This window comes from Camellia sinensis, chromosome 4, assembly GCF_055761805.1.
Source record: "Camellia sinensis isolate YWXY chromosome 4, ASM5576180v1, whole genome shotgun sequence".
In the NCBI taxonomy this organism is placed as follows: Eukaryota; Viridiplantae; Streptophyta; class Magnoliopsida; order Ericales; family Theaceae; genus Camellia; species Camellia sinensis.
In genome coordinates, this window is record NC_138964.1 from 100,297,113 (window position 1) to 100,369,201 (window position 72,089).

At 37.8% G+C, this 72,089-nt stretch overlaps 1 protein-coding gene across 3 annotated transcripts; it reads left to right on the forward strand.

Annotated features, from left to right (window-relative positions):
* The first annotated feature begins 22,314 nt into the window (after positions 1-22,314).
* LOC114322450 (serine/threonine protein phosphatase 2A 55 kDa regulatory subunit B beta isoform) lies at positions 22,315-51,952 on the forward strand. 3 transcript variants are annotated; one of them, XM_082925410.1, is made up of 15 exons: positions 22,315-22,498; positions 22,625-22,754; positions 29,527-29,630; positions 29,743-29,841; positions 29,926-30,045; positions 32,943-33,152; positions 33,878-33,969; positions 37,777-37,895; positions 38,131-38,254; positions 38,971-39,094; positions 49,709-49,777; positions 49,866-49,957; positions 50,047-50,124; positions 50,975-51,042; positions 51,190-51,952. In XM_082925410.1, the coding sequence occupies exons 2-15, from the start codon at positions 22,646-22,648 to the stop codon at positions 51,324-51,326; spliced, it is 1,545 nt and encodes a 514-aa protein (XP_082781536.1). In that variant the 5' UTR covers positions 22,315-22,498; positions 22,625-22,645; the 3' UTR covers positions 51,327-51,952. The 3 variants fall into 3 exon arrangements, with proteins under 3 accessions (XP_082781536.1, XP_028125552.1, XP_028125556.1); XM_028269751.2 differs by lacking the exon at positions 22,315-22,498 and having other exon boundaries at positions 22,505-22,754; XM_028269755.2 differs by lacking the exon at positions 22,315-22,498 and having other exon boundaries at positions 22,505-22,754; positions 32,943-33,149.
* The last annotated feature ends 20,137 nt before the right edge of the window (positions 51,953-72,089 follow it).

A 72,089-nucleotide genomic window follows, 5' to 3' on the forward strand; every position in this document is an offset into this window, starting at 1 on the left:
AACAACCAGAAATTCTACGTTTACTGATCTGGTTCTGGCCCGTACAGGTAGTGTGATCTTGCCCAAAGGGTACTCCGGGTTAGAATTGAAGCCGAATAACGGATAATCAGCCGGAGATAGGTCTGAATTGGTAAAACCAAGTTTGACAAAAGTTTTGTAATACATTATCTCCGAAGTGCTGCTGTAGACGTCCCCGAACATCCCGGGAGGGAATCCCGTTTTGTTCATTGGGCTCACTACAGTTCAGGACTCAATGTCACGGTCCTATATCTAATCTCGCAGAGTGCAATGCAAGACCGATGAATTATCAAAGAGTCCAAATCCAGCAAATTGTTTTGAAAAATAGATTTTTAGAAAGAAATGTCAAACATGGACTGCTTTGCCAGATACAGAGTCGCCACCTAAATATTTTATTTTGAGAGAATTTAGGAAACCCTGACTCATGCCTAAGGCCACATGTCCGTCATCACTAAGTTGCCTTGGCTCGGGAACTTGGATACGATTGGGAAATGTCACTTCGTGAGCACCCCCGCTCGCCTGATCAAGGATCGGTCTCTACTAACCATGATATCGAGTTTTGGAAAAATTATGCGTTCTTATTCTAGTTATTAGCCTAGAATTACTATGTGATACGCACAGCATACAAGTATAGACTGGATTGCCCAAGTTGGAACAAAGCATCGCATATCTGTTTGTTTTGAAAAATGGATTGAAGTTTGCTACTCGCAAGTAGGCTAAAATGCGGGTTTCGACGAATTATTCCAATTCAAGCAACCCAACCTTCACCCACAGGCATTCAGGCAGTTACATCACATAAGCAATTAGCCTCATGGCAAGCATGCTGTCATGTTAGCACTCACATACATGCAAGATGCTAAAGCATAAATACTCACAGTGTACTCTGAGCCAAAACAATGAACATGTTAGTAATCAAATGTATGATCCAAGTCCATGTTAAAATGGCTAATGCATCGCAGGCAAAATACAACTAGAATAGGCTCGGCTAATCTAAGGATGGCATGTGAAATGCAACAACTCGATACTTGTATTCAAGTTGGATTTGAAATACTATGCAGTTAGTATGATGCACCAAGCCCGGTGCATGCAATATGGATGAATGATGCAAACATGCGAGCATAAGTATGCTAATTCAAACATGCCCTAAACTAACCATCAAAAGCTAGTAAATAAAAGGGAGAAAGACGTGGGGTTGGAAAACATTCACACACGCACGCACACTTATTACAACATCGCCCTTTCGACGGAGGGACCGAAAGAATAATACAAATTAATTAACTAATAAGTTAACTAAATATTACACAATACTCAACTAATTAAATGAATTAATTAAGCTAGTAAAGCGGTAAAACAGCCTCGGGAAGAGGGATGAATGCGCGCACGCTCGGCTCCGCTCAGAAATCCATCGCCATACTCACGCTGCCTCTGTTTACACTGATCTATACTTTTGAAAACTTCACAAGCCCCAAGGAAGCTTCAGAATCACTCCCTGAGCACTGTGGGATGTCACCAACCAAGAGGTGAGACCACCGGCCATGGAAGTATGGTCATCGGCCAAATATTTGATCACCGGCACTATTTTGGTAGTCGACCGGCACTGAACGTTGCCGATCGGCCATTTCCTCCTACAGAACACTGGTTTGCTGCAACAGAGGACAAGCAGAACATGACGATGCATTTTCAAAGCAATTTATGCACCACCACCCTCCTCAGCATGTTTGAGACTTAGAGGAACATGGTTGTCGACCCTCGGGTCATCAATCACGCATTTCAATGCATGATGGCCCGAAAGAGTCAAGCATGTAATTCAATATCAAATGAAATACACAAAACACAGAAGGGACCTTAACCTCTATCATGTGTGATCAAGAGGCAAGGCAATGCATACACAAAGTTATGCAACCTAAGCATGCAAACAAGCATGCAAACAACTCAAGCATGTGAACAAGCATGCAAACATGCAAGCATGTAATCAACATATTAAATGCATGACAAGATGCAAGCTAACAAGGATGCAAAATGCAACTTAAGCATGCAACGACATGCGATGAGCAAAGTATGCAACAACATACAAGGCGAGCATGCGACAACATGCAAAGGATGGACTTACACCAAGAAGGACAGCTCTTTAATAGGTCCAAAACAGTGGCCAAAATGCTGAGAAATGGTGGACAAATATACGTACAAACATGCATGCTAAATGATCCAATACTTAAGCACAAAAGGACAAATTTTAAGAACACTTAAAAGGAGATAAACATAGGCAAATGACAAACATGATAAACTCTAAAATCATGTTAAGGATGATGCCAAATCAACCAAACCATGCAAGCAAGGCATGCCATAAAGTCCAAAACTTGAAACTAGCCAAATGGCTTAAACCGAGGCTATGTGTAACAAGCCCCAAAGGGCCAAGGGGACCTAAAACAGTCCCAAGGCAGGTCTGAATAAGACCAAAACTGAGCTCGAAACTAGCCAATACAAGCTAGATTAAAGAAGCAAAATCATGAGGCATGCAAGGCCACCGAAGAGGTGTTACACTACACCTAATACAACCAAACATGGCATGACTCAAGCAACAAAAATCAGAGATATGACATGTTAAAATGAGCCCAAAAACCCACTTAGATGGCATCTAAATGGTCTAAGGCCTCGTTTGGGAACAGACTAATTTAGTAACTTTTTGGCTATTTGGCTAAACTATGAGCTAAAAAAAACTAGTATGTTTGGGATGACTTTTTGACTTTTTACGAAAAGATGTGCAAAAAGTAGAGAAAAAATAGAATCTTTAACTTTTTGGTATGGGTTGTTAGCTTTTTGGCTAATTTAGTAACATTTTGGCTTTTTGGCTAAAAGGGAGGGTTCCCAAACGAGGCCTAAGCATGATGGCATACACAATGACATATTCATGAGGCATAAACTACTAACTCTTTAAGATATTAAAGGAGTCAAAAAGTGCAAGCATACAAGCATGTCATATTGTCACGACCCAAACCCGCCCCCGTGGGTTAAGGACGTAACCGGCCAGTAATCATGATATTACCTACGGCCTCAAACCAAACCAAACGTATTTTAACAGAGTTAATGGGGGCCCAACGGAAGCAATTTAAAACTTTGTTCATAGAACTGTGCTTATATGCACGTCATAACATTCCAGACATATGTACGTTAATAACTCACGTCAGAAACATAGTGACATAAGTTCTGTACAAACAGGATCATTCAAAACTAAGTCAACCCATCACAGCTATGTATAGATACACACAAAGTCCTCGCCAACATGACCAAATATAAATACATAACGCAAGGGCGAAAACGGGTCTCGTACGTGAGACACGAGGGCTGACTCTCCAAAACCTTTGTTGCTCCTCACACACTTCACTAGGGCTGGGTTTGGACTTCTCTTGGCTCACCTACAAACACATGAATGAGCGTGAGCGAAAGCCCAGTGAATAATATCAAATCAAATACGAAAGTTACATAATAATGTAGAACAACATGTTCCAAACGGCCTTGGGCCCAATTCATATTTCTATTTAACAGATATATAACTATACGAAATTCAAATCAAGTGACTGTAGTTCCAAACATTCTGGCCTTTGGCCCATTCAGATTTCCATTCATGTCAAAACGGCCTTCGGCCCATTCATTTCTGTCAAAACGGCCTTCGGCCCATTCATTTCTGTCAAAACGGCCTTCGGCCCATACATTCGTGTCAAAATGGCTTTCGGCCCACTCATTCATGTCAAAACGACCTTCGATCCATTCATATATGTCAAAACGACCTTCGGTCCACTCATTTCTATCAAAACGACCTTTGGTCCATTTATTTCTGTCAAAACGGCCTTCGACCCACTCATTCATGTCAAAACGACCTTAGGTCCATTCATATATGTCAAAACGACCTTTGGTCCACTCATTTCTATCAAAACGACCTTCAGTCCATTCATTTCTGTCAAAACGAGGTTCATTCATATATATCAAAACGACCTTCGGTCCGTTCATTTTTATCAAAACGACCTTCGGTCCATTTATGTTTATCGAAATGACCTTTGGTCCATTTATGTTTATCAAAACGACCTTTGGTCTATTTATGTTTATCGAAACGACCTTTGGTCCATTTATGTTTATTCTTGTTAGACTTTTGTCCACAATCCCAATTAGTAACTCATAAAGCTTATAAGGGAATAATAATTGGACATTCACAATCATTCAAATATCGATATTACTTACAGTGATCAGCTTGTGGATTTGCCTTGGAGCTTGACCTTACATATTTCATGAACACAAAAGGGTCACTAACAGTTCAATCCGTTCTTTAATTTACATATTCCTCTTTAGGCTTTATTCTTATCTCATTAACTCATTTACAATGCTTAACATATGCCTAAGAGTGCTTACAAGTGAAAGAGAACGGAAAAAAATATAACACAGAATGCATTTTCAGAATTTCAGAAAACAGGGTCCCCACTCGAGCATCAACTTACCTGCTCGAGCGGACCCTTAAGGCCTGTAAAAGTACTGGTTGCATGAAAAATACGCTCGAGCGTGGAATAGAGAGCTCGAGCGAAAGGCCTGTCTACAAAACTCCCCACTCGAGCGTGAGATATCCCGCTCGAGCGGAAATCCAACTCTGCAAAAAGTGCTGGAAGCACGATTTTCCCGCTCTAGCGGCACTTACCCCGCTCGAGCGGACATCAAAAATCTGGGTTTTCCAGATTGAGTTCTTGAGCTCCAATTCGATTTTCCAGCCAATTTTTCATGCACTCTAAGGCTCAAAGTTCACATATAATCATACTAACATGGCACCAATGCAAGATTATAACACTCTGAAGCTCAATTTCTTGATTCATCTACATGCATGCCCCAAAATATGTCAAACTCAACACTAACATAACAAATTCATGCACTCAAGCTCATATCTTCTCAAATTGTACATGCATGAGATGAATTAGCCACATTCTCAACTTAGATAGCACAAATGATGATTATAACATGAGCTTCAATTAAAATTGTACATGGATTATACATTTTCATGCTCAAACATGCAAATTCAAGGTACTTTCTTACATGCATGCACATAATGCCCTTCAATTCAACAAAACCAATTCAATTTTCTTATAATCAGCTAACTCATGTTCTTGGCCATTAATAAATCTTGAATTTATAATTTACAAACTAAAATCCATGATTCAAGGGATAATTACTCACCTAGGAGCCTTAAACACCCAAGTTCTAGCCAAATCTTGAGCTTAATCTTCAAATTCCCAAGTCTTGAGCCCAAATCACACAAGTCTCTTCCTTTCTCTCTCTATAACCAGCCTTTCCTCTGGTTTTGAGTCCAAGGTCAGCCAAAATACAAGAAATGAGGGAATTGGGGTGTAATGCTCCTATCCAACAAATCCCACTAAGTCCCAATTCAAGAATATTAAACAATTTGAGCACAATGCTATTAAATGAATCAATTTAATCTGACCAGAATCAATTTCTAATTAAATTTCACCATAGGCTCTAAAAATTATGCCAATCACAATGGCATAATCAATTTCGGGTTCTGTGGCTGATAAGGCCTCCAATTTAATTTCCGAAGTGGTAAAATTAAACAGATATTCCTACAGTGAACAGATAGAAATTCAGAACCACATATTTTCATATAATGGCATACAAAACCATAACAAACACATAATCACATCGTATTAAGGACCAATTAACATATTACGGAACAAGGGGTATTACAGTCTTCCCCCTTTTAGGAAGTTTGGTCCTCCAAACTTAATTTACCTTTAGTCAGGCACAATTCGAAACACTTTTTATTCAATGGTTCCAATCCTTTTGATAGTTAGCTGCTTAGTCTCAAAATCGAGCAACACTCTGCTCTCAATCAGTCAAAGACTCAACTTTTCCTCCATACATGACTTGTATGGTGTCACACCAAAACTAGAGTGTAGGCTGTGGTTGTAAGCAAAGTCTGCCAACAATGGATAAATCCCCCAAACTCCCCGAAAAATCTACTGCACATATTTGGAGCATTTCTCCCAAAAGTTCTTTCTAATTATACATCGATTTTCGGATGGAAAACAATGCTGAATCACGATTCAGTCCCCATTGGCTCTTGAAGGCTTGTTAGAATCCGAACACATTTTAGGGTTCCTGCCTAAACAATAGATATTGGGACCCCATGCAAACAAGCAACCTTATCGATGTAACAGCGGCTAATTTACAAGCTTTATACAAAAATTTCACAGGGAGGAAACGAGCAATTTAGTAATCCTTCATAGAATAACCCAAATGGGACTTACACCTTGAGTACTTACGGTAGCCCCACAATGAAATTCATAGTCACATATTCCCATTTCCATTCCAAAATAGAGAGATTGAAGTAGTTCCGCCACTATCTGATATTCGGCTTCGACCTGTTGGCCCCGAAAAATACTTACACACACATTCACCAATTACCCTCTTCAAAGCAGGTCACTAACATATTTATTTCAAATGTCAGCTAACTTGTCACAGAAGTTCGGTCTATTCCCTTGTCACAAAAGTTCAATTCATTCTTCAATAATTCCACAATACACAATCCGATTTGGTATTTTCAGTAGCTCATTATAGCTATTCAAGGTTAATCAAAAGTCTTCAGGAATTTAAAGTGAATTCAGGCACTGATTCCCGAGTCAACAAAGATAACAACGAAGCGATCAACCACACGACATATGTAACTCATATCCCCATAGTACCAATTGTAAAATACAATGACACTGAGGCAGTCGACTTCTAATAGAATGCACGTGTTCTTCATTCATTCAACAGTTTACAGTTTGCAATTCACAATTCAGTTCAGTATTCAATTCTCTGTTCCATCGAGTCTTTCTACTTTATCTGATAGTCGTCAAAAGCATAAGGCAATTCATATACGTAAATCTCCATGATGTCAAGGCATTATCAAAGGAGTCAATCGCATGTCAAACACAATTCACACATTCTCAGGGTTCCAATCATAGAATATAATGACACTGGGTAGTTATATACAAAACGTACTGAATTCACGCACTTTTTGGACAATCAGGGTTTTTTTCAAAGTTTCTTGGATGTTAAAACATTTACATAATACCAAAGGATGACATTCCAAACAAAACAAAGGAATAATCGTCTCGGAATCGAAGCACACCCGTTCGCGACCGTCGGTGGCCGATTCCAGATCGATTAGTCAAACCCACCCGTACGAAACCGTCGGTGGCAAAAGGTATCTCAATCAAAGGTGCTACATAGGCTTAACGTCCCCTAACATGAAAGGACACTCTAAGAATGTCATCAAAGCAACATAACACCATCCGCTATAACCTAATTTCCCCAAAATCTGATAACACTGAAGCAACCACTCTCCCTTACAAAACATGTTCTGATCAGTCAAAGACAAATGTTCAATACTGCTCAAAATCAAATCAATCTACCGTCATCAGTTCCCATAGTGTCAAACAAACAAAATGGAACAACACTCCTTACGACACCCAATCACGGGGTTTGTACAATTCGGTTCATTTTTAACACATATGTCCTCAATAGTTAGGGATTGGTTCTCAATGGTGCGTTTGGTTAGGTCAATCTGTTGACAGCCCACAAAAGGTCTTTCAAATAAGTCAAGTATTCCAAACAGATTCAAGTTTTGGGTCTATCAGTTTTTCTGCCAGGAATATTCTGGCTATTTATTTACAGGTAGTCCTCAATCCCTTTTTACAAAATTAAATTAGATAGAGGGTCTTATCAAACCAATCCCGACATAGGTCTTGCCAAGTTAAATCAAACAAAGGTTCTATCAGATTATATCAAATGAGGGTTTCATCAAGACAATATCAGGCAAAGGTTCTATCAGATCGAATCAGATAAAAGTTTTCTCAAATGGGGAACATTCGGTTCTGTGAGGCTCACTTCGTTTGTTTAGGCACACGGCTGATAGTTTCACAACTGTTCTAAGTTTATCAGTTCTCAAAGTCATATCAGAATTATTCATCACAACTGTTCATATCAAAGCATTTCAAGTCATGTACAATATGGCATTGATTACATAAATTCGGGGGTAGTTGCATAAACATGTAGTTATTCAGATCAGGAAGTATGTACCATAATCAATACAGCAATTCCCAAACAAGTCTTATATACAAGCACATGGTGCACAGTAACACATTAAACAGAGTTCCTCGGTTGTACATAAGATAGGGTCTGTTACACAAAAGTTCCAAATTAGTCACAAAATGTAGGTTTATGAGTCGAGCCCAATATAGTCACATAATCCAGTCAATTTTCTACCCATCAAAATGCATGGTCTCACAATTATAGAGTTTATCATTTGGGGTGTTCAACTTAATTATACAATCACAAAGTCACAATTCCAGTGGTTTAGTCATTGAAGACAGTAACATAGCAAATCAACCTGAGCATAGGTTTAGATATACATGTGTATGTGAAGAGTCAATCAATATCCCAATACATATTTCACAATTTTCCCAAATGAAGCATACACATTCAATGAATATGGTCTTGATCTGATGGGTCTAACCAATCTAGATACACATGCAGCAGATATGAAGGAATATGCCGATCCAAATCAAATAATATCCCAAGCAAAAATGTACGTGTGTACTAATTCAGAATCAATCAACACATGAGCATTTGTTTGTAAACAATATAGATACCTGGGATAACAATCACAGTATTCTGAGTGCTTTCTGGGATGAGTGTAATTACTCTATCCTGAGTAGCAATTCCTACCACTGGTACGAATCTAGTTGAGGCAGAATATTTATTCACATTTTGTTTAGTTCAAGGACAGTTCTTTACCATACGGTCTATTTACCACACCTATAACAAGCCCCCGAAATCCGACAACGACTCCTCGGCGTTTCTTACACTGGTGGTGGCAAAAGTTCTTACCATAATAGCAACTGACGTTGTTGTCTTAAGATCTCTGCCATTTCTTGTACTACTCTTTCCAGACTATCAAGTTGGGCTGTGGAAGAGCCTTCTAATCCGTATGCCCTTACCTTATCCATACTCTACACAAACTCTCGTTAAACCTTGCCAATTGCTGGGATATCCAATACAAAAATAAATACAGATACACATGGATACATTCGCACATAGGCACATTGTTATATTCTCATTTCACATATCGTACGCAATTAATCACATATGTAACAGATAATTGCATACTTATCAAATATCGCATGCTGAACATTTATTAAGTAATTATATCCTCAAATCATGTTCATATTTCACATAGACACCCGTAGGCAGAATTGAATGCACATAAACAACTTTTCATGATTCATATATTCATGTATGTGCATTATAACAAAACAAACTTGTTGTACACATTAGTGTAACAATTCATATCTCATATTCAAATCATGTGTGGTACTCCCTTTAGCATAGCATATCATGTTGGTCAAGCATATCAAGTCCCATAATAGAACCTCTGGTACAGGGTAACATATCTCATACATAGGCCACGGTATTGTTTTCCCCGGGCGAGGGCCTCATGACCATAAGCCACAGTATTATGTCCCCTGGGCGAGGGCCTCTGCTAAGGATACCACAATTACGTTCCAGGAAAATTTGGACAATCATTCATACAAAACATAGCATTCTAGGGTACTTGTCATTCATATCATCAACAATTATTTAAAGTTAAACATAACTTTACGGAGTTCTTACTCACCATCTGATTAAACTTGCATTATACTTTATACAAAAGATTCACAAGTATGCATATACCAGAGAGCATACATATTCAAATGGTAATTCACAGATTTATAGCACATAACTGTTCATATCGAAACACTTAAGCATTTTCTTGATGCTTTCGAATTCATACTTATCACATGAATGCATCCTAGATCTTTTCTAGACGCTCATTGCTCTTTTGGACAAGTGCGTGAGTTATTAACTCGTGCTCTGATACCACTCTGTCACGACCCAAACCCGCCCCCGTGGGTTAAGGACGTAGCTGGCCAATAATCATGATATTACCTACGGCCTCAAACCAAACCAAACGTATTTTAACAGAGTTAATGGGGGCCCAACGGAAGCAATTTAAAACTTTGTCTATAGAGCTGTTCTTATATGCACGTCATAACATTCCAGACATATGTACGTTAATGACTCACGTCAGAAACATGGTGACATAAGTTCTGTACAAACAGGATCATTCAAAACTAAGTCAACCCATCACAGCTATGTATAGATATACACAAAGTCCTCGCCAACATGACCAAATATAAATACATAACACAAGGGCGAAAACGGGTCTCGTACGTGAGACACGAGGGCTGACTCTCCAAAACCTTTGTTGCTCCTCACAGACTTCACTAGGGCTGGGTTTGGACTTCTCTTGGCTCACCTACAAACACATGAATGAGCGTGAGCGAAAGCCCAGTGAATAATATCAAATCAAATACGGAAGTTACATAACAATGTAGAACAACATGTTCCAAACGGCCTTGGGCCCAATTCATATTTCTATTTAACAGATATATAACTATACGAAATTCAAATCAAGTGACTGTAGTTCCAAACATTCTGGCCTTTGGCCCATTCAGATTTCCATTCATGTCAAAACGGCCTTCAGCCCATTCATTTCTGTCAAAACGGCCTTCGACCCATACATTCGTGTCAAAATGGCCTTCGGCCCACTCATTCATGTCAAAACGACCTTAGGTCCATTCATATATGTCAAAACGACCTTCGGTCCACTCATTTCTATCAAAATGACCTTCGGTCCATTCATTTCTGTCAAAACGACCTTCGGTTCATTCATATATGTCAAAACGACCTTCGGTCCTTTCATTTTTATCAAAACGACCTTCGGTCCATTTATGTTTATCGAAACGACCTTTGGTCCATTTATGTTTATCAAAACGACCTTTGGTCTATTTATGTTTATCGAAACGACCTTTGGTCCATTTATGTTTATTCTTGTCAGACTTTTGTCCACAATCCCAATTAGCAACTCATAAAGCTTATAAGGGAATAATAATTGGACATTCACAATCATTCAAATATTGATATTACTCACAGTGATCAGCTTGTAGATTTGCCCTGGAGCTTGACCGTACATATTTCATGAACACAAAAGGGTCACTAACAGTTCAATCCGTTCTTTAATTTACATATTCCTCTTTAGGCTTTATTCTTATCTCATTAACTCATTTACAATGCTTAACATATGCCTAAGAGTGCTTACAAGTGAAAGAGAACGGAAAAAAATATAACACATAATGCATTTTCAGAATTTCAGAAGACAAGGTCCCCGTTCGAGCGGACCCTTAAGGCCTGCAAAAGTACTGGTTGCATGAAAAATACGCTTGAGCGTGGAATAGAGAGCTCAAGCGGAAGGCCTGTCTACAAAACTCCCCGCTCAAGCGTGAGATATCCCGCTCGAGCGGAAATCCAACTCTGTAAAAATTGCTGGGAGCACGATTTTCCCGCTCTAGCGGCACTTACCCCGCTCGAGCGGACATAAAAAATCTGGGTTTTCCAGATTGAGTTCTTGAGCTCCAATTCGATTTTCCAGCCAATTTTTCATGCACTCTAAGGCTCAAAGTTCACATATAATCATACTAACATGGCACCAATGCAAGATTATAACACTATGAAGCTCAATTTCTTGATTCATCTACATGCATGCCCCAAAATGTGTCAAACTCAACACTAACAAAACAAATTCATGCATTCAAGCTCATATCTTCTCAAATTGTACATGGATGAGATGAATTAGCCACATTCTCAACTTAGATAGCACAAATGATGATTATAACATGAGCTTCAATTAAAATTGTACATGGATTATACATTTTCATGCTCAAACATGCAAATTCAAGGTACTTTCTTACATGCATGCACATAATGGCCTTCAATTCAACAAAACCAATTCAATTTTCTTATAATCAGCTAACTCATGTTCTTGGCCATTAATAAATCTTGAATTTATAATTTACAAACTAAAATCTATGATTCAAGGGATAATTACTCACCTAGGAGCCTTAAACACCCAAGTTCTAGCCAAATCTTGAGCTTAATCTTCAAATTCCTAAGTCTTGAGCCCAAATAACACAAGTCTCTTCATTTCTCTCTCTATAACCGGCCCTTCCTCTGGTTTTGAGTCCAAGGTCAGTCAAAATACAAGAAATGAGGGAATTGGGGTGTAATGCTCCTATCCAACAAATCCCACTAAGTCCCAATTTAAGCATATTAAACAATTTGAGCACAATGCCATTAAATGAATCAATTTAATCTGACCAGAATCAATTTCTAATTAAATTTCACCATGGGCTCTAAAAATTATGCCAGTCACAATGGCATAATCAATTTCGGGTTCTGTGGCTGATAAGGCCTCTAATTTAATTTCCGAAGTGGTAAAATCAAACAGATATTCCTACGGTGAACAGATAGAAATTCAGAACCACATATTTTCATATAATGACATACAAAACCATAACAAACACATAATCACATCGTATTAAGGACCAATTAACATATTACGGAACAGGGGTATTACACATATGGACTGAAACGACATTATAAGTAATGCCAAACCACTGAAATGACCCAAATAAAGCATATCAAAGGATCCAATACTCAAAGCCTACAGCTAGGTTACAATGGTGGCTATACAAAGTAAGTCATGGACGACCAAAACAACCAAAATCAGAGCTCAAGCTTGTTAAAATAAGCCTAGAAGCTTCACAAAGTTGACCCAAAATCATGCTAAAAAAAACACATGTTACAACATAATGCATGTTAAGGCCAAAACATGGGATTACAAGACAAGTGTATGAGGCATACATGGCATGTCTAAACCAACTCAAAACAGTGCTATATCATGGCAAGACAACCACAAATACCAGCTAAGACATGGTCAACATGAACTTAACAAAGGTGCTCACATATGAGGCAAATATGGCAAGTATTGAAGACAACAAGGAGAGGGGATGGCCCTCTCCTTCTTAGGACCTCAAAACACCATCCCCACCACTGCTGAAATCCCTTTGGATTTCAGTGGTGAGAAGGCCAATACAAGGTGGTCCCGAAGCTCACAAAAAAAGGCACAAAAAAGAGGCCAAACAAGGCCTAAGAGGGGGTAAACAACCCCAAACACTAAAGTGATCTTAAACAACTGTTTTAAGAACTTAAAAACATAACTTTTATCAGTTATAGTCGAAGCTTAAAACAATATGTAAGATAGGTTAAAAGCTTGTGCAAAAATGGGGAATAAAGAGGGTGGTTTCTCACCCTTGAAGAACCTCTTTAAGAACCCCACTCCAGAACCTTCCTTAGATCAAAACCAGCCCGAGAACCCTAACAACAACTCCTTAGAGCCTCAGCAACCAAGGATGGTGTAACACTAGGTGTTTGTGTGCAATAGTGTGAACAAAAGTCACTTTAGGGCACAAAACACACACACAAAGGCAAAGATAAGGAGTTATAGAGATAGATAGATATAAACTTCCTAACCCTAATTCTCTGAACCTAGAGGAGGGAGGAGGGACTCCCTATTTATAGAGGTTCAAATCCTCAAGCTTCCAAGAGAAGCTAAACAAGAGGCAAATCACTCCATACACGTGTATGGAGGGGGTGTGTAGACGCGCCTACGGGAGGCCTCGCTACAGTTCAGACCCAATTTGTGTCACGGTTCTTAATCTGAACCAAAGAGTCTAAATCCGGCAAATCGTTTTGAGAAAACAGATTTTTAGAAAAGAAGTACCAAACATGGACTGCTTTGCTAGATATAGAGTCGCCACCTAAATATTTTTTATGGGGGAATTTAGGAAACCCTGACTCGGCGCCAAAGGCCACGTGTCCGTCATCACCAAAGTTGCCTCGGCTCGGGAGCTTGGGTACGATTGGGGAAGGTCAGCTATGAGCACCCCCTCTCGCCCGATCCGAAGATCGGCCTCTACTAACCGTGATATCCGTTTTTGAAAACGTTATGTGTTCTTATTCCGGTTATTAGCCTAGAATTACTATGTTATACGCGCAGCAAACAAGTATAGACCAAATTGCCTAAATTGGAACAAAACATAGCATGTTTGTTTTGAAAAAATGGTTTGCTACTAGCAAGGTTTTGAAAAGCGGTTGCGGTTGCCGTAACGGTGGCGGTAGTGCGGTTGCGGTTGCGGGGTCTAAAGGCCGTAGCGTAACGGTTGCGGTAACCGGAACCGTAAATTTTTTTATTTTTCGCACAATTTGAAAAAAACTTACCGATACGCACATTTTTTTTCCATGATCATATTTATTGGGTTTTAAAATAAATATTGATCAATTTTTATAAATTTTTAAGTTTGATCCAATATATTTCATATTTTTAAATCACTATAAATTGAGTTTTTTACATTTTATTTTAATAATTAATGACTTTATATTTTACAAAAAATAATCACTAACTATTATATATAAGATAAACAATGACAAAAGTAAGAGAATAAATAAAAGTCTAAATATATATATATATTAATCAAGCCAAATAGATAATGACCACACTTATTATTATTATTATTATTATTTTCAAACAATATATAAATAGACACACACAAACAAAATGGTTGAGTGATAATAGCTGAATAGAATAGCATAGGTCTTACAACTTCAACAAATCAATAACATGTTCTTCATCTTCCCTATTCTCTCTCTCTATCTCTTGTTCCTCCATCTTCCCTCTTCTCTCTTTATCTCTCTTCCCCCCATTTTCAACTTTTTTTTTGTGTTTTTTTGTGTTTTTTTGAAAGAAGCAATTTGGAACCGTTACGTAATGGTGCATAACAGGCTGTTACGGCACTGTTACGACCGCTATAGCAGCCGCTACGGCCGATACACCTGTGAATCTCAATCACACTGCAAAAGCGGCCGTAACGGGTGGCGGTAACTACCACAACCGTTACGTAACGGCGTTACGTAATGGTTGCGGCCGCTTTTTAAAACCTTGGCTACTAGCAAGTAGGCTAAAATGCAGGTTTTGCCACCCTCAAGTAGGCTTTTAGAAAAGATGGTTTTGCCACTATCAAGTGGGCTTGAAACTCACAGTTTTAATGCATTATTCCAATTTAAGCAATTCGACCTTCATCCACAGGCATTTAAGCAGTTATATCACATAAGCAGCTAGCCTCATGGTAAGCATGTTGTTATGGCAACACTCACACGCATGCGGTATGCTAAAGCATGAATGCTTACCGAGTACTCCGAGTCAAAACAAAAACTAGTTAGTAATCATATGCATGATCCTAATTCATGTTAAGATGGCTAATGCAACACATGCAGAATGCAATTAGGATAGGCTCGGCTAATCCTAAAATGGCATGTGAAGTGCTACAACTAATCACGCATTCAATTTGGAATTGAAATACTAATGCAGTTAGAATGATGCGCCGAGCCCGGTGCATGCAATACTGATGAATGATGCACGCATGTATAGCATAAGGTATGCTAAAGTAAACGTGTCCTAATACTAACCATCAAAGTAGGTAAGTAAAAGGGAGAAAGAAGCGGGGGTTGGAAGACATGCACACACGCACCCACACTTATTACACAATTGCCCTCGCTCAGAGGGTCCGAAAGAATAATACAGTCCGAATAACAAATCAACTATCCTAGCTAATTAATTATTACAGACCAACTAAATTAGTTAAGCAAATCAACTAATCTAAGAAAGCGATAAACGGCCTCGGGAAAAGAGCCCAATGCAATGCATGCTCGGTCTTGCTCGGAAGTCCACTGCCATGCGCAAGCTGCCTCTATTTTCCATACTATACTCCTCTGAAAACTGCCAAAGTCTCAGGATATTCTCACTGGATGCTGGGGAATGCCACCGGCCAAAGGGGATCATCACCGGCTGTGATTTGGTGGTCATCGGCTAAAGATGAATCCATCGGCCACCGACGGATGGCCGGTCGGCACTCTGTGTAGTCGATCGGCCGAAAATTCCTGCAGGACCTGTTTGACAGTAGCAGAGGGCAAGGCTTTGCATGGCAATTCAATTCAAGTGAATGTGTGCACTGACACATCCCTTGTCATGTTTGTGACTCAAAGGGATACGACCCTTGGTTCTCGGACCACCAATCGCGCATTTCAATGCGTGATGGCCCAAGAGACCAAGTTGTGCATTTTCATTTCAAATGTCATGCAATGCACATAAACAAACAAATTGAACTCAACCTCTATCACAAGCAATTCAAGAGGCTAAACATGCATGCTAGTACAATGCAGCCTAAGCATGTGAGCCTAAGTGTGTAACATGGAGATGCAATGCACAATGCTCACTAGGCATGCAATCCATGCAAGCTAATCAAGTATGGAATGTGCAACTCAACCATGCAAACATGCAAGTCATACAAATATGCTAACAACTTGACCAAGAGGATGCATACCCAATGCAAGTGATTTTAAGCATGCAACCATGGAATAATGTAATGACATTTGAATGACATGCAAGGAAGGGACTTACACTAATTGGACAGCCCTAAACTAGGTCCAAAACAGTGGCCAATGCTATAGAAATGAGGGACACACACACACACATGCACATGCTAATAGGCCAACACTCAAGCATTAAACATGCAACCTTTAAGCACACTTAAAAGTGACAAAACATGGATTAATGGCATGCATATAAAGCTCTAAAAAATGTTATAAAGGTGCCAAACCAAGTAAATAAGGCAAGCCAAACATGCAACAATGGTCCAAGACTTAAGGCAAGCCAAAGGGGAGGTAAACCAAGGCTAGGTCAACCAAGCCTCACAAGGCCAAAGGGACTTAAAATAGGTCTAACGCAGACCTAAACAAAGCTGAGGATGTACTTAGATGGTATCTAAGTGGTCTAAAAATGCAAGCATACTCCAAGGCCTAAACAAGGGGCATAAGGCAACAATCTTTAAACACATTGAAGGGGGATCAAATGCAAGCACACAGGCACATCATGAGGTCTGAAGTAACATGTCAAGTGGTTCCAAACCACTGAAATAAAGCAAGGATGGCATGCTAGAAGGGCCAAAGCTTAAGGCGTACAAGAGGGATTACATGATAGTTATACAAAGCAAGGCATGGATGACTCAAATGACTTAAAACAGTCCTTTAGCACATCAAAATATGTGTATAAACTTCACAAAGCTTGACCAAAACACATAAGCATTGTAGTCTAAATGCTATGCATGTATTGAGGCAAATCATGGCATTACAAGGTATGTATGCTAGACAAGCATGGTGTACCAAAACCAACATACAACAATGCTATATTATGACATAATAAGCCTGAAAATCAGTCAAAGCATGGTCAATACATACTCAAACTATATGCTCCCTCAAGAGGCTAAAAATGGCCATTTTCAAGGACAACAAGGAGAGGGGGTCCTCTCCTTCTTGGGACCTCAAGGCACCATCCTCACCACTGAAATCCCTCAAGATTTCAATGGTGAGGAGGCCCAAACAGTATGGTCCCGGAGCTCAACAAAAAAGGCACAAAATGGGGCTAAACAAGCCTTAAGAGGGGTCAAACAACCTCAAAGTTTAAAACACCCTTAACAAACTATTTAGAGCACTAAAAATCAGAACTTTTATATGTTATACACAAAGCTCAAAAACAGATGAAAGGTAGGCAAAAATGCAATGCAAAAATGGGAAATAAAGGGACAAGTTTCTTACCCTTGTAGACCCTCTTCACAAATGAAGCTCCAGCAGCTTCTTTGGCTCCAAACCAGCTCCAAGAACTCCAAGAACACTTCTCTGGCCCTCAGGAGCCAAGAAAAGGTGTGATACTATGTGTTTGTGTGCAATAATAAGACTAAACACACACTTAGAGCTAAAGAGAGGGAGAAATAGAGATAGGATGGATACAACACTCAAACCCTAAAACTCAAAGCTCTCTGAAAATGTTGTCTAAATTGTCTAACCCTTCAACAAGAGAGAACAGCCTCTCTTTTGTAGACAAAATGGTCTTGTAAAGCTTCCAAAGGAAGCTAACAAGAGGGCAATCCCTCCATACACGTGTATGGAGGGAGTGAAAGTGTATGCCAGCTGCACAAAAATATCTGCAAAAGCAGATGCACAGTAGTCGGCTGGCCAAAAATGCAATTGACCAAAAAAAAAGATAGTCGGCCGGCCATATATAGTGTCGGCCGGCCAAACATTTGGCCGGTGGCAACAAAACACAACCGGTGGCCTCAAGCCATGGCCGGTAGAGTGTGGGGATGGCTCACAAGCCATTCCCTGCCCCTCCAAGGCAAAGCACAAGTGTTTGGTGTAAAACCAGACACAAAATAGTCGAGTCGAGAGGTCCTGAGGCAAGGCGCGTAGCCGAGACCTCCGGGAACTCAAGACGAACACAAACATGGATGATCACCGAGTGTTCAAGTGGTGATGTCCAAGTCTTGAGGACGGTCAAAAATGGGGTGTCTACAGGGTGTAATGTGGATGCCAGCTGTCAGCTGGCATAAAATATCTACCAAAAGCAGATGGAAAGGGGTCGGCTGGAAAATATGGCCGATTGACCAACAAAAATGGCCGGCCGACCAAATACATTGTCGACCGACCAAAATATTTGGCCGATAGCAAGAAAACAGAGCTGGTGGCCTCAAGCCAAGGCCGGTGAGGTGTGAGGATGGCCAACAAGCCATTCTCTACCCTCAGAAGCAAAACACAAGTGTTTGGTGTATAACCAAGCACAAAACAAACAAGTCAAGAGGTCTTGAGGCAAGGCGCGCAACCGAAACCTCCAAGAACTTAAGACGAACACGAATATGGATGATCCTAGTGTTCAAACGGTGACGTCCAAGTCTTGAGGACGGTCAAAATGGGGTGTGTACAGTTGCCCTGGTCAATGAGAACATGCTCAATGGTGAATCTGTTTACATATTGCTTGATGACGAGGGGATCAGTGTGGGGGTTGGTCACTCCAACTAAATCACTGTCATCGAAACTAATCATTTCAGTGTCGTGTGGCCATTCGTTGGCATCATTGGGCTATGGGTGCTAGACGACAACTGGATTGTGTGCACCTCAGGTGGTGCCGGCAAGCTGTATATCATATGAATTACACCAAGAGGGGGTGACTCCAGCCGTAGAGCTACGGTATTTGTTGAATTATTCTTTCGGACGTATTACGTAAGACGACCGTCTTGCATCAATTCTTTTAGTTGATCTTTTAAAGAAAAACAACTATCGATATCGTGACTATGGTCTTTATGATACTCATATCGTTTATCTTGTCTTCTCGCATTGGGGGGTCCCGTCATCTTGGGCGGCCACTTGAAGAACGGAAGGTGTTGTATTTTCGACAGAATCTTATTGATTGGCTCTGTCAGCTCCGTGTGTTTCTTGCCCGAATGCCTTGTCTGCCTGCTATTCACTTGATACTATTCATTAGCTCGATGTGAACATTGGTTGTTTGATCGGCGCGAATCATGTCTTTGTCTCATTTAGGTCGATTCTACCGCTCAGGGCTTCTTGACGGCACGACACTAATCGGTTGAACAATTTCTGACATGGCTGACTCAACGGCTTTACGTCCGGCTTTGACTCGAAGGGCATCGTCTTCCACTTTGCAGTACTTTTCAACCTTTTTCATTAATGCCCAGACGGTTTTGGGGGGACGCCTGGTTAATGAACTGCAGATGGGGCTTTCAGGATGCAATTCTATCTTAAAGGCGGTGATGGCCTTGGAATCATTGCAAGCATCATCTACCAGATTAAAGCACTCCTAATAGCGGGCCGAATATTCACGAAGAGTTTCTTCCGGTTTAATTTGTATAGCCTAGAGAGAATTGGCTTGCTTCGGCTGAACCTCATTAGTGATGAACCTTGCCCTGAATGACTTTTGGAGTTGGTGGAAGCTCTTAATCGATGTCGGCTCCAGTTGATAGTACCACCTCACGGCCAGTGGTCCCAGACTACTTAGAAATATCCGACGCATGAGGGCTTTGTTGTCAGCATGGAGTGTCATCGCTTGCTTGTAATGATGAATGTGATCAGTGGGGTCTAATTTTCCGTCGTAGAGGGTGAACGACGGTACCTTGAACTTTTTGGGTGGCACAGCCCTGGCAATTCGTCGCACGAATGGGTCATGTTTATCTTCCTTATCCAAATCATCGCTTCTTCTTCATCTACGCCGTACATATGGACTTCATTCGGACGAGCTGGATACATCAACGCGCCCTTTCTTTCTAGGCTCCCGGGATGGTGAGTCTGAGTCACTATCATTATTGTGTTTCTGATGTCGACGTCGACGACCATCCTTTTTTCCCGGAGGTCGATCACAGTCTTGGCATGTGGCTTGTCGGGATTTCGTCACCTCCAAGGCCAAATCCAGGCGCAGGCGCTCATTTTCAGCCTTCATGTTCTCCAGCCGCTGTTCATTTTGCTTTGCCTGATCCATAATCGTCTACATTGTCTCATGCATTGAAGTTGAGGATGAGGTCTGAGCTACTGAGTCAAAGTTCAAGGCACGTCGCGTGGCGATATTCTCTGGTCCCAGCATGTTTCTTGGAGTGAGGTCATCTCTTGGTGTAGTTTCGTCAACGACTATCAGAGGATTTTCCGTTACGCTCGCCATGGATGTACTTGAGTATTCTCACAGACGGTGCCGATTGTGGTGATGTAATCCGTAAATACTCTTGGATCCTGAAGGGCGCTCCTGATCCTCTGAATGCCACCTGAAAAAGGGAATAAACACTCCGGTCGGGGGTGCCAGAATTAGCACTCCGACAGACAAGTTAGTATATGTCTTTCGTTTACTTATGTCTTAAGTTTCTTAGGTTATTTCTCACATACTTTTTTTTAGCTGATGTTCCTTTATTTATATCTTCTTTTGGGCCCTAGGATCGGGCCCACTCTTAATCTATTGCACGTTTATTTATTTGGCGGTTGTTCAACTGGTTCTACGGCTGATTAGTTTATTCGGCTTTGGGATCGTCCAGGACGGAATCGAATACAATATTTATCCTGATTATCCTCAGACCTGTTATTCAGCTTTCTTGCATGTACATCAACATTATCCGGCGCCCATATTGCCATATAAATTTAATGGTTAAATGATATGAACTGAAAGAATTGATGGTATATAAATAGAATTACCCTAAATTTATAGTAAAATGACTATTGAGGACAATATGGGCGTATTTGTACTTATTCAAGTAATTCATATATGAAAACACAAATATCTCTTTATACTCTATCACTTATATACTATATTTTTTGGAACAAATTTCTCTTTCAACACTCATCCACTACTGTTCATCTTCACCATTATAATCTAATAAACTACACCGATCATCTTCACAAGTATAATTTAACACACTATACCCGTTATCTTCTCCATTATAATCTTTGCCATTATTTTTCAAACTCAAAATATTATTGCCTTTTAAAGATTTAGGGTTTTAATAACATTGAAATTAATTAAATTTGAAGATTTACACACCATGAATGACACTCAAATGGTTGATTTGAAACAATAAAACAATAAATACATCGGTTTATTTTTTTTGTTTATCTCGTTCACATAAGACTTGACATTTATAAAATGTTCAATTATTTATATTTAAATAAAATTATTTTATTCAAATTATAAAGGTTAATCAAATAATAAATGTTTAAATACTTTAGCCATATGTGCACCAATTTCTTACCTTAAGGTTAAAAAAAAAATTATAGTGTAAACTGAAATATTTTTGTAATTTAAATATTATTAGATATGCTTACTAAATAATAGTATTTACTGATAAAATCAATAGTGTGTAAATAACATTATTTTATTTCTGTATTTGGTTAAGAAATTTGAAAAAAAATTTTAAAAAATAAAACAAATAGATAAAATATAAATATATATTTTACATAATTTCATTCATGTTCTCTTTTTTTGTCAAATTCTTCTCAAAATCTCCTAATCAAATACTGCCAATTGGGACTTCTTACTAAGGCTAAGTTTGACATATATAAAATAATTCATTTTTTTATCTTTTTTTTATCATATCAACTCTCTATTTTTTTACACATCTTTTTATAAAAAGATAAAAAATATATTTATTTAAGTCATATCAAACGAACCTACAACCTTGTTACCTAAATTGGCCATAATTGCCCAAAGTAACCTCAGTGCATACAAGCACATCACTGAATCAACAAATTCACACCCTGACCGCCTGATTTACGACACGAGGGCCAATAACATCCCGCAGGTGCTATTTATTTCTTTTAGACGGTGACGTTATCATGCCTCCGAAAATTAGACAAAAAAAAAAGAGTAAAAAATAATAACAAAGAAGTAAAACAAGAGAGAGAAATATGTATTATTGATAGAGCTTTGACAGAAAGAGAACAGTGTTTTGGTTCTCCGAAGAACGGTTTGCCGCTCCAAATCCCAATTTTCTCAGAGAGAGAGAGAGAGAGAGAATCTCAATCTGTCTATGTTCAAGCCCTCTGTTCTGTTCTTCTCTTGACTTGGAAAGGTCCAATCTGGAACATTTTCCCGTGCATTTATCGCTGATTCCCAAGCTATGATCTTCTGACAAAGACCTCGATAATCAAAAGGCGATCGTTTGATGCATTGATTTGATTTGTCTGTGTGTTTTCGGCCGTTGATTTGTCCGCTGAGATGAACGGTGGTGATGATGGAGAGGTTGCGGCGGCTCCACCGCCTGCGCTCGAGTGGAAATTCTCTCAGGTCTTCGGTGAAAGGACGGCCGGTGAAGAAGTTCAAGAAGGTAGTATTACAAATATCGCTTATAACTTTTTTGGATCCGCTAATTATTTGTTGTGTATATAGCGATTAGGGCTTGGTTGTATGTTTTTGATCTATTTCGAATCCTTGATTGTTGAATGATTAGTTGATTAATTGGTGATTGGGGGGACATGATTTGGATTTAGGTTTTTGAATTGATAGTGATATGCATGTTACGGTGATGCCTCCAATAGAGATTGTATCTGAGTAGTTTGATATCAATTGAGTGATGAACAGTGTGCTACTGTAGTAACTGGACTTAATGGTGTTACTGTTAGTTTCATGCTCTCTTTAAGTGCGTGTACTTGTTTTGCTATCGTAATTAGTTTTTTTTTTTTTTTTTTTTTTTGTTTTTTTCAAGTTTTGAAGATTGAAAATAATAGGTCTTATTGCTGATCTCCGCAGCTATCCATTCATTGTTAGAATAATGCATCGTTTTTAATTTAAGCTTGGAGTGTATTATAGAGTGATTGCATAGCCAGTTTAATTGCAACAATGATTGGTTTGTGCTTGGTGGTAGTAACTTAGGGGTAACTGTAGAGCTAGCAGTGGTGTTCAAACTACATTTACCTATCACCACCACCATCATCATCATCATCATCATCATCAAAGAGAGAGAGAGAGAGTCATTATTTAGCAGTTACCCTCATTTAACTCCTAAAGGGAAGAAGATATTGGGTTTGATGGATTCAGTGTGGTGCCATTAGGCACATTTTCTGAATTATTAGGTTGCTAAATGATAATATAGCAATCTAAATATATTTGGAAATGGGAGACTATATCCTAAGGGAGATAGGAGGAGAGAGGTGGATGATTGGTTTAATGATGAAGGAAAAGGTGATTATTCTTATAAGAATTAGTTTTATGATCCAGAATCATGGCTAATTCAGCTTGTAAGGGATATATTATTTTAGACTTTGGAGTTTGGAGAGAGACCATACCAGAATGCATTTTATAGTTTTCTTACTCTATCTTCTCTATATGTAGATTTTTAAGGTGAGATAAATGTAAGTTAAATCTAGATCATCCATACTTGGTTTCGAGGTTCAGCATGTGCGATAATTAACCATGAACAGGGATGCGTAGCCATGAATACAAACACCAATGTGGGTGGGCTCTAGAAAGTGGCATTGTAAGTGAAATGACTGTAGTAATGAGATGTGGGATCTTTGAGGTGTGGATCCAGAACTAGTTGTACTTGTGTGTATATATGTTCTTTATTCAATGGTTAAATTCAGCCCAATAACCTTAAGGTTGTGTGTTTCAATAGGAGGGTGGCGACTTTGTACATAAGAGTTTGGCTACGGATGCCAAAGCACCATATTTTTCACTCTTTCGAATAGGAAGGCAGTCACTTTGTACATGAGAGTCTGACTACTTACACCACTTAAAACACCACATTTTCACTATTTACTCGCAATGGAGGTGGGCCCCACACCATCGCTGTGAGTGAGAAGTGGAAAATGCAGTGGTTTAGGTGATGTCTCTAGAGATATTGTTACAAGATGGGCAAAGTATTCATCATATAGCTTGTGTTCAAATGGTTCAAGAAGTGTTTGCAAAGTATTTGTAAAGTGTGTGATAATATGTATTTATTAATTGAGACACATTGAAGAAGTGTTAGACATGCTTTAGGGGTGTTTGTAGAGTGCCTGTGTTCGAGACACAGGTGCCCGATACGACACGCCTACTTTGTAGAAATATTCATGCTTCTTATTGTCGAATTAAACTCAATGTACTTTTATATATTCTTGGTTTTGTACTAAAGATTTTGATCAAATCTTACCCTTCTTTCAGAGATCCATTCTAATGGTTAGCTTTCTATACAATTGCTTTCTATGCAACCAAAGCAGCCAAATAGTTGGACTTCTGAAATATAAGTACTTCCTGCACCTACTCGTGAACTCACATTCAAACCATTTACATTTACATGCTTTTAGGATTATAAACTAAGTTATATATCTCCATAAAAAGGGTTTGTTGTATTTGACGCGATGTAGAGACCTACTTGAACATTATTTTTTTAAAAACAAATTTTAGCTTTTAATTTTCAAATTTCAAAGTACTAGTCTAATATTATAATTTACTTGGGTTTTAGAGTTGTCTTCTCATTGTTGTGCACCAAGTTACATGGTATATGGTTGCATTTTATGGTGTTCAATGGTGATATTTTATTGAATGGCAAGTGAATTAGAATATCATATTGCATGTTGTATGCTACAATCTAAGTTTATGAGAACATGAGAGGAATTTCTTATTGGTGATTTATTTGGTTGGTAGAATGGCATATAGGTTTATTTATAGTAATTAAAAAAATATGCTCTATTCGATTATGATTGAAAATTAATGCAATCCATATGCAAATCAAAGATCAAATTGAGAGAGAGAGAGAAGACAAATGCTCCAATTAGGGATAAACCCCTAAGGGTTAGAGAGAAACCAAGGCCTACTCCAATCACAATGTATATTCTTTTAATGAAAAACTAACTACAATGGAGTATTACATCTCCTATTTATAGACGATAACTAATAGGCTATCTAACAAACCTGTTTATTCTACTACATTAGACTCTCCCTCTTTAAGAAACTTGTCCTAAAGTTTAAGTAGCAACTAAGCCCTCGTTTGGCAAGTGGGATTTTTTAGCTTTTAGGCTAAATTAACCACAAAAAGACAAAATATGCTAAAAAGTCAATAAAAATGTCACATTCAAACCATAATTATTTCATTTTTTCTCTCACAAAAATCAAAAAAGCCAAGCCAAAAGAACTTTTTAGCTCCAGACTAAAAAAACCAAAAAGTTAAAAAGCCAACCCACTTCCCAAACAAAGCCTTTGTGCTTAATATAACACCATGCATTGAATCCCGAGGCGAGGAATAGGTGCTGCATCCCCATGCTCAACGCAAACATGTTTCCTCACAACTCATCCTTGGGTGAATACATTGATCCGCTTCTTTGGCTAAGCTACCATAGGTGCAAATTGACAACTCCCATCATGTCCACACCCCCCTTCCTAACACTTGGACGAACTCCCATTTTACCGAGCTTCTTCACCTTTGACATACAAAATGGTGTAAACGAGTACTCTTCCTATCGAAACGTGACTACTAGGCTGGCAAATGATATCTTCCAAAACAAACGAGGTTAAAGATGTGACAAATTGATAGGATTGACTATGCAACCAGTAGACAAGAACAACTTGAGAGAAATTGATCATGAGCTGGAGTTTGGCATTGCACGCCTTCTTTCCTTCCTTCCTTTGGACACAAATGTGAAATGAGCATACAAGAAGCAACTTACTCAACTCAAAACAGCTTTTGAAAGAGGCATGAAAGGAGTACCAAAGATAAGCTTCAAATAAACTCTTTCAAGCTTTCAAAAATTTCAATGTCAGCTTGCAATGCGACAAGTTGCCCGCTCATTTGTTTTAACTCATCTCTTTGATTATGAGTTTGATTTGAATTCGCATAATTGCTCCTTCCAATTGAGAGATTCATCTTTGTTCTTCACCTAAATTCACAACAACTTTTGACCCCAACCTCCTTTTTGACCTCTTCAACCTATTCCTTTGATTTTGGTTTATCATTGGTTCATCCATTTGAGGGTTCATCCTGATTTCTTCTTCCGAATTCAAAACAAATGCCCTACCACGACCATCGCTATAACCTTGACCTCGATTAGCCATAATAGGTTGTAAATAACGCAATACAACAATCTGCACAGTACAGATTTCAGGAACCCCAATCGACAACCCCTCAAGAAAAGCGAAGATCCTAGCAACTAAGCAACTATTCCCAAATCAAGAACCCAAACCCATGAATGAAAGTCCACATACCAAATACAAATTAGAGACCAAGTAGAAAACATAGGCCATAACCAAAGATTCTTCAATGAGAACTATCGACTTAGCAACAAAATCAAAATTGCGAGCAAGAAATCAAGATGGCTCAAGTACAAGACTTCAAGAAATGATATGAAAAATAGATGCGAAATACATGTTTTTCATACCAGATCGCAAGATCGGAGGTTGTATCACAAAGTCGACTCTCAAGCTGATGTATCTTAGATGGTTCGTATTCTATGGTTGGACTTCGAATTGTGGGTTGCAAAGTCGATCGACAAAGGAAATCCACAAATAGAACTCAATCATTGTTGTGAACTGTAGTTGCGAAATCAATCAGCAAGAAAACCCAGGGTTTCGATTAAGACCCAAACTGCTATGAGGTTGTCAGGCTAGGGCTTCAAACTTGGTACGTAGGTTAGATTGTGATTGTCCAGCCAGTTGCGATTTCAAATTGTCAAGCTAGGGCTTCGAACTAGAATACAACCAAGAGCTGAGTAAGATCCGAAGCTAGGTTAGGATTCGGGTGAAGTTGAACTTGCTGTATCAAAGTCAATTGTCCGATGAGTCGCAATTGGGAGTTGGCCTTGAACCCATGTAGTCGAACTTCAGCAATGAGTCGGATTGTGAATCGAAAACTTCAATCCAGTCGCGAAATCAAACCGCGAAGCTGAATCCTGGTCAAGGCTGCTAATTGCGAAGACGACTGTGTGTCAATGTTGAACTTGACTTGCCAACTAGGGTTCTTGAGAGTTCATATCCAACAACAATGAAGGTCCAAATCAGGTGTGTAACTCATACAGTATCGAATTTAGTTGATGAATTAATCAGAATCTGAAATGATAGGATCCAAATTTGATGCTTTGATACCAAAATAATGCAATCCATACGCAAATCAAAGATCAAATTGAGAGAGAAGACAAATGCCCCAATTATGGGTAAACCCCCCAAGGGTTAGAGAGAGAAACCAAGTTCTACTCGAGTCACAATGTATATTCTTTTAATCAAAAACTAACTACAATGGGATATTACATCACCTATTTATAAACTACAACTAATAGGCTATTTAACAAACCTATTTATTCTACTACATCAAAAATGGGCAATTTAGGATTGGGATACTAGTATGGTTTCATTAATCGAGTACTTTGAGCACTTTGTAGAGTGGTAGATTGGACTCCTCAATAATGGATCTCAATACTCCTTCATTCATAGTGGTCCTGACATTGCATTGCTAGATCCATTTTTGAACCTTTTACTCAACCTCTATGAGATAACCTCAAGTTGATAGTTGCCAAAGATACAACTCCAACAAAGCTGCTTTGGCGGCTGCTATACTTATAATTTGACAGGAACCCAATGTTCTTCCCCTCCAATGCAATGCCAAAGCTATTGCTCTGGCCAAAATTTGGCAATGCTATATTTTTGCCAAACTTTGCCACATCGTCATCCAACACCCAAAATTGAAAATTGAAAATACCTACCTCTCACTAATGGGAAATCTCACTGGTGGTAGAAACGTAATAGCCGGCGGCATAAATCCAAATACTATAAATTAATTTTGAAAATTAAAATAAATCACTAAAATCACAAACACAAACCGTGGATCAAACAAAATTTAGACATATCATAAATAAAATAGAGAGTTTAACAATCATAAAACCCACCGAGATTTAAAAGTTAATTGAAACCCAAAGTTACCCATATATGTTGTCAAACACAGTGTATGAGATGGCTTCATATCAGCGGTGTGAGAGAGAGCATGGGGTTGTTCACTGAATTGCCGGTAAGAGAGACATTATGGGGTGTTCACTTGAATCTGCACTGTAGGGCATTGTTCAGCACTGTGGTGGGCAGAGCCTCTATGGACTTCCAGTGACTTCACTTATAAAGAGAGATTAGAGATAAATGAAAAAAAAACGCTATAGGCCCCAGATTTTCTACCAAACAAGTGACCAAATGTCTAACATGGGTGTGGGGTCTACTTTGGTAAAAAAATTGGTATCCCTAGCATTACCAAAAATGAAACCCCCCCCACCCCCCCCGCCCGTGCGCCTGCGGTCCCCCTCCTTTTTTTTTTATAAATGAAATAAACATTTTTTTAGAGAAACAACTAAGCTTTAGATATTATCAAGTCTTCTATTTTTTGGTTAAACACATTTATCATATAAACATTCTATGTTCAATGATAATATCTATCCCAAATAGATGTTAAAATAATGGTGGTTGGAAGGAAATTATATATCCAAAAAAAAAAAAAATTAATGACAAAGGTCACCTTGAATTCTGTAATGAAATACCTAGAAGATGCTTCCATGGAAGAAACACATGGTTTCAGCTATTATCAGCTGTTGGTTTTTATTGTGTCATTAAAGTTGAACTTGCTAAGAATGTTATGTCTGCACTACAATCATTCAATCTTTCTTGTTTGGCTGATTTGTACTGGGTGCAACCGTATTCTTGGTTGCATAAACCAGTTTGGAACCTAAAGGTTGCATTGACAGTTTGCAGGTTGCATGGTAATGCTGTCTAGAAAGTATGCTAGAATGTGGCAAAGTTAGAAAAGGTGTTTTAACTTCTTTGGTTAATTTGACTGTACGAAGAGCAAAGATGCTTCAGAAACACTATGTTTTCATTTTGTAATTTTATAATACCATGAGACTTCTGCAGGGTATTGTTGTTAATCATGCTCGCAACATTCACATATGCTTAGCATCAATGTATATAGTAAAACCGAGTCTCTCTCTGTTTATAATAATTGACGTTTCTTTAAAGTTTGGTCTGTTCGCTTGTCGATGGCAAATGCATTATTATTATTGACATAATAGTTAAAGTTATTCATTCTTAGTAAATCTTAGCAGGTTCATAGTGGGTTCCTAATCTGTTTGTTTTGAATAATGTGTTTAATTTTGCAGTTGATATCATTTCAGCAATTGAGTTCGATAAAACCGGTGACCACCTTGCTACTGGTGATCGTGGGGGCAGAGTGGTATTATTTGAGAGAACTGATACAAAGGATGTATGTTTGTGCTTCTCTTTTGACTTTTGTTTGTGAATCAGAATGTCTTGTAGTAGTTATTGTTTCTTGTCTTTTGCAATGCTGTAATAATATTTTGTAACGTGATGTGTAGCATGGCGGAAGCCGCAGGGATCTAGAGAGGATGGATTATGCAATTAGTAGACATCCTGAGTTCCGTTATAAAACCGAGTTTCAGAGCCATGAACCTGAGGTTTTCATTTTCACCACTTCTCCTTTGGCTTGCTGGATCTGGTTTGTTCTAATTTATTCTGTATTTGTGTCCTTCTGTGTCCAGTTTGATTATCTTAAGAGCTTGGAGATTGAGGAGAAAATCAACAAAATCAGATGGTGCCAAACAGCTAATGGTGCCCTTTTTCTTCTATCTACTAATGACAAAACTATTAAATTTTGGAAGGTGAGAACTTCAATTTGTTTAGTAGTGTTTTAAATCTTTTTCATATTTTGATTAGTGGGTTATGTGGTGTCCATCTACCTAATTTCTTAATTGGACTCCATCCAAACTACCTAGTTCCAAATTTCTGTATAGGTTTAACTAATTATTTTTGGAACATTGGACTGTACTTGGTTTTTAATCAGGCAAGTTGTGATGGTAGTCTTGATTATTTTTTAGAGATCTTTCGAGGTTCAACATTTGTGGTTACCATGTTGGTCATCGTTAACCACCTGTTCAGAACATTTATTCCTTTTTTTTAATTTTTTTTTATTATATATATATATATATATATCAGAAAGTCTAGGAGCACAGAGGATGTAATACAGAAACCAACACAGAAACTGTTCACCGGTCATCCGCATCGGTTGTCCGCCCGAATGACTGGCCAGAGCTTGTCAACTGCGGCTATCATGGTGTCAACCGCGACTGTCATGTGTCAACTGCAGCTATCATGGTGTTTTCCGGTCGTTCGAGTGGACGACTGGTGAACAGTATTTTGTGTTTGGCTTCTGTGTCCCACCCTCTGTGTGTATAGCATTGCTGTATATATATTATTTTAATTATTTTATTTAATGATAAATCATTTATGTGCTTGTATGTGGTGTTTCATATTTTTCTTAGTTGAGCTTTATCTTTCTTTAAATTGTGTGTCATCTATGAAGCATAGATACTTCTAGATGTGAGTTTTATCCGTATTGGATACTGATACTCAGATACTCTCAGATACATATTGGATACTTCCTAGATAGAGACATTTTTTTCCCCTCAAATTTTGAGTAGTATTGGATACGTTTCGAATAATTGGTAATAATTTTGTGAAGCACAGATACTTCTAGATGTGAGTTGTATCCGTATCGGATATCGATACTCCTCGGATACTCACGGATAAATATCGGATACTTTCTAAACGGCGAAATTGTTTTTCTTTAATTTGAGAAGTATTGGATAGCTTTCGGATAATTGATAATAATTCTTACAAAGTCATTAATACAAGAATAGTTTTCAATACTTAGCTTAAGAAAAATATCATGATACTAAAATCAGGTTTAAATAAAAAACAAGTGAACTTGTGTACAACACTTCAGCATATAACACTTTTAAGTGTGCAAGGGAAAAGCACAAAGGTAATATAAACAATTTAGACATGATATTGAAATTAAATTTTTACAGGACCTACTAAAAAAAAAGGTAAATTGACTGGTGGCTTTTAAACTAACACCTAATTCCTAAAAATTGGTTGGTTTCACACCATTATGTGAGCTCATTTGTAATACAATACGGAAATTATAATTTATTTACAAACGTATCCTGATCGTACTCCTTTTTTTTTTTTTTTTAAAGGTTTTGTTGTATCATGGTATTTGTATCATACATATCATATGGTATCTATATCCCGTATTTGTATCTGTATTCAATGCATATCTGAATTTGTGCTTCATAGCATGTCATGGTACTTGAAGCATTTTGGCATGCAGCTTGATGTCATGTAAAAAAAAGGTTTTGGTTGGTGCTTGGTAATTCTTGATGAATTAGATGGAATGGTGCCATCTCAAGGCATGGTGGAGGCGGTTCAATATTGTGCCAAACTGAAGTTTGCATGGTTCAAAATAAATGAGATTGGAGATATAAAGTTAAATGCCATAATGCACCTTTCATTTGTTATCAAATTTTAACTTTTGTGCTTACAATTGCTTGTTATGAATTTCCTACAATTGAATTTTGGGCATAAAAACATGTACCCCTAATTTTAAAGATTTGCAGACATTGACTGTAGTTTGGGTCCTTAGATCTCATTTTTTTGGTCCTGTTATGCCATTGGTTCTTCATGCATGTTTGCAATTATTTAAAGGGGTATTACAAGTCAAGGTTTTGAAATTTTATGAATTATAAATTTGAAGGAGTTCCTATTACAGTTTGGACTATTTTGAAGTCATTATAAGCTATGTACTTCTGGTTCTATGGCAACAATTGATTTGTTGATTAGATGGCGCCTTTATTAATTTGTTGGGCAAAAACTTTAAAGCCAGCACCACCTCCTCCTAATTTTACGTAATAGTCACAAAAATATTAAAGCCAACATGTCCTCCTTCTAGCGTTATATAATGGATAAATTACACCTCTAGCACCTAAGGTATGTGTTATGTAAAGCTTTGGTCCTCCAAGTTTTAATTTTTTCAATTTCTTTCCGAAAGTTTCCAATTTGAGTCAAATTGGTCCAAACCGTCCAATTTTAGATGACCATCTAAATCATTAATGAAATAATAATAAAATACCCATATGATCCCTAAAGTATACGTTTCATGCCACTTTGGTTCTTAAAGTTTTTAATTTTGTCAATTTGGTCCCAAAACACTGATGAAATTGACAAAGTAACATGAAATGTATACTTTAGGGACCATAGGTATATTTTATTATTATTTCACAATGATTTAAACGGTCTGTTTGAAATTGGACCAATTTGATTCAAATTGGAAACCTTAGTGATGAAATTGACAATATTAAAACTTAAGCAACTAAGTGACATGAAACGCATACTTTAAGAGCCATATTTTATTATTATTTCATAATGATTTAAACCGTTTGAAATTGGACCAATTTGATTCAAATTGGAGACCTTAGAGATGAAATTGACAATATTAAAACTTGAGCAACTAAGTGACATGAAACACAAACTTTAAGAGCTATAGGTGCATTTTATCCTTTATATAATGTTCTATAGCAGTTGAAAATTTGCACGACACTGTAATTTCGTTTTACATATTTCAAACTAAAGTATCAAAACTTTGTATGCTAGACAATTTTGTTTACCTTTGATGGTTATGTCTCACACTTCTATGCTATTTTATTGAATTTAATAGGTGCAAGAGAAGAAGGTCAAGAAAATATCTGACATGAACATTGACCCTTCCAAAGCTGTTGGAAATGGTGGTATTGCCAGTTCAAGTGTCTCTTCTAGCCCTAGATCGTATCTTGCAAATGGAGGATACACAGATAGATCTTGCAATAATTTGAGCAATGACTTCTCATTCCCGCCAGGGGGCATTCCATCGTTACGTTTACCTGTGGTAGTTGTACTCAACCTAAGCCATTTATTTGCCTGCAGTAACAATGGTCATTCAAATGAAGAATGTACGAGTATCAGTATCTAGAGATTATGCTATTTCAATATGGCTCAAATTAACCTACTTCATGGGGAACAAAAAAAATCCTAAATTAGCCTGGCCATATTATGAAAGGGGCACGCAGGCATTGTAGAAAAGGCACAAAAAAATTGAAATGAAAGAAAATAAATAACAGAAAAAGGAAGCAACAAGGTTCAGTGAGTTGCACGTATGATGCTTGGCTTTGATTTGATTTAAGATGCAACAAATGGAGACTGTAGCTTGCAGACTTTGAGTCACAACCTTTTAATTTACTGACTATTGAAATTACCTCGTTTTGTTCTTCTTTAATATGTACTAGTGTACCTGTCTGTCTTTAGGGGATTCGAATGCAAATTCAATTAAAGTGATTTATTTATTTTTTTCATTATATGTATTCGTCACATAGATATGCATGTATGTGATGTATGTATTTATGAAACAAAAGTGAGCCTGCATTGTGCCTTTTTTTGCTGGCAAAACCATTTATTTGAGCAACATAGACTATAATTTTTCATTGTTTTGTTTTTCACTAATATGTATATGTACATATATCTAACTTTTTAGTTAGAATTACAATATTACATGTACCCATTGGTATTCTGATAAAGGCAGTAATATTCATACATTTCATTGATTGTTATGATTTGCAGGTAACCAGTCATGAGACCAGCCTTGTGGCTAGATGTAGAAGGGTTTACGCTCATGCACATGACTATCATATTAATTCTATTTCAAATAACAGGTGGGATCCATACTTTTTGTTGATATGCACTTTCACTTTCTGTTCTAATTTATTCGTTGAACATATTCGTTGCTGCTTTTATGTTTGTTTATATTCAGGTTATCTCATGAGCTTGGAGTTGCTAGAATATTCCGATAGGATATTATTATTATTATTGTTATTATTATTTATATTATTGCAAATTTCATTCCACTTTCTTCTATGAAAAGGCAAAATATATCCCTACCCTTCATTCCTATCAAAAGAATCTAGATTGTGATCAAGGATTTAAATTGCACTGCTTAGTCATAAATAGATTTTTTTCTCCTGTGCCTTGGCAATTTTTTTTTCATGAATCCAACTAATTAAATGCATTTTTAATGATGAAACCTCTAGCTAAGGTTTCGAAAAGCAGTTGTGGTGGCCATAACGGTTGTGGTGATACTGTTGCGGTTGCAGGGTGTAAAGGCCGTAGCGTTACAGTTGCAGTAATCGGAACCGTGAATTTTTAAATTTTTTGCACAATTTGGAAAAAACTTAGCGATACGCATATATATATATATATTTTTCCAGAATCACATTTATTAAGGTTTAAAATAGATTTTGATCAATATTTATTAGTTTTTAAGTATGATCCAATATATTTCATATTTTTAAATTACTATAAAAAAGAGCTTTTACATTTTATTTAAGTAGTTAATGACTTTGAGAATAATTGATTTGAAATGTCTATGAAATTATTTTTGACCAATACCTGAACTAACTAAATAAAAAATATTTACAATTATTAATTGAAATGATTATAAAAATAAAAATTGTGCCATAAACAAAATTATTTTTGAACTAATGATTTTTATTTTTTAAAAGGCATTTTTTTAGACATCACTTTACAGCTAAGTAAATAAAATTATTTTCAATTAAGTATTAAATGAAATGATTATAAAATAAAAATTATGCCATAAGAAAAAATTATTTTTGGGCTACTTTTTTTTCTTTTAAAGGCAATTTTTAGATAATACATTATAGTAACAAAATAAAAATATCTACAATTAAATGTTAAATGAAATGATTATAAAAATAAATACAACTGCTGTTTATATATTTTTTTATTTTACATGCTGGTGTAATGAAATAAAAATTTAAAAATAAATTATAAAGGAAAAAAAAATTCATACAAGATTTTTTCTTTAGGCTTGAATCATTTTAGTATTTGTTCCTTTTTGTAAGTTGTTTTTTTTTTTTTTTTGGTCGAAAGGAAGCCATTCAAAATATTGTAAGGTGTGTAACGGGCCATTACGGTACCGTTACACACGTAAATTTCCATCACACTGCAAAGGCGGATGTAACGGGTGGTGCCTACTACTGCAAGCGTTATGTAACGGCCACAACCGTTACGTAACACCACTTTTTGAAACCTTGCCTCTAGCTGAAGATAGATAAGGAGGGAGAGGATTTGGATTCGACATGGATTTAATTACGAGGATATAGATAACGATGCAGAGTATAAGAAGCTTAAGGAGGATTAAATTCAAAGAAGTGATGATATTTGGACATTGACATGATTTTACAGAGAAACCGATAGGAATCAGAAATAATTATGTTCTTTTATAGTTATTTTACGCTTTCTAGAGTTTTTAGGTCAGGGGTATTTTGGTAATTTTTAGATTTGTTGACATGGCCTGTAGAGGTTGCCCATGGGTTGTTTTGTGAGTCAAGTTATTTGATTGATTTTTATTTATATTTCTTATTTGGTCTTAAATTAGTTTTGGAAATCAAAATCTTAGTAGTTTTCTATTTCATTTATATTTATATAGACTTTTGTCTCCAAAGCCTATATAAAGTCATGTAATACTTCATATTATTAAAGGTGATATTTTAGAGATTTTTTATAGCTTTGAAGCCTCTTTTGGGTTTGTGTGATTCAACCTTAACCCAAGTGTGATGCCTATGGAATCTATGTGTGATGGCTAGACTTTTCGTCTTTAATTCCTGCATAAATTCAACATAGTTACTGTTACCGAATCACTGTTCTCAGCCTCATAACAGTCCCATAACAGCCCCAAAATTCATATCTTTAATTGGTAAATCCTTTTGGTGCACCTTTTGAAACCCTAAATTTTTGTGTTATCCTACATCAGATAATATAGTCTTACATGCATAAGTATAATTCCTGTATATGTAGATACAGATACCCACTCGAATCTCATCTTAATAGAATGCATGTTTTTTGGCTGCTTGTGTGGGCCTAAACTTTTCATGTATGGTAAGATGAGATGCTAGTTTTCTGGGTGACATATGTCATGGGAGTAAACTTTCCATGTATGGTAAGATGAGATGTGAGTTATCGAAGTGGCATATGGCATGGGAGTGCAACATACAACTATGATGAAACATTGTGTTTGGATGACCCCAAATGTTTTGCATGACTGGATAGCACATGATGCAATGACATATGTCATGGGAGTAAATTTTCCATGTATGGTAAGATGAGATGTGAGTTATCGGAGTGGCATATGGCATGGGAGTGCAACATAAAACTATGATGAAACATTGTGTTTGGATGACCCCAAATGTTTTGCATGACTTGATAGCACATGATGCAATTACAATGTAGCTTGGTGGCATGACCTTTATGTGGGCATGCCATGCTCTTACTCTCTTCACCCTGAATCTGGCCGGGCCTTCTCTCCCCCTCCAAAGGGATGGGAAAAAAAAGAAGAGAGAACCAAATCCTGCCACCACCTATCTGAAATGAATGGTGGACAATTGGCATATATAATTTATTAACTACACTTGTACATTAAAAAAACGTACACCTCTATTGGTAAGCAGCATTACTGTCTATTATCTGGAAAGTGCTATATATGCACATAAAATTAACTGGCTGTAGTGGTCTATTGTAGCTCTCTATATGATTTAACTGTTGTCATTTTATCCTTGTGGTCATTAACTTCACCCTATGTATATGAACGTGGTGATTGGCTTGTGCCAGAATATCAAATTGCCATTTTGTGGTTGTATGTTCTAATTTTGACCATTCATATTATTGAGACATGTTTGCTTTTAATTTTGTGGGATCATCTAGCCAAATATTTCATTCTGAATTATATGCACGTCATCTTCACTTATATTATTTTTTATATTTTTGGAAAGGGAGCATCATTTTCACATTGCATATAATTTTGATGGGGTAAATTTGATAATCATCATTTAAAGCTGTTACATATAACCTAATAAGCAAGGATACAGACAAATGTTACAACACGGACACGACACTGACATGCCAACGCGAAAATTTACAAAAAATGTAGGACGAGACACGCGGTGGACACGTGTAAAATATATAGTTTTATATATTTATTAGATGTTGCAGTTATGAATATTCCATTCAAGATAATAAAGAAATACAATAAAGCACTAATCTTTAGAGTTTAAAGGATGAGAGATTAATAGATATAAATCTACATTATTTTCTTTTGTCATTGGATCTAAAGTTATTTTGTTCAAACTTGTAATGTGGTTCATGATTTTTTGAATGGTAGCCACATGCCTGCCCTTTAAGTGTCCCAAAATGTGTCCGGACCTAAAATTTTTAAAAAATAAATAATAATAGGACAACTTTGGATGTGTGTCCGACACATGGGAAGTGTCCGACGAGTGTTGGTGTCCAACATGAAGTGTCTGCTGCTTAGGGTATAACTAATCAGGCAATGTGAACTTTATAAACTTAATATCCAGTCTTCCTCCCTTCCAATATGGTTTTTGCAAAATTTTGCTGACTCCTCTCTCTCTCTCTCTCTCTTGTATTCTCTCTCTTGTATGTTCTAGTGATGGTGAAACATTTATATCGGCTGATGATCTGCGAATAAATCTTTGGAACTTGGAAATTAGCAATCAAAGTTTCAATATTGTTGATGTGAAGCCTGCAAACATGGAGGATCTAACTGGTATGGGCCTTAGAAAATTGATCAGAGCTTTCAAATTAAATCATGATGTCTTTGAATGTTTTTTCCTTATTCTTTGCATGTCTGTTTTCATGCGGTTTGGATTTCCATAACTGCCCCTCAGTGAATTACTTTTTGCATTTATATTGGTTAATGCGGTTTTTAGATCTAAAACCTGTTTGTTTGATTACACTACATGTTCAAGCCTTGAAGTTTTATATATTTAACTTTTTTGCAGAGGTGATAACATCAGCAGAATTTCATCCTACCCATTGTAACATGTTGGCATATAGTAGTTCAAAAGGGTCAATTCGTCTCATTGATCTGCGACAATCAGCTTTGTGTGATACGCATTCTAAATTGTAAGTTCCTTAGTGGCTTCTGTTGAGCTTTACTCAACCCTAATGAGTTGATTTGAAATAGCAAAACTGAAGCAAATATAGGGGTCTCTAGCATTTGATTTGTTGAAGGTCCCATGAAAAAAAAGGTTAAAAATTGGGGAAAAGTAGAGTTACCAGAGAATGTTAATACCCTAGCGATACGCTTTGGAACATATGTTTTGAAACATGGTACACTTTCTTTTCAAAACAGTGAATTTAGTGATCCAAAATTATCTCAAATTTTTTTCTGAATATATTTCTTAGGAACATATAATAAACATGTATAATGAACTAAAATCTGAAAGTGGTTTTGGCAGGAATATATATATATATATATATAAACCAAAAAAAAAAAAAAATTGGTCATAATGCTCGTAGAAATGTATTGTTACACATGATTAATTTGAAGTGGAAAAAAAAAAAAACTACATTTTATTGTATGTCTAATAGTTGGAAAAAATTGTTCTAGAGGTACGTTAAATTCCTATTGTTTAATTTATTTAAGAGTTTCTATCATACCACATTTTAGAACATGTGGCGTACCACGTTTCTGTTCTTGTTCCACATACCGAAAAGATCCGTGTTCCAGGTAACATGGGGGAAAAGATAGCATTATCCTCCCCCCCTTCTAATAGGTACATCTGAATTACTGTCAAATGCCTTTAGTATGATTAGTCAATGATATCCGTCGCATACAGGTTCGAGGAACAGGAGGCACCTGGTTCAAGATCTTTTTTCACGGAAATAATAGCATCAATTTCAGATATTAAATTTGGGAAGGATGGAAGATATATACTTAGTCGTGATTACATGACTCTTAAGGTTCGAGCCTTTCTTGCTTAATTACATGAGCTTTATATTTGGTACAAACCATTTGGAGTACTTAGTGCTGCACATAATTTGAACTTTCAGCTCTTTTTAGCATTTTCTTTTAACAATATAATGCTTGCTTCATCTCCAAAAATAGTACAACTCTGTGCCTGTTTCATAAGACGCTGAAATGGCATAATGACACTGATGATACAGCACACAAAAAACAAAAATAGAAGAGATTATTTTCTTAACAAGTGATAAAAGGCATGGGTGATCTGCAAAAGGTAGACCAAAAGTTTTGTAAGGATGCACTAAGTACTCCAAACAAGAGATTATTTTCTTAGTAAGTGATAAAAGGCATGGGTGATATGCAAAAGGTAGATCAAAAGTTTTGTAAGGATGCACTAAGTACTCCAAACCTTTTGGAGTACTTAGTGCTGCACATAATTTGAACTTTCAGCTCTTTTTAGCATTTTCTTTTAACAATATAATGCTGGCTTCATCTCTAAAAATGGTACACCTCTGTGCCTGTTTCACAATATGCTGAAATGGCATAATGACACTGCAGATGATACAGCGCACAAAAAACATAAATAGAAGAGATTATTTTCTTAGTAAGTGATAAAAGGCATGGGTGATATGCAAAATGTAGACCAAAAGTTTTGTAAGGATGCTTAATAATAATTTTTTTTTTTAAGGACACTTCAATATAGGTGGATTGCTCCACGAGACATGGATGCAACCATGAGAAGTGCATCTGGCACATTTCCTTCAGACATTTTCAGCAAGACTAAAAAAGTATTGAGGAATATACACCCAGTTGAAAATAAAGTCCCCCAATATGTGGTAATAATCATTAGTACTGTTACTGCTACCGTCGAACTTGGTCTGCACCTTCACATGGATCTTATTGTGGAATAAGTTTGATCTGCCAGTTCTTAAAGATAGTTTCGTTTTATGATGTATGCATTGCATCTGTATTTGGACTTACTGAATGAGTGCCAGATGCTTTGCTTGTGCTTGAATATTTTCTAGTGACAAGTTGAACTGGGAAATTTTAGGTGTATGGGTTCGCACTTGATATGTGGCGCCTCCTGGTTGTGTTGCACAGTCCAGCCAAGTGGAAGCATTGCAAGTAGTTGCAGATTTGTGTGGTGCTACTTAACACTTTTTACTAGTTTGCCAGGTGGCCACAAAGTGTTCGCAAAGGCAAGCAAACACAAAAAGTTAGTTGATGGGCCAAGATGTTGGAGATGAACCACGATGTCACGACCCAAACCCGCCCCTAAAAGTTTGGTCCATGACTGGCCTGTACATAGGCCTCAAAACAAAATTTCACGAATATTTATTCAAATACGGGGCCTTAAGCGGAAGCAAATACCAACATAAAGACAATGCCCATTGAGTTTGTGTATGCATGAAGACTTAGATTAATTTAAGCATTTAAGTACGCTTTCCATATTTACATATATAATCATAGAACTTATACAGATCTCACACACATATACATAAGACTCAATGAAATATATAATTCTCCAATACAAAGTTAAAGCCTTGACACAGAGGCGTAACCCGGGCGGCATGACAGAGAGGTGGAGCTCGATACAACCCTAGTGTTGATCACCGATGGGTCACCTACATATATAAAATAAAAGGGAAATCTAACGCCCAGTGAGTAATATTAAAGTAAAGAGGTTAATGAAGTCCTTAACATTAGGAAAACGTATTTCACAATTCTGAAATGTATCTTAAATCATTTCAAAAGAACATTTATCGTATCATAATCGATGCATTTTCAAATGGAATACATGTTTGAAACTATTACAAAACATTTTATGTGGTACGTGGTACGCGGTACGCTCACTTATACAAAAGGTTAGAAGCAAATTTCAAAATAGGACATCCATTCATGCATATAAAATAACACATCGTATCATGAGTCATATAGCGATGTAAAAACATTTGTATTCATATCATATTTTCTGAACGACCTCGGGTTCATGTATAACAGAACGGCCTTAGGCCCAATCATATATCAAACGACCTTAGGTCCAAACGTATCACACCGTATCAGTGTATCTGATCATGGAGTAGATGGAACATCGACATGTCTCCACCTCTCCTTGGGCCCAATTCATGTATGTATGGACCTAAGAGGTGACTCGTACGGACTCTAGAGTGACTCTTACTGTAGCACTTAGTTCCGTACAGCACTTTGTTCCATACTAAAAGTCAATAAGTCTTAAAGACCGAACAATCATGCCATAGCATAAACGAAACAGATAAGCAGAACGGCCTTGGGCCTGCCATATCGTATTATAAATAATTCACATTTCTTGTTCATAACTTATTTCATATTTCTTGAAAACTTGTGCATTTAGATAAAATATAACATTTAGAGAATCATGTCATACATAAATCAAGATAGATAATGAAAAACATATCTTTACTATATTATTACTCACAATGATGGGCTCCTGGTAGCAGTTGGACGATGTCCTCGTCTTGACCTACAATCACAATTATATAACACAACATATGAATATAACCGATATCTTTCTTTGTTCTTTAATCAATTAGTTATGTTGATTCTAAACTCATTAGTCCTCAATAGATCATAATCCATGTCTAGGAAAATAGGAGGAAACAAAAGGAAAATGGGTTAGAAGAAGAAATGGCATAAAACCGGTAGACAGAGAGTGAACAACTTTCACTAATTTGAGCATGTCTATCTGTGTACTTAGAATTTGGGTGTGAGATCACTACCATTGGAACTAGATTTCTGGAGCTTGAATTTAGGCTAAAAAATCACTTAAAACAGAGTTCGAATGAAAGAGATATGCTTATCCGAAGGACCCAAGTTCTAATTTCTTAAATTTAGCTCAATTAAATACATAACACAAAACTCTAACCCAAATGGGTTTCAAATCTTCCATTCTCATTATAATTTCATGAAATTGATGAATTAATCATAAGGATTCAAGATAGATTTTCATACCTTAGTTCAATCTTTGCTTTTCCCTTAACTCTCTTCAATTTTCCCATGCTTTCATGGTTGATCTTCTTCCTTTCTCTTCAATCTCTTCAATTTGTCTTCAAATCCCATGAATGTTGAGCTCTCTCTCTTAGAGAAGTTTTCTCTCTCTTGTGCTCTCTCTCTCTCTCTCGGTTCTCTCCCTCTCCCTCATATATTTTTGGCCTCAAAAGTGATGAGTTCAACTCATATCTCATATATATATATACACATAAGCTTATCACAATTAGGGAGAGCCAAACGCACCCTTACAAATCGAACGAAATCAAATTTCAATTAAACTTCCCAGATGACTCTAAAAATCATGCTGATCATAACTATGTACTCTATTATGATTTTTGAAGCCTTTAAGGCCTTCAATTTGCAGTGCAAAGTTAACCACCCAAACACACCTTAACGAATCAGACGACATAAATTTTCAATTAACTTTCCCAAATAGTTCTAAAAATTCCCATTAGCATATCTATGTACTCAATTTCGATTTCTGAACCCATGAAAGTCGGCAATTTCAGTTGTAAAGTCGTAACTCAATAGATAATTCCTCAATTCAAACAGATATCATTAAATTAAAGCACATTAACCCATAATTAAATAAAGATAATTTCTTATACGCATTTTGGGGTCATTACGCAATTAAGAAAGCAACAAGCTGAAGCAATATAAACAAAATGTGGCACAAGCATGCACAAGTATAGTTCAAAACAAGGCTATTTCATTTACCTGTACTGAGCAAGTTTCCAAATCATACTACACAAGACTACACAATAGCCTAAGAGTTACCAAGGTTGGGCTGTGAGCACTAACCTGCTGCTACTCCTTAATATGGCATTTTAAGCCATTTACAAAATAATAGGAGGAAACATAGTACATGTTTGAGGAGCTATAATTCTTCTTCATAAATTCTACGAAACTGGAAAAACTACAAGGTTTTTACCCAAAGGTAGCTTCATACTAGGTTACACATATAAAAATTTACAAGAGTAAGTTTGTCCATTTGTTCCTCCAAAAATAGGTTTGAAGTCTCTATTGCACAGGTTGGGCGCTGGGCTGGCAGTGGGGCAATGTTGCGCATTGGCACATGCATATGGATTCCGGTTGTTGCTACTGCACACAGCACTTGGTTTCCTGGTGCATGGGCTTGGCATTGGCTGGGCTGGCAAAGGGGCAATGTAGCTCATTGGCACATGTGCACAGGCACTGGGCCTTGCTACTGGCACTGTTGCTCATGGCCTTGGGCCTACTTGGTTGCCTGGCACATGGGCTTGGTGTTGGGCACCTGTGCTGCTACTGGCACTGTTGCTCATGGCCTTGGGCCTACTTGGCTGCTGTTTGAAGCTCTGCCTTAGGCCAAATGGTCGATGACTTGACGTCCTTGGTAACTTTGCCCACTAAGCAACAATCTCATCCTAAAAAGCCATCAAGTCCGCCTTCCTTTCTCAGCTGATTTCTTCATCACAAAGACTTTGCTACTTCACCAAATATTGCCTTTGCTTCTTTTAGAAAACATCTTGATCCTTTGGCTGTGGCAGTCTGACTTGTCAGCTCATTCTGTGATGGATTTTCCTTGTTTGGGTGGTAAGGCTTCCAATAGATTACATGGAACACTGGGTGGACTTTCAGCCATGATGGAGTGTCTATCTTGTAAGCACATTTATGCACTTTGCTAGAAATGGTTACCAGTCATTCATACTTCCTTACCAATCTTTTATTACTTACCCCCATGAACCTTTGTTGGTCAAGGAGGAGTTTGACAAGCTAGATCTCCATCTTTGAACTCAAGTGGCCTTCTCTTCTTGTCAGCCCATGTCTTCATCTTATTTGTTGCCTTTTCAAGATTAGCTCGAACATGGTCGTGGTTTTTCGTCCAATCCTTGGTAAATTGGAAAGCCCTTGATGACTTACCTTTGTTGTGGGTTAATAGTGGCAGCTGTCTGTTCACAATCTCAAAGATGCTCTTGCATGTAGAGTTGCTCCTCGTAAGAGTTGGAAGTACAATTGCACTACATCAATAAGCTGCATCCAATTCCTTTGGTTTGCATTCACAAAGTGCTGCAAGTACTCCCAAGCATGCAATTGAAGCGTTTGGTTTGTCCATCTGTCTCTGGATGGTAGCTTGAAGACATGTTAAGTTGTGACCCTAGATGCTTGAACAATTCCGTCCAAAACTTTTCAACATAATAGCTGTCTCGGTGACGAACAATGCTTTTGGGCATCCCACAATACTTCATAACGTGCTTCAAGAGTTGGGCAGTCTCCTCCACCAAAATATATTTTGGGTCAACCACAAAGGTTGCATATTTGGAGAATTGATCCACTGTGGTCAAGATGGACCTGATCTCCCCCACTTAAGGTAGATCAATGATGAAGTCAAGGGACACTCTCCATGGTATCTTTGGCACTGGTAATGGTTCAAGCAAACCTGCTTCCCTCTTATGCTTGACCTTGTCTTGTTGGCATATGAGACGAGTGCGAACATTTACCTCAAAATCATCACGCATCTAGGGCCCGTAATACCTTTGATTCACTAAGGCTGAATTTTGTTCCCAACTCGGATGTCCTACACAATGGGTGTCATGACACTCACTAAGAAGGGTCTTCCTCAAATCACCAGCCTTGGGTTCAAAGATGCGATTGCTTGTTGTCAATAGTAAATTGTCTGGCACCCAAAATTGACAAGTTTAGTGAGATCTTCTACCATAACATCCTTGTCTAGATGGACTTTAATATTCTCCTTAAGGCTAGTGGAAATTGAAGTAAGTCAACGCACTTGATGGCACATGACAAGCTCTGGCTTTCTACTGAAAGCATCGAACAACATGCAAGAAGTGGCTCATTGTCGTGTTGTCGACTTGCCCGTCTTCACTACAAACTCTGAACCCAAAATGTTGTGCCTCCATGTCCTTAGACAGTACACTATGACATGCAACTCCTTCTCATGGGCCCAATACCTCCTTTCAGCATCATTGAGCTCTCTACTTGTAGACAATTAGGTGTCTAACCTGCAAAGAACACCACCCAAAGCAAAGTCAAAATGCATCTGTTTGAATCTTGAAGGGCTTACCTAAATCAGGTAAAGCAAGAACAAAGTCTTTAGATATAGCTTTGCTTGTAGAAGCCCTCTTCTCCATGGCATTCATCATGTTTAGGGGTGGGAATCATGTTGTGTCATTCCGGGTTCGTGTCCAAAACACCCCAATACTAACACAACCCATTTAATTAAATGTGTCAATCATCTTGACATTGACCTGACCTATTTATACTCATGTCAACCAGGACATGACATCCCTAACACGATTAGCATTAAGAACCTGTTTTAAATTATGAACAGATTGTACAGCAAAGCAAACCTGTTTCGCATCATGTGCACAAGTGTGACTTGTTTAAACTTTACACAAACAAAGATCATATATATGCTAATATCGACGATCCACAATTAATCCACCACACGTCCATTCTGAACTACCCATTTATATCAAAACATCCAATAAGACTCCAAAAACAAAAAAAAAAAGTCATCCTTTGAAAAGAAAAAAAAAAAAAAATTTGTTGTGACTATGCCCCATCCAAAATAACACAATTGCCAATCTTTCACATGAACTCCTACTCCAAAAACATTACTGCCACACATTCTGGAAACTGCTTCATCTACCAACAATGAGTCATTGGAATTTCTTGCAACAAGATCAAATCGTAAACATCATTCATCGCTGCCTATTCAAATTGAAAACATCCCTCATACAAGTTAAAAATTTGGAAACATAATCACCGTAAATCTAGAGTCAAGATCAACCACATGACTTGAACATTCCACTGGTTCAAGCTCATAGATTTTTGCAAGGGTCAAATGTGTCCATTTCGGGTTACGCGTGTTCAACTAGAACACAATCCCATTTAATGTTAATGTTCTCGGATCGTGTCATATTTGTGTTTGAGTAAAAAATTGACCAACCCTAACCCTTTAATTACGTGTACGATTCAAGTCTTGTTAATGGGTCTCTGCCAAATTCCCTCTCCTAATCATGTGGAAAGCTCTCACTTGTGAGCCAGTCGCCTTAGAACTCTTCCCACTTTGCCTAGATGGCACATCATCTTCCTCGCTATCATTGCTGCTTGGTCAAAGCATTCCATGCACATGTCTACAGGCATTCAAACAACATACGAAGCCTATTGCATATAGTGCAGGAAATAAGGCCTCACCCTTCACATGTTGATTGTTATAGAGCATTTGCTTTATCACCATAGCTCTTCTGTTGCCCATATCCACCGATTGAGTGACTTTTGGAGGTGGATGTGTTGGTTCCCCCATTATTAGGTTCGCTACAGCCTTTGGAATTGTCGCATCCCCTATTCTTGCGCAGGGACCCATCCCTTTGCTTAGGTTTAGAATAGTTTGTTAGGCACTCTGTTGCCACTTGTGCATAGGCTAGGTCTTGCGCATGTTACCTTTGAAGCTCAATTCTTGCCACGACTTTAATCCTTCTAGAAAGTTGAAGAGCTTGTCTTGCTCTGACATATCCTGAATGTCAACCATAAGCGCAAAGAATTGCTTGACATAGTGTCTATTAGTGCCAGTATGTTTGAGATCTCACGAAGCATGCCATGCATTGTACTCCACTTATACAGTGAAGAATTGAAGCTTGAGTTCATGCTTGAGTTTATCCCATTAGGCCTTGTTGCATCTCATCATATTTTGTCCGCCATCATAGTTTGGCATCACTGGACAAATACATTGTGGCTATAGAGATTTTGGACTCCCTCAAGTCACCCCTCACGACTGTGAAATATTGCTCCATGTCAAAGGGGAAGTTGTCCAACTCATTAACATCTCGAGCACCACCGTAGGCACGGGGCTGTGGCACGCGTGGCCTAGTGAACTCCAAGCCATTACCAGGTGCGTTGCCAAAAGTATGGGTAAAGGACACCAACCCGGCCATTAAGATTCTCCAACTCAAGACTGAGTTCGGCCCACATCTTTTCAATCATGCCCTTGAGCCTTTGCCATGTGCTTGCTCAAGATTGTGCACTTGTTCCTCAAGATTAGCCAAAGAGCCTGCAATGTTGTCTATGCATTCCTCAAGGAGCTCAATCCTCTCCCATTGCATTGGCATGGTCGAGCTAGCTTTTATTTAGAAAGCCGTTGATAGAGAAAGCCAAGAAAGTCAGGCTTTGATACGAACTGTGACACATCTGTCAAGTGGAAGCTTTGCAAGTGCAAATGTGTGGCACTATTTAACACTATTTACTAGCCAACCAAGCTCCCACAAGTTGTTTCCAAAGGCAAGCAAACACAATAAGTTGTTGGATTGTCTAGGCACTCGACATGTGTCCCCTTGGGCATGAAGTGTGCTTGGGCTAGTCTTAGGGAAAGAGGGATTTTGACCAAGATTTGACACATCGAATGCTGTAGCATATGAGGCTGACATCAGAAGTTGCAGAGTTGACCTTGCTTCCTTTCATTTTTCCTTGTCAAGGGGCCACGCCACGTATGCTCGGCTGAGCTGGCTTGCCACCTATTTAAAGGGAACCTCCATACAGGCCATGCATCATCATTATATGCCTTGCTCTCTAACTCTTGGACACTCCGCTGTCATCCTCTCTCTGTCTGCTAAGATTGTCCTTGATTGTGTCCTCTCCCACCTCCGGTGGTCTCCAGCCATACCAGTGTGCCATTGTTCCAGTGGGAATTCCTCAGTCAACTTATCCTTCATCTACACAAAAGTCATTTAACCCTTTTTAGACTGAATATGAGCTCCCAAAAACATTTTAGATTTTGGGAAGCATGATGGAATTAGTCTCTTTGAAAAGTAGGAAATGAACAATTTATGCATCTGGACTATCCAGTAGTTGCTTTGAAGCCACAACATAGTTGTAGGAAGAAAATGAAAGCATTTGTCCTTGCATGGCTATCTTTTAAATTTGGAGTTTAAATATGCGGACTTATTTGTCATTTCCTTTTTTTATTTTTATTTTTTTAAATGTTCTACATCTCGACAGAAGAATCTATACCATGAATGTTCGTATTCTCAATTTAGAATTTCCTTATTTTCTTTTATAGTTGAATTGCATAAATGTCTTCCCCTGTTGGGGTGTAGTAGGGACCTATGAAGCATGGACACGGCAGATTTCATGCCGTGGCAGTGTCTGACACGGGGACACGCCGGGGACACGTACGGGACACGCCGGGTGGCGTGTCCCTTTAATTTAATTATTTTTTTGCAGGGGATACGGTGGAGACACGGCGGAGACATGCGTGTCCACCAAATCTGGACACGGTTGTCCAAATCTGGACACAGAGAGCAAAAAAGAAGAGTAAAGGAGAAGAGTGAAGGTGTTGGAACAAACCTGAACTTCGATCCAGTCTAGTCGACTCGCCGGCAACCTCCATGACCTCCATCGTAAGCCGTCGACCTCGACCTCCATCCCCTTCGACTTCGACGATCCAGTCGCCCTTTGACTTCGACGAGCTCTATCTCTCTCACCTTCTCTCTCTCCCTCGCGATCGCGATCGATCGCTTCTTCCTCTCTCTCTCGCGTCTTTGTCTTCTTTCATCTACTGGACTCGTATATATATAATATATAACTATTATTATTATAATAATAATAACTGATAGTATTATTATTATAATGGTTATAAAGGATGATTATATAACTATTATTATTATATAACTATTATATTATATATACTTATACATATTAATAAAAATAAATAAACATGTATATAAAATAAAATAAAAAAATTAATTAGAACATATTACTTAAAAAATATAATAAATAAATAAAATAATTAATATGTATTAAAATAAAAATATTTATAAAAAAATTAAAAAATCTGCCTTGTCCCCTGCCGTGTCCGTGTCCCCATTTTTTAAAAATTAACGTGTCCCGTGTCCGTGTCCGTGTCCGTATGCGTGTCTGTGTCCGTGTCCGTGCTTCATAGGTAGGGACGACTGGAAACTTCTATCAATTAACCGGGATCCATTTTAAGTCCAAGCGTTAAATAATCTGTAGTGGAAGCCCCCAAGCCCTGAATAACAAAGCCACTTTTTGTTCTCACCGTACACAATTTTCTTTGTTCTTTTCTTTCTTTATTCTTCTTATATTTATTTATTTTTTTAACATGTGTATGCTTTGGCATGTGCTTGGACTTCTAATGTTCTGCAATTAGTTTGGACTTCCTAATTGTCACTTAACATGAATTTGGACTTGTAATGGTCTGCAATTATACGTGGTTTAGTAAGGGTGTGAGTGGAAAGCCATCGTAAATTTCTGATGGGACTTGGGAATGTCATATTCTGAACAATTGCACTTGTTTTTTTAATGTAATTTCAGTCAGCAGACATGCCTAAATTGTTGTTCCGTATCATAAATGGATGTGCACGTGTATGTATTGGCATATGTTTTCCATGATTGTTTCAGTTGGATAGCTCCTGGCTGCTTTGTTGGGGTAGATTGGATGCTCTTACATCTTTAGGTTTCTTACCTGCTTGCAGTTTTCTGCCAAAAACACGACTCTAGATTTGAAATCCTCTACTCTAGTATAGTTTGATTGAATTTACTTTCTTGCTCTAATCCATTTTGGTTGCTTGCAGTTATGGGATATTAATATGGATTCAGGTCCAGTTTCAACCTTCCAGGTTCATGAGTATCTAAGACCTAAGGTAACTCCCTTTATTCTTCCACGTCTTTATGTAAAGTTTTTTAATGCTTTGACATGTAAGCAAGATAAGTTTGTTTGTTTTTGTCTAGCTATGTGATCTATATGAAAATGATTCCATCTTTGATAAATTTGAGTGCTGCTTGAGTGGTGATGGGCTGCGAGTGGCAACAGGTTCATACAGGTCTGTTCACATTATTTCTGCTGCCCATTTTATCATTGTTGCTGTTTTACTTCAGACATGCATCTAATATTAAATTAATGTGATTCCAGCAATCTATTCCGAGTGTTTGGTCGTGCTGCGGGCAGTAATGAAGCAACTACCCTGGAAGCCAGCAAGAACCCCATGAGGTATCTTGTACAAAAGAATAATGTTTTACAGTACAAAGATATATTTGTACAAAAAAACTTATTCAAAATGATGTGATCGTGACATTTTTTAAAATATGAGTCATAATGGTGGGTGTTAGTGTTATTAAAGGCGATAGGCGCACCGAGGCACCAAGGTCTCTTGGAGCCTAGGCTCAAGGCGCAAGGCGAGGCGCAAGCTTCAACGAAGTGAGGCGCACCTTGTACTGAAAAAAATATATAATTTAATATAAGTAAATAATTAAGGGCTCAGTATAAACAAAATGAAATGTTAAACATTTTTTGTTTTTTGGAGATTAAGAATTAGGGCTAATTTTTCTTCTATCATTGATTTGGAGTTGAATGCCCAATGTATTGGCATCTATAATAAGAGTAGGGATCTTCTGTAGCTACACCATACTAAATCAATGGTTAAATTTTAAACAAAACCAGTTAAAGCAACAATGGAAAAAGCCCTCAAGACGCAAGTTTTGGGCCAATCAGGCGCCTTATCACAGTTGTCTGGCCTAGAACATTACAAGGCACAAATCTTGGGCCTAGGTGCACGCCTAGGTAGGCCTTATCGAAATCGCCTAGCCTGCAACACTACAAGGCGCAAACCTTGGGCCTGGATAGGACTTGGGCCTAGCCGTGCCTTTAATAATGTTGGTGGGTGTTTTGATTCGAAATGAAAGGCTCACAATGCAAACAGCCACCTCATTTTGTTTGAAAATTTTGCACAGATATTTTGTTTGTATATCATTACTCTTGACAAAAATGTCAAAAGTGCGAGACTAACGTTGATTTCAACTTGTGACATTAGTAATTATAGAAACTTTTATATGCCTTTTAGGAGACAAGTTCAGACCCCTTCAAGGCCTTCCAGATCCCTCGGTAGTATAACACGTGTTGTCAGACGAGGTCAGCTCTCTCTCTCTCTCTCTTGTGTGTTTGTGCATGCATGCCAATGCAGGAGCATCATTTTTTCTGTTTGCCAGTTTTATTTTTGACACTTGACATCGGGGCATGTATTTCATTAAATGTAAATTTTGGAATATCCTTTAACAGGATCTGAAAGCCCCGGAGTAGATGCAAATGGAAATTCATATGATTTCACAACAAAGTTGCTCCACCTAGCATGGCATCCAACTGAAAACTCAATTGCTTGTGCTGCTGCAAACAGTCTGTACATGTACTATGCATGAAGATGGATCCAGGAAGAAATTTATTGTTGCTTGTTCAAACTCTTCTTGGGTTGCTGTTGGAGAAAGCTCTTTCCCCCTTTTGCGCCAACCAGCAACGCGAGGGTCTTCAAAATTTCTCACTTTTTGCAGCGCCTCATAAATCTGTAGCAAGTGCATCCTAATATGATGGTCCAGAAGCTTCTTTTGCAGAATCAATGAGACAGCAACTTGTCTTTATTCCTGGGCAAGCCAATTGCTTTTTTCCAACCCCATCTCTTCCTCCCATTTTCTCTTTCACCCTTTATTTCTTTTTTATTTTTATTTTTTATTTTTTATCCTTTTCTTTCTCAAAGGAAAGATGCAATTCTGTTCTTATTGTGTTGGGTTGAAGTCGGGAAAATGTGATTTGTAGCTTTGCATCTCCATCATCTCCTACAAGAGACTTACGGATGTCTTGCATCCAATACTGCCACTAGTTCTAAGATGAATGTAGTTTTTACCTGGGAAGAAGCTGCCGCCTGCTAACATATGCAGTGAATCAATCTTATTAATTTTTCCATGGGGTTACGGTTTAAATTCTTTTTTTAGGATGATTTTACTCTTGTTTTTATTATAGTTTGTCAATTTAAGTATTATTATTATTTCTATTTCTTTTGTAAAAGCAGTTCAATGGCTTTTTTGCTTTATTTGTTTTTTTTTTTTTTGGTCGTGCATTTATCTAAATTAAGCACTGGCCTAGTGGTTGCAAATTTAGTTGGGAGGCTTGAGGGTGGTTATTATGGTTTTGGAAACCACCCAGTTATGGGATGGTGCCCGCCCCGCCCCAAATGAGTTTGATAATTTCAGTTCTGACAACTGCTCTGTATCAGAAAAATAAAAAAATACGTGTATATATACGCGGTCTGTTATTGTTAGTAATTTGATTTATTTTTTTTTTGTTCGAGCACAGAAAATATAGATATATTAACGAAGTTCTAGTATAGAGCCTATACACAAAAAGGTGAAATGTTTAGCATAGGTTCTAATATCATTAAATATTGTCGCTGAGTTCCAGTCCGGCATACAGAACTCAGTGAGGACATTGATCAACATTTGGCACTCTGTAAAAATGAATACACATTGAAGTTGCTTCTCCTTTGCCCATTGATCAGCAGCCTAGCGAGGTTTTGCTTCCGTAGCGGGAGGTGATGGAAGTTTGCATCTCTGTGCTCCCGTCCACCCAGTCTTGGCTTTCTTCATAACAGAGCCAAGCATACCCTGCCTTACACTTTTTTCTTGCCAAGATGCATCTATTGTAAAGGTACAAACCTGAGAAGAAATATCTGTGATGGGAGAATTCGCATGTAAGCAACAATTGGATTCGTTTCCTTCTAATTTTACCACTGCTCTAGTATTCAACATCTCATTAAAAGTATTCCGCTGCTCAACCGTAATTTCCGAAGCCCATAAGTCATCTAACACATCGAGAGCAGACTTAAATTTATTATGAAATACCCATTTATTCCGTTGATCCCACATAGGCTGAAGTATGATACCGGACTGCACAATGAGGTCCTCTTCTTTAATAACTTCTACCCACTGGTTGAACCAAACGACGACATTGCTTGTGTAACAATCCTGACCTGTGATTAGCTTATAATCTTTGATTAAGAATGCCTACTAAGTAATTAAGAGGAAATTCTGAGTTAATTACATGTGAATTGTGTTATTTGTGTTTGTATCTGTCTAATGTAGGAATATCTGTCTGTGTTTTTGTTTAGGTACGCAAATTGAAGGCCTTATCGGCATTTGATCACAAAATTGACTTGGTTTATGTGTTATTTGGAATTTTTAGAATAATATGATAGGTTTAATTGGAATTCGATTCAGACACCATTAATTAGAATAAAATAATCCTAATTAGCTAACCTTGACTCAAATTAATTAAGGCAATGTAGTTAAGCCTATATAAGGCACAAATGACTTTAGGATATGTAAGACACTAGCATTTCATCCCCTTCTTGAACTCATAATCGTGAGAGAGAGAGAGAGAGAGAGAGAGAGAGAGAGAGAGAGAGCTTAGGAGAGTTGAACTTAAGCTTGGAATTGTGGAGAATTTAAGGCATGACTTGTAGGAGCTTAAGAATTTGTTGATTAGAACTCAATTGGAGACCTTAGGTGAGTATTTGACTTCGAATCTATGTGTCTAAGTCATTAATGAAGAGAATCTATGCAGGGCCGGTACTGGGGCATAGGCCACAAGGCCATGGCCTACGGCCCCTCAAAATAGACTAAAAAAAGGGGCTCCTCCTATTATAATTTAGTGTAATATATTAGGTATGTTTTAAGTCTAAAAAAATTAAAAAAGGCTCAAATTAACTTAAAATAAATTGACTCATTAAAAAATTGAAAAACCATTCAAAAAATTAGCAATGTTATTCACTGAAAATAGACCCAGAAAAGGGGTCTCTCTTATTATAGTTTAGTCTAATATATTAAGTATATTTTAAGTCAAAAAAAAATTAAGGAAGACCCAAATTAACTTAAAATAAATTAATCCATTAAAAAATTGAAAGACCCATTTAAAATAATTAGTATTGTTATTCATTGAAAATGATTTTGTAAAAAAATTAGATTATGCAAATATGATTGATTTATTTACTTCTAAAAATACAAGAAGAGTAATGATCAAGCGATGCTTATTAGTTATTGTAATGTAATGCTAAGTATTTTTTGTGATTTTGATACAAATCTTTTGTCCTTTACTTTCAATTTTTTTTTTTCATTCAATGAAAAAAAAAATATGAAGGGCCCCAGAAATTTATTAATTGATTATCGGCTTTGGGCCCCGAAAATCTCAAGGCCGGGCCTGAATCTATGGAGACCTTGTGTTTAAACATGAGAATTGAGTTAGAAATGAAGGAATTTAAGTCATACAATGCATACATGCATATTTTCTTATATTTTGAACTTAATTTTCAAGAATTCAAATATGCATGTAACAATTCTACCTTAGTTTTGGGAATTCGTCATGTTTTTCATCATTTTACATTATTTGATCATGATTTTGGAGGCTTTGAATTCAATTCATTACATGCATGTTATGCTTTCAAAGTTTCAGGTTTGGTTTTGGTATAATTGGAAAAGCTTTGGGTTTGATTTTGCAAAATGGTTTGAAATTCATTTTGTAATATGAGTTTCCCAATGTTTTACTAAGTTTTGGCCCAAAAAGATGTGTTTTGATGCTTTGAAAATGGATTTTGAACTTGAATTAGCAATCTAGAAATTCTAGAATTTGCACCATTCACTCGAGTGGTGGAGTCTGTGCTCTAACAAATAATGCGAGTTCCCAGTACTTTTGTAGAGTTTGGGGGTTGGTTTGAGCGGTAGAACCTGCGTTCGAGCAACCGCCCTTATTTTTGATCCTCCGCACGAGCATAGTAAGTTGTGCTTGAGCGTAAAATGAGAACTCCCAGAAGTTTTACAGTATTTTACAGACCGCTCGAGTGACCGAAGTTGCGCTCGAGCGAAGACTCTGTTTACTCAATATTTGGCTCGAGCACTGTACTTTTGCAACCTGTAAAAATCAAGTAACCTGTACTTTTGCAAACTTTGCAGATCGCTCAAGCGACCGATGTTGCGCTCGAGCAGATTGCCCTATTTTTGAAATTTTGACTAAGTGTTTCAAGCTACATTTTGGCATCCTCATTGCATCCTAGGCATTCCTAATCCTTAATTAAGACACAATAATGAGGATAAGGATTAGAAACACACCAAGATAGAAAAGAAACAAGTTAAGTATTTTCCAAACGTTTGTTTCAATATGTATCCGTTATGTGTTTGTGTAGGTCACGCGCCATAGACTATCTGATCCGTTTGCTTTATCTGTACTACTATTGGAGCCATTTGTGAGTAATAATTTTGTAAAGCTATGTTTAATGTTAAATATTTTCTGAAAATTATGATATGAAATGATTAGTTTTCTGAAATGCTATGTTTTGTATGAACGAATGATTGCCCAAGATTCTGAAATGTATTTGTGGCATCCTTAGTATCATATAATATGCGTCCCTTTACGGGTCATCAGAATGCTTTTATGATCGTCCCTTTATGGGTCATTGGAAACGTCTCTGTGCACATGAATCATCGGAATGCCTTATGGCCGCCCCAAATATGGGTCATCGGATTTGTTAGCTCTAATGGATGTACCATGTATGATCATATAGGACATGTGAACTCTGAACATGAGTATGAATATGAATATGACTCTATTTCTGAATCTGAATTCTAATTTCTGAATTTGTTTTGGACATCATTTATTAAAATCTCTACTTTGTTATTATTTACTGGGCTCTATCTCACTGTATTATATATGTATGTAGGTGAGCAAGCGTGTAACCAGGCCTAAGCTACTGCCTGGAGAGTTGTTTTGGTCAGCCAACCCTAGTGCCTCTCGAGGAGGTTTCAGAACTAAGATGTGGTCAAATTTTGTGAACCTTGTTATGACTATTGATTTCCTTTTTGTTTAAGTTTGAACTTGACTTTTGGTCTATCTGTAATGCGGTGACCTAAGACTAATGTAATTATGATGTCACATAATTGTATTAATGTTAAAGTTTTCTATCCCATATATGTCTACACAGCTCTATGGACATCATATTTTGTTATTTGCTTCCACTAGCCTCTTTACTTTTGCTTAATCTGTTTAGAGGTCTTAGGTAATCCTAGGATTACTGGCCGGTTACAACGCTAAATCTATAGGGGCGGGTTTGGATCGTGACAGAGCGGTATCAGAGCACGTGTTCTACCGCACGAGTCCACATGAGCTATAGGATGTCCTAGAAAGAAAGTAAGGACTTTACATCTTCATGTGTGAGTGTGTGATATCATGTGAACATATCTGAACCAATATACATTGACATTGAAATGAAATGAACTGAAATTGAATATTGTGAAAAGATTATACTTGTGTTTATTAGTGCTCTGTTTACCTATAGTAAATGAAAAATTCAAGAAGTGATGGTACTGCTGAATCTTCTAAGGCTCGAATGAATTGCATGGAGCGGATGTTAGAGGCTCTAGCAAAATCAATGCTACAGCAACAGAGACAACAACCTCTACCTCCTCTGGTCCAAGTAGAACCAATAAACACTGACATTATCTCATTGACTCAGAAGTTTAATAAGATGAAGCCACTGACTTTCTTGGGTGGAATTGAACCTTTAAAGGCTAAAACGTGGATGCTAAAAGCTAAAAAGTTATTTGAAATCTTTCCATGTACCAAGACTTAAAAAGTTTTGTTGGCCACCTATACTTTGAAGGATGATGCCCGACGTTGGTGGATGCTTATTTGAGATAATAGTGGGACTTTAACCTGGGATCAATTCAGAGAGATCTTTTATGAGAAATACTTCCCTCAATGCTTCTGAGATAGAAAAGTGTCCAAATTCCAAGAACTCAAGTAAGACAATATGTCAATAGTAGAGTATGAAGCCAAGTTTACCGAATTGGCTCGATTTGCTCCACACATGGTGGATACCGATTACAAAAGGGCTCAAAATTTTGAAAGAGGCTTGAACCTAGATGTATTTGATCAGGTTGGTGTGTTAAAACTACCCAAATATGTGGATGTTCTTGATAGAGCTTTAATGACTGAAGCTAATTTGGCTGCAATGAAACAAACTAAAACTTCGACAACTGAATGGGGAGGTAAGAGATTAGGATTTAATTTTAAAAAGGGTCGGTCATTCTCAAAGAAGCAAAATACGGGATCCTATAGTAGCTCAAGCCAAAGAAGTGGATCTATGCCAACTTGCCTAGAATGTGGTAGGAAACACAAGGGTGTTTGTTATCGAGCAACAAGTGCCTATTTTAGGTGTGGTAAAACTAGCCACATGATGCAAGATTGTTCTATCGGGTGCAAAAATGCCAACAGTCCAGCGGCAAGCTCAACTGGATTTGTTTTCACATCAAGACCAAATACTAGAGCTACCAGTGGGAAAGAAACCTTAAGGCAAGGTCAAGTATTTGCCCTTGTACCTGGCGATATGAAGAACATTGAATCAGTTGTGTCAGGTATAATTCCTATTTGTGCATAAAATGCCTATGTGTTAATAGATTTGGGTTTGACACATTCCTTTGTGTCACATGTTTTTTCTCAAAAATTGACTAGACCTCTAGAACAATTGAACTATGTGTTATCTGTATCTACACCATCTGGGAGTTCTGCGATATGTGCTTACGTATATTCTACATGTGATATTATAATTAAAGAAGCCCTTTTATATGTTGATTTGCTGCTATTGGATATGGATCATTTTGATTGCATATTGGGTATGGATTGGTTGACAAAATATCACGCTACCATCGATTGTGTTGCTAAATCTGTTGTGTTTCGGCCACTGGGGTTACCCGAGTTTGTGTTTATTGGGAATGGTGTAGTTCCTTCCCTAGATTTATTCTCTACAATGAAAGCCAATAAACTGTTAAAGAAGGGGTGTCGGGGTGTTGTGAGTTTACTATACCCACAGATAACACTAATGTAGAAAACATCCCTATAGCCAATGAATTTTTTGATGTATTTCCAAATGAACTACCCGGTGATTTAATTGATAGAGAAATTGAATTTACCATTGAAGTATTACCTGGAATACAACCTATCTCCAAAACCCTTTACAAAATGTCAACTTCGGAATTGAAAGAATTGAAAACCCAACTACAAGAACTGTTAGACAAGAAATTTATCCGTCTGCGTACTTCACCTTGGGGTGCTCCAGTCTTATTTGTTAAAAAGAAATATGGGTCTTTGAGGCTATGTATTGACTACCGAGAATTGAACAAAGTGATGGTGAAAAACAAATACCTACTGCTTAGAATAGATGATTTTTTGATCAACTCTAGGGAGCCCAAGTGTTCTCCAAAATTGATATTAGGTCTGGGTATCACCAATTAAAAGTTAAGGCAGAAGACGTAGAGAAAACTGCATTCTGGACTAGATATGGGCACTTTGAGTTTTTGGTAATGCCGTTTGGGGTAACTAATACACCTGCAGCATTCATGGACCTAATGAATAGGGTGTTCAAATAATTTCTTGATGAATTTGTTGTTGTGTTATTGATAATATTCTAATTTACTCCAAAAGCAGGGAAGAACATGAAAATCATTTGAGAACTTTGCTACAGATTTTGAGAGAAAAGAAATTGTATGCAAAATTCTCCAAGTATGAATTCTAGCTTGATTGTGTGACATTTTTGGGGCATGTGATCAACAAAGATGGCATATCAGTAAACCCGCAGAAAATTGAAGCTATTGTAGACTGGCCTAGACCAACCATTGTGACTAAGGTTACAAGTTTTTTGGGACTTGCTGGTTACTACCGCAGATTTATGAAAGAAGGTGGAGTTTTAGCTGTCATAACTGCATAACTAGCTATACTTGAAGTTAAAGAAAAGCAACTGCAAGATGAGTTTTTGAAGAAGATTATTGAAGAAATTGGTTCAAAATCGAGGCTCGGATTTGCGTTCGAAGATAATGTTTTGAAATTTCAAGGAAGACTTTGTGTACTGGATTGTTCGGACTTGAGAAAACGTGTTATGACAGAAGCTTATAATTCCAAATTTGCTATGCATTCGGGAAACATGAAAATGTACAAGGATTTGAAACAGAATTTCTGATGGCCTGGCATGAAAAAGGGTATTGCTAATTTTGCAGCAAAATTTTAACAATGCCAACAAGTCAAAGCTGAACATCAACGACCCGTTGGATTACTTCAGCCACTTCCAATCCTGGAATGGAAATGGGAGCATACCACTATGGACTTCATTGTTGGTCTACCTTGCTCTTCTAGAGGTATGGATTCTATTTGGGTCATTGTTAATCGTTTGACTAAATCCGCACATTTCTTGCCTATCAAAACTTTTTATAATGCGGATAAATTAGCTAACATTTATGTGAATGAGATTATGAGATCATGGAGTGCCAGTATCAATTGTGTTTGACAAAGATCCCAAGTTTACTTCGAGATTCTGGCAGAGTTTGGAACAAGCCTTGGCAACGGAACTTAGACTCAGTAGTGCTTATCATCTACAAACAGATGGCCAATCAGAAAGAACGATGCAGACCCAAGAAGATATGTTATGAATGCGTGTGTTGGACTTCCAAAATTAGGAAGCTTATTTGCCACTGGCCAAATTCGTGTATAATAACAATTATCACTTGAGTATTGGAATGGCTCCTTATGAGGCTTTGTACGGAAGGAAATTCCGATCTCCGATCTATTGGGCCGAAGTAGGCGATAGACCGCTATTGGGACCAGAACTTGTGCAAGAAATAACTGAAAAAGTGAAACTGATTCAATAACAGTTAAAAACCACTCAAAGTCAGCAAAAGAGTTATGCAGATGTATGAAGGAGGGATATAGAATATGAAGTCGGTGACCATGTGTTTATCAAAGTGACACCAATGAAAGGGCAAACTGGATTTGGGGTAAAGGGAAAGTTGGCACCACGATACATTGGGCCATATGAAATTATTGAGAAAATCAATCTTGTGACATACCAAGTAGCCTTGCCTCCAGTTATGGAGAACATGCATAATTTTTTTCATGTTTTGATGCTTCTGGAATATTTACAAAATCTACGCCATGTTATTGAGCCAACACATGTGCCTCTGAAGGATGACTATACGTATGAAGAGAAGCCATTCAAATTGTGAACCGCCAAATCAAAAGACTGCGGAACAAAAAGATTCCATTAGTGAAAGTAGATTGGAAAAATCATGGAGAGACATATACAACATGGGAAATGCATGAGGATATGATGAAGAGATACCCTGATTTGTTCCCTCTGGACCTGATATTCTTCCAAAACGAAGGTAATTCGAGTTTGGAGGACCAAACTCTTTAAGGGAGGAAGACTGTAACAACCCTGACCTGTGATTAGTTTATAATCTTTGATTAAGAATGCATACTAAGTAATTAAGAGGAAATTCTGAGTTAATTACATGTGAATTGTGTTATTTGTGTTTGTATCTATCTGACGTAGGAATATCTGTCTGTGTTTTTGTTTCGGTATGTAAATTGAAGGCCTTATCAGCATCTGATCACAAAATTGACTTGGTTTATGTGTTATTTGAAATTTTTAGAACAATATGATAGGTTTAATTGGAATTCGATTCGGACCCCATTAATTAGAATAACATAATCCTAATTAACTAACTTTGACTCAAATTAATTAAGGCAACCTAATTAATCCTATATAAGGCACAAGTGACTTTAGGATGTGTAAGACACTAGCATTTCATCTCCTTCTTGAACTCATAACTCTGTGTGTGTGTGTGTGTGTGTGTGTGTGAGAGAGAGAGAGAGAGAGAGAGAGAGAGAGAGATAAACTTAGGAAAGCCGAACTCAAGCTTGGAATTGTAGAGAATTGAAGGTTTGGCTTGTAGGAACTTAAGAATTTGTTGATTAGAGCTTAATTGGAGACTTTAGGTGAGTATTTGACTCATAATCGATGTGTCTAAGTCATTAACGAAGAGAATCTAAGGAGACCTTGTGTTTAAACATGAGAATTGAGCTAGAAATGAAAGAGTTTAAGTCATACCATGTATTCATGCATATTTTCTTACATTTTGAGCTTAATTTTCAAGAATTCTCACATGCATGTAACAATTCTATCTTAGTTTTGGAAATTCATCATGTTTTCCATCATTTTACTTTATTTGATCATGATTTGGAGGCTTTGAATTCAATTCGTTACATGCATGTTATGCTTTCAAAGTTTCAAGTTTGGTTTTGGTATAATTGGAAAAGCTTTTGGGCTTGATTTTGCGAAATGGTTTGAAAATCATCATGTACTCTGAGTTTCCTAATGTTTTACTAAGTTTTGGCCCAAAATGATGTGTTTTGATGCTTTGAAAATTGATTTTTAACTTGAATCAGCAATCTAGGAAGTCCAGAATTTGCACCATTCGTTCGAGCGATGGAGTCTGCGCTCGAGCAAATAATGCGAGCTCCTAGTATTTTTGCAGAGTTTGGGGGTTGGCTCGAGCGGCAGAACCTGCGCTCGAGCAACCGCCTTTATTTTTGATCCTTCGCACAAGCGTAGTAAGTTGCGCTCGAGCGTAAAATGAGAACTCCTAGAAGTTTTACAGTATTTTGCAGACCACTCGAGCGACCGAAGTTGCACTCGAGCGAAGACTCTATTTACTTAGTATTTGGCTTGAGTGACTTTCGAGTGTCCGTTGAGCGTAAAAATCAAGCAACCAGTACTTTTGCAATCTTTGCAGACCGCTCGAACAACCGATGTTGTGCTCGAGCAGATTGTCCTATTTATGAAAATTTGACTAAGTGTTTCAAGCTACATTTTGGCATCCTCATTGTATCCTAGGCATTCCTAATCTTTAATTAAGACACAATAATGTAGATAAGGATTTGAAACACATCAAGATAGAAAAGAAACAAGTTAAGTATTTTTTGAACGTGTGTTTCAATGTGTATCTGTTATGTGTTTGTGTAGGTCACGCGCCAAAGACTATTTGATCCATCTGCTTTATCTGTTCTACTATTAGAGCCATCTGTGAGTAATAATTTTGTAAAGCTATTTTCAATGTTAAATATTTTCTGAACATTATGATATAAAATGATCATTTTCCTAAAATGCTATGTTTTGTATGAACGAATGATTGTCCAAGTTTTTGAAATGTATTCGTGGCATCCTTAACATCATATGATATGTGTCCCTTTATGGGTCATCAGAATGCCTTTATGGCCGTCCCTTTATGGGTCATCGGAAATGTCTCTGTGTACATGAGTCATCGGAATGCCTTATGTCCATCCCAAATAAGGGTCATCGGATTTGTTAGCGCTAATGGATGTATCATGTATGATCATATGGGATATATGAACTTTGAACAGGAGTATGAATATGAATATGACTTTGTTTCTGAATCTGTATTTTGATTTCTGAATTTGTTTTGGACATCATTCATTAAAATCTTTATTCTATTATTATTCACTAGGTTCCAGCTCACTGTACTATTTATGTATGTAGGTGAGTAGGCGCATAAGCAGGCCTAAGCTGTTGCCTGGAGAGTTGTTTTGGTTAGCCAACCATAGTGCCTCCCGAGGAGGTTCCTGAACTAAGATGTGGTCAAGTTTTGTGAACCTTGTTATGACTATTGATTTTCTTTCTGTTTAAGTTTAAACTTGACTTTTGGTCTATCTATAGTGTGGTGACGTAAGGCTAATGTAACTATGACGTCACATAATTGTATTAAAGTTTAAAGTTTTATCTTCCATGTTTTCTAATTCCTTCTCAAACTAGGCCAAGGCTGGATCATAATTTAGTTTATAAAGCTCTAGATTAAAGTGTTCTAAGTGTCTAATGCTTTCTAATTCATATTCAAGTTGCTTAAATCCAAGTGTTAATTAAGACATTGAAATTCCTAGCTTACTTGTGTAAACATGACAAATTGAATGTCTAAACCTGGTTAGATGTTTCCCCAAACTTCTCTCAAGTGTTTAATTTTATTCTAGGCTTAATTTAAGTCTTTTCTAAATGTGAATCAAGTACAATGCGCGTGTCAAAGACATACTTTGATTGGCCCTAAATGTTCATGACTCATATTAATGTTTCCTAATCTTTTTAAGCCCAATCCAAATGTTAATCGTGTACTAAATATGCATATTGAATAGCCTTAGGTATCCTACAACAATTTTATATGTTTTGCATTGAAAATATCATGTTCAGATGCTCGAGGTTTAAGGAAACAAGAAGAGAGGAAATGAAACTAAGTTAGGGTAGGAAATGGCATGAAAAGGTTAGAGAGAAAATGAATAGCCTTCACGCATTTGAGCATATCTATGTGTGCTTAGACTTTGGATGTGATACCATCACTATTGAAAATTAGACTTCCGGGGCTTGAATTTAGGCTCAAGAATCACTTAAAACCAAGTCTGGATGAGAGAGATATTCTTATTCAAAGTTACAAGACATGGGCTAAGCAGGGGTGATGGGTTCCGCATGTGCGGAAAATGCTGTTCCAGAATATGTAACGCTCCAAATTTCTAGCCCAAATGATAATACAACAATCATGGCTCTTTTAAGAAAAATCGAATATATATCTCCAAACTTACATTACATGATACAATAGTTCTTCATGCAACAATACATTAATCCAACAACAAATAAATAAACAAATAAATACCCCCAAGGGTTTACAAGTTTCCAAGGCTTGAGCCTGGTTACACAAAACGGTTATTCAAACCCACACATATACAGCCCTTGGCTTACACACAGAGTCATAGCAAAATGAGAGTCTCGTACTCTCAACACATATTTCCTCACCTTTAGTTAGGCTGCATCACCACATCTTTTCCTGCACAAAAATACCGTAGGGTGAGCATAAAGCGCAGTAAGAAATCCTTAACAAAGTATATACATTTTATACAAGTCTCAAGAGATGAAATGCTCATGTCATGCTATGCTCTTTTTGAAGATAAATCACATTTTCATCTTTTGAAAACCATCATGCTCAATGATGTCATGCAATTTCAATTGTTCAAAACTTGACAATTTATTTCAAGGGCGGTAAATATGACTCTGGTAATCCCTAGGTCGATGTCTGCAAGTACACTATACAAGTACTACCAAATTGTCATTTTTATCGGTATTAACTGAAAGGCTCAACACCTATCCGTGCGGGTTTTCGGTCTTTCATCCCGGACTCTCAGGCCAACTTATTCAATATCATCTACACCACCTATCAAGACTTACCAACGTATTTACTCCAAAACCATTCCATGAAAACTTGTTTCTTAACATTCTTTTCTCAATGCAAGTTTTCAAATCAACTTTCAAAGTTTAATGTAATCAAATGAATTGATATGCCAATTTCACAAGATGAATATAAATACTTTTATTCCAATTTATCATCCAAGGAATAACACAATTCCCTCTTCTCAAGTATCCTCGACAATTAGTTATTTCAAGAATATTTCAACATTTTGAACAATAATTTCCAAAATGAACAAAAATTCTCATATTCTCTGAAATCCATCATTTATATAAATATAAATAAGAAATTTTCCAAACATCCATTTATTTTGACACACAAAATAAATATAACAATATCATTCATGAATTTTCAGTCTCCTTTAAAAAAAAACCCCCAAATTCTAGGTTTTCTCACCAAAACTATACAACTCAAATCTTTTGAAAGAAAACTTTCCAAAATCATCTTTTCTTCAATCAACGAAGATCAAAACCCATAAGATCATTTTAAAAGAACAAGAGACAAACACACTTTCAAAATCGCTCAACTTCTTGAATCAACAATCAATTTTTAAAGCTATCAAAAGATAATTTTGAAAATCATATAGATCTTGCAAAAATATATATATATATATATATATATAACTCCAAGAAAATCCCTACCTTAAGTTTTGAAGAAGAAATGAGATAAAACCTTCAAAATCAACGGTGTCGAAACTCGATCTTCACCACACACAACGAAGCCCTCGAGAAGTTAACCAACTTTGATGAAGAACTTATGGCAGAACTCTAACGGATCTTGAGAAATCGAGGTTTTGATCCAATTTGGCATGGGGAAATGTAGAGAGAATGGAGAGGAAATGGTTTTTAGAGAGAAGGAGAGAGATATATAAAAGTGATCTGAAATACTAGATTCACGAACTGATATAACATGGTCCGCTCGAGCGTGGAAAACCCCGCTCGAGCGTCAAATACACTTTCCCAGTACTTTTGTAGATAGGTTAAACTTCTGGAACCAAACATTCTCCACCTAAGCACATAAACGGCCGCTCGAGCGGACAAGCAACTTCTAATGCATTTTGCATTTTTGCTTTGAGAGGGCTGCCCTTTAACCTCGCCAGGGCGCTGCCCTAGGACCCGGCAAGGGCACTGCCATTGGATTCGCCAAGGGGTGCTACCCCCTGGACCCCCGTGAGCTGACCGGACAGCTCAATCCCCGGCATACTCAGCGAAGTAGCAAAACCGAGATCGCTACAACCTTCCCCCCTTAAAGAATTTCATCCCTGAAATTTCAAATTAAACTACCTAAACAAAGGGTTTCTAGCGATCAAAACCACACTATTTCATTTTCAAATCACAATACTAACTCTCAACCAAATTCCACCATTTCCACCATGGTTATCTCATTAACAACAACCTCCCAATAAACATGAAATTTCCCAAAAAGTAATGGTAATTCTAAACAACCTTATGCTTAAAACAACAACGTACATATCAACATGTAGTTGACAACTTTAAATACGTTTCCCTCAACACTAGGGAACATTACAAAGAAAAGCAACTTAAGCATTTTCAAATAAATTTGGATATTTTGAGCGGACTTTCACTTCCCGTTCCCACGTCGCTTCTTCAACCCCATGGTGTCTCCACAACACCTTTACCAGCGGTATAGTTTTGCCCCGTAGCACTTGCTCCTGGGTATATAATATTTGAACTGGTCGTTCTTCATAAGAGGCATCCTCATCTACCTCCAAGTCAGCCCAATCAAGCACATTAGAAGGGTCGGGTTCATACTTCCTAAGCATAGCTACATGAAATACGTTGTGAACTCCCGAAAGTTGTAGCGGTAAAGCTAATCGGTATGCCACTTCCCCAATTCGCTCTAGGATCTCAAAAGGCCCAATAAACCTTGGAGATAATTTACCACTCTTACCAAATCTCATCAAACCCCGCCTTGGTGAGATTTTTAGAAACACATGGTCACCAACTTCAAAAGATAAAGGTTGTCTTCTCTTATCGGCATAACTCTTTTGTCGGCTTTGGGTCGTAGCTAACCTCTTCCGAATGAGAACAACTTTCTCGGTTGCCTTTTTAACAATTTTCGGACCCAGTAACGGTGCATCACCCACTTCGGCCCAACAAGCCGGTGATCTACAAGGTCAGCCATACAAGGCCTGAAATGGTGCCATCCCAATACTAGCTTGGTAACTATTGTTGTAAGCAAACTCAATCAATGGTAAGTGCCTTTCCCAAGGCCCCTTAAAATCAAAGACACAAGCTCTAAGCATGTCCTCCAAAATCTGAATAGTACGTTCCGACTGTTCATCGGTTTGAGGATGATAAACGGTGCTAAGAGTCAACTTAGTTCCCAATGCCTTTTGAAGGCTTTGCCATAACTGGGCAGTAAAACGAGGATGCCTATTTGACACAATAGTCACAGGGACTCCATGAAGTCAAACTATCTCTCTAATGTACAACTCTGCCAAGCGTTCAACTGAGTTACTGGTGCACATCGGAATGAAATGGGTAGACTTAGTCAACCTATCAATAATCACCCAAACGGTGTCATTGCCTCGTTGTGTTCTAGGAAGCCCAACTACAAAATCCATGGTAATACGCTCCCATTTCCATTTGACTATCGGTAAGGGTTGTAACAAACCCGCTGGTTTTTCGTGTTTGGCCTTCACTTGTTGACAAGTAAGGCATTTCGATACAAATAAAGCGACATCCCGTTTCATACCCCTCCACCAAAACTGACAACTAAGATTATGATACATTTTAGTGCCCCCCGAGTGTACCGCAAGGCGTAAGGGATGAAACTCCCAAAGTACTTCCTCTCTACAAGATTCTGTTACAAACAAACGGTCTAGGTAACGTACACTCAGATCCGAGTGAACATTCAAACCTTTCTCTTCTTTTCCATTGGAAATCTTAACACGGATTGATTCCACATCACGGTCTCCTCGTTGTGCCTCAATGACCTTGCTAACCAAGGTAGGTCGAGCATTCAAAGTAAACAAGGTATCACTCTCTCCGGACTCACCCAAGTGCAAATCAAACTTGCCAATAACATCTAGCATAACCCATTCCTGAATGGCCACACTTGCCAAACTACTCACAGATTTTCGACTCAAAGCATCGGCCACCACATTGGCCTTCCTTGGATGATAGTGTAACTCAAAGTCATAATCCTCCATAAATTTCATCCACCTCCGTCGTCATAAATTCAAGTCTTTTTGAGAAAACAAATACTTTAGACTCTTATGATCGAAGAAGACTTCAAACTTCTTACCGTACAAGTAATGCCTCCAAATTTTCAAAGCAAAAATCACCGCTGCTAATTCTAGATCATGGGTGGGGTAATTTTTCTCATGAGTTTTCAATTGTCGTGAATTGTAGGCCACAACTTTTCTCTCTTGCATTAAGACACAACCAAGTCCATCCCCGGACGCATCACAATAGACAGTGTAATTCAAACCTCTTTCCAAAATTATCAAAACCGGTGTGGTAGTCAATCTAGTCTTAAGCTCTTGGAATGACTTTTCACAAGCCTCACTCCACACAAATTTGATACCCTTTCTAATCAACCTAGTCAAAGGTGCAGCTAGTCTAGTGAAGTCCCTTACAAAATGTCGATAATACCCTGTTAATCCCAAGAAACTCCAGATTTCAAAAACATTCTTGGGTTGTTCCCAATCCTGTACGGCATTTATCTTTGAGGAGTCCACAGTTACTCTCTCTCTAGACACCACATGCCCCAAAACTTTACCTCGGTTAACCAAAACTCGTATTTTTCAAATTTGGCATACAATTGGTGCTTACTAAGTAAACCTAGCACTACCCGCAAGTGAGTCTCGTGTTCTTCTTTAGAGGTTGAATAAATCAAGATGTCGTCCACAAAGACGACCACAAAACGGTTCAAGTATTCTCGAAAAATTCTGTTCATCAAATCCATAAAGGAAGTCGGTGCATTGGTCAACCCAAAAGGCATTACAAGGAATTCATAGTGGCCATAACGAGTGCAAAAGGCCATCTTCTGAATGTTCTCCTCTTGGACTCTCAACTGATGGTACCCCGACCTCAAATATATTTTTAAGAAACAACGAGACCCTCTAAGTTCGTTAAACAAATCATCTATTCTGGGTAGAGGATATTTGTTCTTAACTGTAACTCTATTCAACTTGCGGTAATCAATACATAACCGCAATGACCCATCATTCTTCTTTGCAAAGAGAGCAGGCACTCCCCAAGGTGATGTACTAGGGCGAATGGAGCCCTTGTCTAAAAGTTCTTGGAGTTGAATCTTCAACTTATGTAATTCGGTGGGTGCAAATCTATACGGTGACATGGAAATCGGTGCCGTGCCAGGCACTAATTCAATGGAGAACACGATCTCCCAGTGAGCTGGTAGACTAGTAAGATCTTCTGGAAAGACATCAGGGTATTTACAAACTACCCTTGGTAACTCAACACGAGTCCTGTCACTCTCACTATCCAAGAGAGTTGCAAGAAGACCACTAAGCTTGCTCCTACTACAAGGGTCAACAACTGGCGACAAGGCTCTATCAACTCGGGTTCCCTAGAAAATAGAAACGATCACCACCCGAAGTGCACACTGTAACTCTCTGACGGTAACAATCAATCACAACTTGATAAGAACACAACCAGTCTATGCCTAAAATGACATCAAAACTTGACATATCTAGCAACACAAAAGCAAACGAAAGTCGATGCCTGACAACTTTTATTTCACAATCACGACAACCCCAATCTAAATCAACTGTATCCCCAACAGGTGACTCTACTTTGAGTGGAGGCATTAACCGTGCTACCTCTAACCCCAATGCAGAAGCAAATGCAGTAGATATAAATGAATGGGATGCACCCGCGTCTATCAATACATTAGCCAAAGAATTACACACAACAAAAATACCTCTTACAACTGAGCATTCTGGTAACTGCTCTGGCACGGTAACAACATATACGCGCCCCTGTGGCCCCTGATTGACTTGCTTCCCTTTCGGAGCATAGTCTTGTTGTATTGACTAAGCCGAAGTAGCTCCCTGATTAACTCGCGAAGCTTGGACTGATTGAGCCTGCTGGTGGCTCTGAGTCTGCCTTGACCCAGATGCGCCTCCCAACTGTGGGCAAGTTCTCTTCATATGCCCCGGCTGACCACACTGATAACAATTAAACCCTTGACCTTTATTCTAAGACTGAGACTGACTTTGAGATCGGTTAGGTGGTGGTGATAGTAACTGCCCTCCTCCCTTCTATGGGCATGAGAAGGCTTTGTGACCTGGTTGGCCACACTTGAAACACGAGAAGCTACTCGATGCACTTTTTCCTGGACCCGCACTAGGCAAAGGAGAAGTGGATCTAGACTGCTGTGGTTAGGACTGTGATGGATAGGTGTTCCTACTCTTCTTGTTTTTCCTATAGTTTCCTTAAGACTCTTGGCCCCTAGACCTCGAACTCCGAAGCCTCTCCTTCTCGGCTTGTATGAAAATTTCTACGTGTGTCGCCATCTCCACAAGACGGTCATATTCCCAAATCATATTTTTGACAAGCTTGAACATAATTTTTGTTTTCAAATTCAATGCAACAGCACTCTTCCGTTGCCACCAACTCTGGTGCAAATCTGGACAACTAGAGAAGACCGCCTTAAACTCGGCCACGGGCATGTCGAGTTGTTTGAGGTCTTTAAACTCTTGCCTCAATCTCTCCGTAGCAGTGGGAGGAATGTACTTATCTTGGAAAGCAACCGCAAAGGCTTCAAATGTTGGCTCCACTCTACCCTTGACATATTTCCACCATTGACCCGCATCTCCCTTAAGGTAGTAACTCGCTAGAGTCACTTTTAGTTCACTATTTTCGATGTGAAGCATCTCAAATGTCTTCATAGTTTGTTCGAGCCACTCATGCGCTTTCTTGGGCTCGGGACCACCATAGAACTCATTTGGTTTGGCCCGCAAGAACTCTCTAGTAAGGAAACTCGCCTTTGACTCCACGGTGTTCTCTCAGGCTTGATTCCCCCCCTCAACAAGTTCATAGACTCTCTTAAAGCCCCTGCCATTTCTCGAGCTAGGCCCCCATTATGGTTTGACCAACTTGTCCCACCTGCTCGGCCATATTAGTTTGGCCTGCTTGCTAGGCCATATTAGCTTGGCCGAACCCTTTTTCTTGCACTGGAACCTTATGGACCGGTACCTGATGCACACCTCAGCGAGCCCTACCACGCCTCCCGCCTCTACCACCATGGACTTGATCCCTTCTTGACATCCTAATAAAGGACACAAGAGAAATAATTTAGTATATTAACTCATATGTGCTTGTAACTTGACTCACACGTTCGACTACAACAATTTTATATATTTCTTTACCATATACACAATTCAATTTCACTCCACATAAGCACTTAGTCATGTAAACACATACAGATTATACTCTTATGATGAGATTCGTCCCACAAAAAATCAAGAATTCTTAGTAGAATGAGTATTGATCAAGTACCCTTCTAATAAGACCTCAAGGAATTTAATAGGCGCAAACAACATCCTAAAAGTCCAATCCCATATCTATTTAGTCACATAAGCATGTTATCACATAGTCACAAAACGCACAACACTTTCTAAGCATGCTAAATGAACCCATTGTGGTTAAACAACTACTTCCCACGAGCTCCAAGTATTCAAATCCGGTAACTCTGATACCAAGTTGTAACGCCCCAAATTTCTAGCCCAAATGATAATACAACAATCATGGCTCTTTCAAGGAAAATCGAATATAAATCTCCAAACTTATAGTACATGATACAATAGTTCTTCATGCAACAATATATTAATCCAACAACAAATAAATACCACCAATTAAACACATCACCACTTTGACAAGTGGGTAACGTGATCTCGTAATCACATATATGTCATGGACCCGCATTAACATGTTGCCCCCATGACTTGGGAATATCTATGGATGCCATAATAGATTTCAAACATGCGACATTCGTTCACGTAAACAAATATCATTTCAGAAATCATAACTTATCAAATTACATTTGGAACATAATTCACATGAACATATCTTTACAATAACATTACTCACGGTGGGCTTCCGAAATTGGTCAATCAATCTTCGAACATTGACCTACAAACACAAAAGTGCATAACACAAACATATCTTATCATTACATATCTGGCCATTACGGCTTAGCTTTCTTTACAGGGGTTTCTTATTAAGTCCATTCTCATAACTTATACACGTGAATCACATTCTCAGATCTCAGATTTGTCTCATATTTTCTAATTCAATTACTCATGTCATTCCTTCGCTTATTACTCTTTAACGACTCATAATTCGTGCCTAAATATGCTCAGAAAAGGATGTGAACAAAAATACGAATATTTAATGTCTTTCAAAAATAGGATGAATTTGACTTGGTCACTCGAGCGCACCCCTGGTCGCTCGAGTGAGTTGCTCTGTTTGCAAAAGGACTGGATGGGTGAAAAATACGCTCGAGCCACAACTCTTATGCTCGAGCAGTCAGACAAAATACAAAGGGTTCGCTCGAGCCACCAAGTGGTCGCTCGAGTGGTTTATAATAAACTGTAAAACTACTAGATGCTCAAAATGTTCGCTCGAGCGGCAAATCCGTCGCTTGAGCGACCTGCAAAAATTCTGGGTTTTCAAAACAAGGTTTTGAGCTTCCAAAATGCAAATTCAAAGGCAAAACTCATGCATGGCTTATCTTTAAAGCTTGAAAACTTTTCCAAAACAGAAACATATGATTTTCACAAACTCTTTTTGTTTGAAACTCATGAATTTACCAAACTTATGCCCAAAACTTCCATGCATGTATAGCATACAACTCTTTTTCTCAAATTCCATGTCTTTAGCAAATTTAAACTCAAAGGTCCCATGCATGTGCAAAAATTCATTTCCAAAACATGAAATCAAATTTTAAACCATGGTAATTCAAACATGCAAGTACAAATTGATCCACAATTCTAACATGGATGATCAAAACCAAGTTCAA

Coding starts and splice junctions, on each gene's coding strand:
- LOC114322450 (XM_082925410.1), top strand. CDS start 22,646: ATGAACGGTGGTGATGATGGAGAGGTTGCGGCGGCTCCACCGCCTGCG. Junction 50,125..50,974: donor GCCAGCAAGAACCCCATGAG/GTATCTTGTACA, acceptor TATGCCTTTTAG/GAGACAAGTTCAGACCCCTT. Junction 51,043..51,189: donor AACACGTGTTGTCAGACGAG/GTCAGCTCTCTC, acceptor ATCCTTTAACAG/GATCTGAAAGCCCCGGAGTA.